This window comes from Lissotriton helveticus, chromosome 1_1, assembly GCF_964261635.1.
Source record: "Lissotriton helveticus chromosome 1_1, aLisHel1.1, whole genome shotgun sequence".
NCBI classification, from domain to species: domain Eukaryota; kingdom Metazoa; phylum Chordata; class Amphibia; order Caudata; family Salamandridae; genus Lissotriton; species Lissotriton helveticus.
Window position 1 is genome coordinate 195,914,366 of NC_136057.1, and position 72,089 is coordinate 195,986,454.

Below are 72,089 nucleotides of genomic sequence, written 5' to 3' on the forward strand. Positions count from 1 at the left end.
CATGCTGGGCATGCTTCTTACCTTGTTTTCTAGCTGCTCTGGCGGAGCTGTCGGCGTCTCCCACGCCAATTACACTCTCCTGCTGGATGGTGGATTCAACCATCTGTTCAAGTGGTGTTGGTACTGGGGCTCTGTTTTTACCTCCTCCTGTTTTTCCAGCCTGCCTCAGTCTCTCTGCCATCCTCAGTTTGGCTGTCTTCCTGAGGTCGTACCACCTCTTCCTGATGTCCTCTATGGTGCGCTGGGTCACACCTATGGCATTGATCTTGTCCCTGATGCCACTCCAGATTTGCCTCTTCAGTGACTATGGCACTTGGTGGGACTGGGCTCCAAAGAGCTTGTGGTGCTCTTGACTGACATCCTGGATCAGGACCTCCAGCTCCTTGTCACTAAACTTGAGTTTTCTCTTTCTGTCACCTCCCTCCTTCTACCTGTCTTGGCTTGCCATTTCAATGCTTGTTGTTGTTTTGCAGTCCTGCTTGTGCCTGTGTGGCTGTGTTGCTGCTGGATCCTCAGCTCACCAGGCTGTCTGCCTGCCTGCCTGCCTGCCTCACTGTGAGCTCCAGGTCCTGTGCACCTGGCTGGGTGTGGCCACTTCCTGTTTGGGAGGTAATTGGGTGATTTAGGATTGGCTGATTCAACAAATTACGAATTTTTGAATTACCGAATCGGTATTTCCGAATCGGTAATGGATTCTGTAAAACCGATTCAGTATTTCATTCTTATTTTTTACCGATTTGTCCGAAATCGGTATTTAATACCAATTCATAACGAATCGGTAAACTTTAACGAAATTTTATCTACATCGCGTATACCGAATCCTTAATACCGATTCGGTAAAATTCGGTATTAAGGATTCGGTATTCTCAATTTACCTACATATGGCCCAGAATCTTTAGATTTCCAGCTCATTACACAGATAGGGTGTTGGATTCCGCAGTGGGAGCAAGAGAAACTAGTACCACATCTAAGGAAGAAAGCTAGTGCATAAAGTACACACAGTTCGGCAGATTTACAAGCTTGTGGAAAAAATGATACAAAAGTGGCGCAAGGGGCTTGTAAACTTGCCCCAGTGTGTGGTAGAAAAGACGCAAGAAAGGACGGAAGTGTGCAAATTACTCACTGCTATTCATGGGCAGTAGTTACCAAGAAGGCTGAATAAAGGGCCTGCACTTTGAATTTGAATTAAAGAAGAATAATTGATAAGCTCAGTCAAGAATGGTAGCAAGTAGGTGTGTGTATTTGTGGTTGTTGTGTTGATTGAGCGGAAGATGACAAAGGTAAAAAATTAGAGAGGTTGCAGAGATGCAAACTATCCATTTCTTTGTAAAGGAAGTGGGTGTTTAGTTTTTCAGTGCATATATATATTTTCTGAAAAAAACCATAGGTTTCAGCCACGTTATAGTTAGGAATTAGCATTTAAAAAACCTTGCAAATTCGCTGAAAAAACCATAGGTATCACACACGTTATAGTTAGGAATTAGCATGTAAAAAAACCTTCGAAATTCACTGAAAAACCATAGGTTTCATACATGTTATAGTTAGCTGGACATTTCACTCATACAAAACCTTTGAAATCCCCCCCTTATAGTTAGTTCAGCTAACTATAACGTGCGTGCCTACAATGCACTGCTGATGTCGTCACATATAACATCACTCATGACATGGTCAGTGACATCACTCATGACATCTCAACCTATGGTTTTTTCAGTGAATATATATATATATATATATATATATATATATATTACCTACTGGCGGTCGCCAGTAGGTATATATAGTTAGGATTTTTTCTCTATGGGATTTTTGAAAATTCTATGTCTAATAACTTTGGCGTTTGTGGACGGAATTGGCTGAAATTTTCAGGAAAATGGCACATTTTGTTTCTGAGCAGCCCTTGAAAATTTGGGGGGGGTTCGTCAAGGGGGGGGGCCGAGAAAAAAGGGGGGTCCCAAAACGTGTTTTTAACATTGAGTTTTCCATAGGGCGGTTGGCCTCACTTTTAGCCCGAACGGCTGAATGGATTTGCACGAAACTTGGCAAAATTGTAGGGACTGGTAGCCCGATGTGCCTTTGCTAGGTCTCAATATATGTGCTTCAGTGGATTTTGAGAAATTAACGTTCAAAAAAAGATATATATCTGTAACAGCGGACCGGGCAGCGCTCCGGTTCGCGGACTTTACGCGTTACGGAGCTTTGTGAAGCGAAGCTGATTGGTTCTTTGGCGTCTGTGAACATTCCAAACAGTCCGTAGCGGCCGCCATCTTGTCTCTCGGTAGGATCGAGAGACAAGCGGAGGCCAAAGCGAAGGGGCAAATGACCATAAGGGGGCATAGTAGATCCTCCCTGACCATCTAGGTTTGATGTGGAGGTTTTAAAAGGGCCCCGCGGGGCAAAAAAAAAAAAATAATAATAATCGAACGGCTGAATGGATTTGCACGAAATTGGCAAAATTGTAGGGACTGGTAGCCCGATGTGCCTTTGCTAGGTCTCAATATATGTGCTCCAGTGGATTTTGAGAAATTAATGTTCAAAAAAAGATATATATCTGTAACAGCGCTCCGCTTCGCGTACTTTTCGTGTTACGGAGCTTTGCGAAGCTGATTGGTTCTTCGGCGTCTGTAAACATTCCAAACAGTCCGTAGCGGCCGCCATCTTGTCTCTCGGTAGGATCGAGAGACAAGAGGAGGCCAAAGCGAAGGGGAAAATGACCATAAGGGGGCATAGTAGATCCTCCCTGACCCCCTAGGTTTGATGTGGAGGCTTTAAAAGGGTCTCGCAGGGCAAAAAAAAAAATATCGTTTTTTAAGTTTTTTTGCGTGGAGTGCGCCCGGTTCGCGAACTGGGAAGCGTTGTGGGGAGCGTACTTTCTTGAAAATTAGTGAAAAAAGTTAGACTAAAATAATAATTGTGAGTGATCAGATGTAGGGTAGCTCTGAGAAGAGCTTTTGGGTTTATGGTACATTTAGGTACTTATAAGTAGGTACCAATGCACAGTCTTAAATCCAGAGTGAAAATTCTGTTGCCCTCATCTGAGAAGTGAACTCCATCTCCTCTGTAGATATCTTGCATGTAGTAACGCAAGTTATTGTTGTACAGGGAGCCCATTCCATGGTCTCTCATGTAAGCTGAAACAGATTTGTTTACATGCTTCCTCGATTTCTCAATTTGTGGACAAAATTGGTTCGACCACCTCCATTTTTGTCTTTGGCATATATTTGAATATACCAAGGCAGTCTGAGGAAAAAGTGCCATCAATTGCTCAAAGGTGTCCTTTAAAAGCATTTCCAGACCTACCCCAGTCAAAGTGCCCAAATCATTACCTCCACAGTGCACAATTAACAGGTCAGGTTTTGGCAAATGCATAAAGGTTTTCACCAATGGTATCAATAGGTGACATTTTAATCCTCTGTGGCCAAACCACTTAATTTCCACATCTTGTAAATTGAGGTTAGGTAAATTCCTGTTTTCAGCGTACCTCTGAGCCCAATAGATGTAACTATGTCCAACAATCCAGACAGAAAACATGGCGAGAGAAGGTTCTCCTGCAGTCAGATGAAGTGTGGCAATGAAATGGCAGTTGAAAAAATGAGAGTGTAAAATGAAAAAAACTGAGGAGTTTCTGTGTTAATGAAGCAGTAAGAATGATTGGTGGATTTTGATTGCTGAAAACAGAAAGTTAGGGTGCATGGATGAGTTCGTTGAAAGATGTATTTTGAGTGGCGAAGAAAAAATCATTAAATGAAAGTATGCACTGGATATGCAGGTGCACTGAGAGTTCAGAGTTCAATTGCAACATTGTTGTGTGAACTTGGAAACACCAGAGGTCTTGCAAGAGGTGGTTGCTATGCAGAAAAAGCAGAGAGGGGGCAGAGGGGGGAAGGGTTTTGATTTGAAAAAAAGTGAGGGAAGAGTTTTGATTGGGTGACATGAGAGATATGTGTGAAGAATTACAGCATTTCTGTGGTTTTGATAGCTGCAGACTTTGGAGTGCATACCTTTTGCTCTGCTGAAGACAAATTGGTGTGTTTCTGAGACTGTTTTGAAACTCAAAGTATTTGCTAAGGTGAGAAAAGATTTTTATTTTATTTATTTATAGTGTTTTGTATAGCGCGAACAAGACCCGTGGGTATCAGAGCGCTTAACATAAAAGATTACAGACTTGACACTTATCACATCAATTATAACAACAAACAGTTATGAGGTAGAAGCGGTGAGGTAAAAGGGTGACTAGATAAAAGGCATTGAGAGGTGCATTGGTCTCAAATTGTGTCATAGTCATATCTTCAAGCTCGTTGAGGTAGGGTTATATAACATTATCAATATCATTGGCTATCTAGTTAGCTACTAGGAATTGCATAGGTGTAGCTTGTCATAGTAGTCATAAACATAATAAAGTGAGGTAGAGGTTATATAGTTTGAGCTGTGAGATACAGTATATAGCTTGTCATAGTAGTCATAAACATAATAAAGTGAGGTAGAGGTTATATAGTTTGAGCTGTGAGATATAGTATATAGGCTCCCAAATATCTGAGGTAGCAGTTCAGTGTGTAGCCGAGGCTCGGACGGGAGTCTTTCATTTGTTTGATATTGAACTTCCAATTATTCATGATGAGTACCTCCTCTTTGGCGTAGATGTTCATATCAATAGTCTGTAGTTTCTCTACGTAGGGTATTTACTCATCAAGTGGCTTTTTAGTTCCCGTTTGAATGTTTTCGTATTTTGAATTTTCCTGATGTTTGGAGGGAGTGAATTCCAAATTCTGGGTGCAGCTCCGGAGAAGGCCCGATCGTAGGTCCTTTTCTTGCGGAAGAAGGCCGGTCGCAATAGCAGCTCTTTGGCACTTCTGCTTGGTCTATTGCCTCCCGAAAGTTTAATTTTCTTGGCTAGGTATCTAGGCATGTTGTAGTGAACCGCCTTGTGGGTTATACAGGCCATTCTCATTTGAATTCTGGCCTCGTACGGTAGCCGGTTTAGGGCTTTCAGGTGGGGCGATATATGATCGAATTTCTTCGTTCCCGTGATGAGTCTTGCCGCTGCGTTGAGGCAGGCTTTTAGTGGTGCTATGGATGTCTTGGGTAGGCCAGCTAATGTGGTACAACCATATTCAATCCTCGAGATAACTAGCGATTGGGTGGCCAGTTTTAGATCCGCCTCAGAGATAAAGGGTTTTAGTTTTCGTAAATAGTTCAAATGGAAGCGGGCGCTCTTAGCCATTGAGTTAATGTGGTCTTTCATGTCAAGGTTCTCATCTAACGTGATTCCCAGTGATTTAGCTGAATTAACTAGGGTCGGAGTGCAATTTAACGCAGTCACCAATTTCACCCATTCCTTTACTTCAGGTTGGCTCCTTGTTGGTGAGATTAGCAGGAATTCAGTTTTGTGGGCATTTAGTTTCAGATGATTAGTTGTTAACCATTGCAGCGCTTTCTTTAGTGTGTCATTCATTCGTTCGACGTCATCACGGGAAGCGATCTTTATATATATTTGCGTGTCGTCAGCATACATGTGATAGGATATCCGTGATTTTTGAAGAATCTCCGTAAGGGGTTCTACATATAAGTTGAATAGATCTGGGGATAGAGTTGAGCCTTGTGGGACCCCGATTGTGTTAGGGCATGGGGAGGAGGTTGCTTGGTTGATCAGGAATAGTTGAGTCCTGTTCTGTAGGAATGATTTGAACCATTTCAGTACGTTTCCGGACAAACCCATCCTATCTTGAAGCCTAGTTATTAGTATTTCGTGATTTACAGTGTCAAAAGCTGATGACAGGTCTAGTAGGATCAGTAGGCATGTCTGATTTTGGTCAAGGGCTTGTAAGGCGTCATCAACAATATGCAGGATCGCAGTTTCAGTACTATGTCCTGTTCTAAATCCTGATTGGCAGTCGTCTAGTAATGCGAACTTAGCGATGTGTTGACTCAGTTGGCCTTGTACGCATTTCTCAATAAGTTTGGCCAGTAAAGGTATGTTGGTCACTGGTCGATAGTTATTCGGGTCTGTTGCATCCGCTGTTGGTTTTTTAATGATGGGCACTACCTGCCCCGTTTTTAGGCAGTCAGGGAGGGTCCCTTGTGTAAGTGAGGCATTTATTATCTGGGTCCAGATCGGGACTAGAGTGTGGCTGATTTCTCTTACACACTTTGACGGTAGAGGGTCTTGATAGTGGTTGTTCGGTCTAAGTTCGGCTAGCTTTTTGGAAATCTTACCCTGGTCATATAGTTCAAATGTGTCCCAATTTGCTTTATTTTTTGTTTGAGGACCTTCTGTTGTCTCATTAGCCTCATTTTTAGGTGAAGGGAGGGTCACAAGGTTGGCTGCTGCACTTGTGAGCTCAACTTCTAGTAGTTTGGTTTTTTCCGAGAAAAATGAGGCGAATTCCTCGCAGCTTATGGGAGTTTTTGCGTTCTCTTGGGTCGTTTTGGTTAGTTTGTTTGACTGTTGTTTTAGGATCTCGAAAAGTTTTCGTGGTCTGTTTCTGGCATTATCCAGTTCAGCCCTTATAAATTCTTTTTTGGAGTTGATTATCTTTTTGTTATATTGTTTTCTGGTTTTTCTGAGGGCTTTCAACTCGGGGGAGGAGGGATGTTGTCTCCATTTCCTTTCGGCCATTCTTAGTTTTCGCCTGTCCTCGTTCAGTGCCTCATTAAACCAAGGATTTTTTGGCTTCTCTGAGACGTTTTTCAGTTTTTGAGGCATGGTGTCATTGACGATGTTACCGATCGAGGTTATGTAATGGTCAGTCAGCTCATTGACATTCTGCCTGTTATTAGGTGGCTTCAGGTCTTTCTCACATCTTTCAACCAATTGTTGGATATTGGCTTCCTTTGTCTCACGAATCAGTTTTTTGATCTTGCGAGGTTGCACTGTCTTACCCTTTTTTATTGTAGGTATCGTGTAGGTATTTCTTTAATTTAGATAGAAAATAGAGTGCTTTAAGGAGAAAATTATGAAGAAAGTTGTGTTTTTCAAATGTTGGTTTGTCTGAAGTGTTTTACAAATAGATTTTGTTTCTTTGAGAAATTGTAATTGGAGAAAATGTGAAGTATTAGTACTGACAGGGTTTTTATGTGCATAGGAGCTGTGGAGTGTTTTCAAATTATGACTTGTAAATCGTTTATGAGGAAAAGCAATGGTTTTAATATTTATGACAAGGACATAATGGTGTATGCTTCTTTATAAGGTAATTGAGAGTCTCTGATGTTATTTTTCCCATTTCAATGTAAGAAGTTTCTCTGTGGAGCAAATTGCTTGTAAATATGCTCCCACCTGTGCATGGCAAATTTAGATTTTGAATGTTTGCGTTACATAGGCATGTTAAAGGTGACCGAAACATGCTGCAAAGGCAATCAAAAAACGCATTCATGTGTCTTAAGGACATTTTAAGTCATTTCCCCATGTGGAGTGTTTTTAAATTATGACTTGAAAATCGTTTTTGGGGAAAATGAAGGCTTTTAAAATTTATGACAAGGACATAATGGTGTATGCTTCTTTATTTATTTATTTATTTATTATTTTATTTTATATTCTTATAAAGCGCCAGACTAGACTCCCGAAGGGGTATCTCTGCGCTATTGCTGTACCACGAGATTGTGCTAGTTACGAGAGCATGATTATTAAGGAGTGCCGAAACTGAAGGGTAATTTATTTATCGGGATATAGGTAAGTCTTTAAATTCTTCCGAAAACACAGATGACTGGAGATTGATCTGAGTTCTGGGGGCAAGGAATTCCAGAGTATTGGGCCGGCATAAGCTAATGCACGGCCACCTTGTCTGGTTTTTTTTACTCTTGGTGTCTGTAGGAGCTGCTGATGACTGGAGCGCAGAGAACGCCCCGGGATGTAGGGCTGAAAGATCTTAGTCATGTACTTCGGGCCCTCCCCTATCCTGCTCTTATGAATTGTGCATAGAGTCTTAAATTGGACTCGCTTCTTCACTGGAAGCCAGTGGAGTCTCTTCAGCAGGGGGTTTGAAGGAGTCCTAGCTGGAACATTCAGGACAATCCTTGCCGCTGTGTTTTGGATTACTTGCAATTTACTGAGCTGCTCCTCGTTTGCTCCGAGGAGCAGCCCATTGCAGTAATCCACCCTGCTGATGACCAGAGCCTGCACGAGCGTTTTTCTATGATGGTCTGGTATATAGGGGAAGACTCGTCTCAGCATCCCGATAGCCCGGAAACAGGTACCAGCCACCTGATTGACATGTCCCTTGAAGGTGAGTTGCTGGTCAAAAAGCACTCCCAGGTTCCTAACGGAACTCTTGGGGGTGGGGACAGGGCCAAGCTCCGCGGGCCACCAGTCAGATGACCAATATGTTGCTGCTTGCCCGAAACACATTACCTCCGTTTTCCCCACATTGCACTGCAGACAGTTAGTTGACATCCAGTCTGCAATGGCTCTCATACCATCTGCAAAAGATCTTTTTATTGCAGATGTGAGAGTTTTAAACGGGAAAAGGAGTTGGGTGTCGTCAGCATACGACACCGGGGTGAACCCGAAAGATCTAGCCAGGTTGGCTAGGGGTGCCACATACACATTAAAGAGTGTAGGACTAAGGCATGAGCCTTGTGGCACTCCCTTATTGAGCTCCCTTAGTGTGGATTTGTGGGAGCCCAGCCTAACTTCTTGGACACGACCAGTCAGAAAGCTCTTCATCCAGGTCAGAGCCTCTCCCTCCACACCCACCTCACCTAGGCGGTCAAGGAGCACCGTGTGAGACACCGTATCGAAAGCGGCGGAAAGGTCCAACAGCACCAGAATCAGGGAGCTGCCCTCATCCAGTGCCATTCTGATGTTGTTGGTCACTGTTTGAAGGGCTGATTCTGTGCTGTGGTTAGGCCTGAAACCAGATTGTGAGTGGTCCAGGCCTTCCGTCGCTTCCAGATGTTGAGAGAGATAGGTGTTCACATGTCTCTCTGTAACCTTACCCAGGTGAGGCAGGAGGGAGATCGGTCGTAGATTGGAGAGGTCAGTCCAAGGAGAAGATGCCTTTTTCCTGATCGGGTTCACCACTGCCCTTTTCCAATCTGCAGGGACCTGGCCTTTAGTTAGGGAGATGTTAATCACATCCAACATGTGCGGGCCCAGAATAGGGATCATGGGGCTGACCATTTTGGTTGGAATAAGGTCATTAGGCAACCCAGATTTAATGTGGCTGCAGAGTGAAAGGAGCTCTGTGTTGGTGATCGGAGGAAAGGATGAAAGGGTGGATTTGTTACCAGATACCGGTGTTTGAGGATAAAGATGGCCTGTGTTGGAGGTTTTTATAGCATCATTGGCAGCCACTATTTTTTCGTAGATGTTCTTTATTTTATCCTCAAAGTATCTCGAGACTTCATCACATAGGTCTTGTGAAAAATCCTCGGAGCTGTCACAGGCAATCGGCTTAATAAAATTCTGCAGAATGTTAAAGAGCTCCTTAGAGCAGTTGCCGGCCTGTGCAATCTGCTGTGTTAAGTGTTGCTTCCTGGCTTGCTTTATGTTTTTGTAGTACTTGGATTGAGTATCTAGGAAAGCTACTCTACTGCTCTCGGTCTTCCCTTTCCTCCAAGCTTTCTCAGCCCGTCTACAGTTCTGCTTAGCTACCCTCAACTCATGGGTATACCAGCTGTCTTGCTTGGACACTGGGTATTGTTTGTGCTTTTTTAGTGGGGCTATAGAGTCAATAGCTTGCTTGATTGAGACATTAAGCTTAGTTAAGGCCATATCAGCAGTGTCGGTTGCTGAGATTTCTGGATTTATCCAGAATTCCTGGATTTTATTGGCCGTGACTTTGTGCCACTCTCGTCGCCAAGTAGGGGGAAGAGGAACACTCTTAACCTTTTTTATGGGGGTAGCCAAAAGGAATTCAAGCATGGAATGATCTGTCCATGCTATTTCTTTTGCCGGGGAACAACTAACTTTAGCACAGTTACAGAAAAGCAGATCTAACGTGTGTCCACCTTTATGGGTGGGTCCGTGATTCTGTAACTCCAGACCTAAGTTGGCAAGGTCTGTAATCAAGGCGGTGGCATCAGAGTGTGTGGGTAGATCGACATGTGTGTTGAAGTCTCCCAAAAGAAGAAAGTCTTCTTTAGATTTGATATGAGGGGCCAGGATTTCTTGAAGAAGAAGAGCAAAATTCGAGTCAGTGCCTGGGGGTCGGTATACCAAAGCACCTTTCCAGGTAACATGATTGGTAAGGGTGAATTTAAAAATCATTATTTCTAATTGAGGGTGCATGTGCTGCTCACTTATAGTTACTTTTATACAATCCTTATGTATAATAGCAAGGCCGCCTCCGGTTTTTATTTCTCGGTCGAGGTGTTTGATTTTATACCCAGCAGGGATCCCCATGGCAATGGCAGTGACTGTGTGTGGCTTTAGCCATGTTTCGGCCAGGAAGCAGATATCTGGTTGCATAGAGTAGATTAGATCCCACACTTGATGTTGATGCTTAGGTAATGACCGTACATTGAGAAAAAAACTCCTGAGACCCAAAGGAGGGGGTTTATGTACTGAGGGGGGAATACTGTTTCGAGATAGACGCCGGCATTGCAAACAGGAGAAACCTCCCTCTACCCGGTGCCAAGGAATGTTCGTGCTACATGACCATGATGGTCTGAGGGTCAGAAGCGTTTGGGCCGAGTAGCAGATTATTCGTGTGCCCTTACCGGTCAGAGCTCGTTGGGTAGAGTCAGAATCCATCGCCCCTCGCCCCGTCCTGTCGCGGACGGGCGCAGACGGGCTTTTCTTCGGCGCTTCTTAGGCGCGCTCGAAGGCGCCCCCTGCGCGCAACCGCTGCGCGCTTATGGGAAGGGCGTGGCTAAATAGCCCGGAGTGAGGTAGCCACTAGAGCGCTAACCTCAACTCCGGGGAAAACCGGAAGTGCAGTCTGCCTGGCTCTTGCCTGTCCGCCCTCCGCACAACGGCACTATTGCCGGGTCGGAACGAGGCGGGCAGGCGGGAAATTGAGCCCAGGAGATTTAGAGGGAGAGGAGCTGTTTTAAAAGAACACGTGAGTCTGTCCAAATTAAAAACACAGTTAAGCACAGTTAAACAAATAAAAAGTCACAGACTCTAAAATCAGTCTGTTTGTTTGGCGCTTCTCGCAGCCCCCTGTAATTACCACTTCTCTACAAGTAATGACGCTCTCTTCGCACAGCAGCGGGTCTGGGAGACACTGCCACCGTCTCCCTACCGCGCTGGCTCGATGGTCAGGACGGCCTAAATAGCCCGGAGTGAGGTAGCCACTAGAGCGCTAACCTCAACTCCGGGGAAAACCGGAAGTGCAGTCTGCCTGGCTCTTGCCTGTCCGCCCTCCGCACAACGGCACTATTGCCGGGTCGGAACGAGGCGGGCAGGCGGGAAATTGAGCCCAGGAGATTTAGAGGGAGAGGAGCTGTTTTAAAAGAACACGTGAGTCTGTCCAAATTAAAAACACAGTTAAGCACAGTTAAACAAATAAAAAGTCACAGACTCTAAAATCAGTCTGTTTGTTTGGCGCTTCTCGCAGCCCCCTGTAATTACCACTTCTCTACAAATAATGACGCTCTCTTCGCACAGCAGCGGGTCTGGGAGACACTGCCACCGTCTCCCTACCGCCTTTATAAGGCATTTCAGTGTCTCTGATGTTATTTTTCCAATATTAAATTAAAAGACCTTTCCCCGTGGAGCAAATTCCTTGTAAATATGCTCCCACCTGTGCATGGTAAATTTAGATTCTGACTGTTTGAGTTACATAGTCATGTTAAAAGTGACCCAAAAAAGTTGCAAAGGCTTTAAAAAAAGACTTTCATGTGTCTTGAGGACATTTTAAGTCATTTCCCCGTGGGCAGTGTTTTCAAATTATGAGTTGAAAATCGTTTTTGAGGTAAAGGAATGTTTTCAAAATTTATGTGCGCCATATGCCCCCAAATTTCTTTTTCAGGGGTGCAGCAGGGTGTTCTTGAGACACCCCTGCACCCTCGGAAAAATTCGTAATTTGCGATGAGGTAATTGCTAATCGCAAATTGCACCTTCGTTCGTATGGGCCTCCTGCTCCATGGAAATGAATGGGTAATTTGTAATTAGCAAATAGCTCATCGCAAACTAGGAATGGTAAAGAATCGCTATTTATTCCTTAAAGTTCGCTATTTAGGAAATGCAAAAAACTTTGATGATACATATGGCGGTTCATCTCTAACAAGATAAGAAGCATAGGGATAGATTTATGATGACTGGCGCATCACCAGGGATGTGTTAGTCATCCTGTGCCGCTGTTCCGCCACCTATGGTGTGCTGCATTTACAATGCGGCACATCATGGGGCAAAAACAGCACAGATGCGTGACGTATATGTGCCGTAAAGGTGGCGCATTGCTGGAGTTGTATCGCAAGTGTGATGAAGCTCCAGCAAGGCTCAGGGGTGCCCCTGTCGCAGGGTTTCTGTTCTCACACAGAACTGTGCACAGAGGATTGGAACCTCGGCGAATTAGGGTGCCCCAAAACTCACCTTATTAATCAAAAACCCCTTAGCAAGCTAGGTACAGTGTCACATTGGATATAACAAACTCTCAATGTTTAGACAATCCAGAATATGAACTTATAGTACCTCAGGATACGTGGAACTCATGAACACTCGGTCGTTATATATTTCTTAGAAACCAGAACATGGAGTTAAGAAGAACACATGTGTATTTGAAATGTTTATTTACTAATGCCGTCTTCTCAGGCGTAGTATCTTAGATAATACAAGTACACATATTATCAGTAGCAAAATTACCAGCATAGTTACTAGTACATAAAAAGCGAATGGTGACAGTATGTTAACATGCTGTAAATGAATAAGAGTTAGCAACACTTATAAGCAGCCGCGGGCCGTGGAGGGAGTTATGGTGGGGCAGGGAGGCGGGGAGGGGGAGGGGCAGGGTGGAGAGGGCTCCACCCTGCCCCTCCCCCTCCCCGCCTCCCTGCCCCACCGTAACTCCCTCCGCGGCCCGCGGCTGCTTATATCTCACCCTCCCTAATACACATATTATATTATTTGCTAAGAAGGTCTCTTTGTGTTGGTTTAGGGCGTGCCCATACTTTAGTGTCTTAGATTTGAAGGAATAACATCAGCATACACCAGCTCTCTCTTCATGTGAACCGCATCAAGTGTTGTGTATGTGTGTTCGGCAAAGCAATATAAAACCCGCCTCATGCCCAGAATTGGCAGAAGCTGCACTTATGTTATGAGTATGAAGTCGTGGAGATCAGACCTCATAACAATTCTGTATCGTGTTGTTCTTGAAACTTCAGCACTCGCTGTACAGATATAGTTTAACAAGCAAAGCAGATAGTAGAGCAATAACATATTATTCTCATGTAAACCACGATGAACTACTAGGTTGAAAGCTAAAGCAACAAGTAAGTGTCGTGTGCAGAAGTTGCAAAAAAGGAAAAATGGCGTTTAAACCGGTAATGAGCCCATGCTAACTTAACACGGTGTAAAGATATCCAGGATCTAGATGACACCTCCCCATGATCCGGAAACGAACTGAATAAGATAATAGAAGTGCCATCTCATGAGAGCAGATTGCAACTTTATATGTGGACGGTCCGCAAGGTAAAACATTAAAAACTAGGAAAATTTAATGCTAAAGAAAAATAAAACAGCCAACTACTTTATCGAGGCTTAAGCCAATAGGCAAGCTAAATAATAAAAACTTGACAAATAAGTCAATGAATTGTCAATGAAATGCTAGTACTCAGCATATCAAACATGAAAAAGGTCTATGACATAACTGTGTATGCAAAATAAGCTGCAACAGCCTCCAATAGGAAGTCACCGTCTTCATCCGAAAAGAGTTCAGCCATCCAATTTAAAAGCGGAAAAGAACATACGTGCTCTCCCAGCACCAGATCCTCTATCACCATCAGAGGACAGCTCGGTGGGTTTTCCAGAAAGCTCTGTTCCAAGAAAGACTGTGTTGCCGCCAGTAAATTCCAGGGACCAATTAGTCCATGCATCAATGCCACAGCCATATTCCTTTCGCCAGGACAAACCAACTCGTGAGTAATGATAGGACTCATCAGCTGATTAAAGTCGACGTCAGGAGAAACCGGTCCGCAGAGACACAAATCATTTATTTTTATAAATTTATAATAAATAAAAAGTAAATATGTAAACCGTTTAATTTAAAAATAAAGACACCTTCAAAAACAGGTTATGTGTAGTGTCTTCAATAAAATATTAAAATATGGTCATAAAATTAGATCAGATTCATATATAAAACAGCACAGGTAAAATGAATATAAATTCCATTTCTTTTCTGCTATTTCTGTATTCTAAATTTGCCATGTACAAAAAAATGTTCTATGTAAAAATGTTAAGTAATGTGTTAAGTTTTTGATGACTGTTATTAATTTACTGTTGGGTAATAGTGGTTAATAACATTTTTTATTATATTTTACCACAGATTCAACTGCAGATCATTTCAAGATTTCAGCATGCCAACCAAAGAAAGAGTGAGAAAGGCTGCAAAACGTCAAAGACAGCAGGTGAATGAAAAAAAAGCAGAAGTCCTCTAACAAAAAGATTTGTCAAGTCACCAAGAAAGCACCGGGTAAGAGTACAAAAACATTCATAAGAAATATCTGTAGTAAAAAAAATATTACTACAGAAAATGTTTCAGTCCAGAAAAGGAGAAGCAATTCAAACGGTAAGGAAAGGCCAATGAAAAATGTTACTGCTAGAGTAAGAGATAACTCTATGCATGAAAGTAGAAGGAAACAACAGTTTAGGGACATTCGTAAACGAATGTTCCGCAACAGGATAATTGGCAATTTGTTAAAAAATATTAAGAAAGGTCAACAGAAAGTGTTTTTTTATAAGAGAAAAAAAATAGTTGAGAAAGTTATTGATCAGGCATTTGAAATTAAACGTAAGTTATTTATTTTGACAATCAATAGAATTAGGAAGCTAAACAAGGCAATTTATGATTTCAAAAGAAATAGTAGATGGAAGAGAACAGTTAATCGTAGTAATTTTTGTGAAGTTTTTTCTGGAGAATGGATGCATAGTTCAAGCTCTGAGGCATTTTTTAAAGAGGAGAGTTATTGCCAGGATAATGATTTGGTGCATGCAGTTGACACCAGTGGTCGAGCTTATGAAGTGAAAGATGGTTGTCCAGTTGAAAAAGAAAAACTTGTGACAACAGAGATAGAAGAGGTGTTAGGTAATGAGGTTTTAGGGAGACGTCCTAAGGGTCCTGTGTACACCTGGAAGTGTAGTAGTATTTGCAGTGTACGACAGGATTCCATCAATTTGCTTTGTGATTTTATACGGTCATTTAATAAGAAAAGTTTGAAGCAGAAAATGAAGTTGTTGCAAGAATTAGATCCTTGCAGAGTGAGAGAAGTGATAGGTTTGCATGGTCATTCACTGGCTTGTCTTTCCAGGAGAGTATGCCAGAGTGTTTTTCATCATTTCAGGATGCTAGCAGTGCATCATAATAAAGTGAGGAAATTAGTTAGAATGTTGAATTATGCTAAGAGTCCAGCAATTATGCTTAAACAATTATGCGCTGCTCTTTTGCATGGTTCTGAAATAGATGTGAAGAATATATGTGAAGAAATTGAGTTTTGTTACTTTGGAAGTAAAGAGGAGAATGTTGAAATTGACCAAGAAGAAGAGAGTAATGTGGAAGATAGTGTACAGGTTTCCAGTACAGATAATTTCCAGAGGGAAATTGCGACGTTTGAGGTGAAATCAAGTGAGAGGCCAAATTTCACTTGTGTGTGTTGTCGACGCACTTATTATAAGAATCAGACTAAGTTAGTGGATTTATATGGAAAAAGTGAAAGGGAAAATAATAGTGAATGGAAGGATTTTACAACATACTTGATGGTAGAAAATTGTTTTGATTTGGGATTGGATCAACGTGTGTGTACTTATTGTTGTAACAAATTAAATCAAAACCAGATGCCTGCCACAGTTTTGAAAAAAAAAACCAGATGCCTGCTAGAGCAGTTCATAATAATCTGGAATTGGTTGAGATTCCTTCTGAATTGAAGGATTTAAATACTTATGAATCTATTTTGATTCAAAGTATCCATCCCTTTCAGGCTATTGAGGATTAAAGGGAAGAGTTGTTTATTTGCCTCTAGATTTGAAGAAAAACATTAACACAATTGGAGTAGAAAAAGTGGAAGAGGAACCTCTTGTTATCTTAGTTAATGGGGTTCCGACAAAGAATAAGAAAATATGGCAAGATTTAGTAGATGTTAGGAAAGTCAAAAGGGCAACATTGTATTTGAAAAAATATAATAAATACTATAAAAATGTATATGTTGCAGAAGAGGAAGTAAGTGAGGAAGAGGATAGCGATTTGTGTGCTGGTCAAATAGAGAAAGTAGAACCCTGTACTAGTGAAGAAATATATGAACATTATAGTGTTCATCCTTTGCATTCCAAGGAAGTCATGGGGAATGCTATTGAGTTGTTTCAAATGAAACAAGCGAAAGGGAGTCCCATTAGTGTTTGGGAGGAAAGTTTGGAAGCTCGGTGTTTCCCACAGCTTTTTCCAACAGGTCAGGGAGGAAGATATGATGAGCGACCTCATCAAATTCCTGCTTCTGAATACCGGACTTTGCGATTGTATGCAGGAGATCCTAGGTTTCGACAATGCATTCCTTATTTGTTTCATCTCCTGTTTGAAAGCGATCTGTCTGGACTGTCATATGCAGTGAACCACATCTTGAAAAGTGGTATACACATGCAAAACATCTCGGCAAGTGACTTTATGGATAAAGTCAATGTCCAAGACAGTATTTTGGATTCTCACCTGATTAATCTCATGGCGTGTCAGCGTGGTACTAATGAGTACTGGTACCGTCGTCATGGTGATTTAAAATGTATTCTGAGGAACTTAGGAACTCCCACATGGTTCCTCACTTTGAGCTGTGCTGAGTATGGCTGGGAAGACTTACTTGAATTTCTACGAGAGGCAAATGCTAATGTAGAAAACATCAAATTCAAGACACCCGGAGAACTGTGCTCTTTGGATCCAGTCAATGTATGTAGGTACTTCAATCATAGATTTGAAGGTATGATGTCTTTCATCATGAATAAGAAGAATCCACCTCTTGGAGAGGTGTTGGATTTCTTCTGGAGGAAGGAGTACCAAGCAAGAGGTGCTCCTCATATACATATGTTGCTGTGGATCAAGGATGCACCTACATTTGAAACGGATGCAGAAGACTCAGTGATGAGTTTCATAGAACAGTATTCTACGTGTGCTGTTCCAAACGCAAAGGAGAAAAAAAGCCTAAGAGAAAAAGTTCTACGTTTCCAAAGCCATCGATGTGGAAAGTACTGTCGTCGTAAATTCCGGAACAAAGACAAGTTCTACACCAAATGTCGTTTCGGCTTTCCACGACCGGTGATTTCTAAAGGAAGAGTGAACAGTTTGATGTCTTCGCTGCGACACAATGTGATGAAGAAATCACCTAAAAACACATACAATTTGAAGAGGAACGAAGAGTCTAAGTACATCAACGATTACAACCCGGTGATTTTGTCCATGTGGAATGCTAACATGGATATACAGTTTGTGGCTGATAACTGTATGGCTGTGGCTCGGTATGTGACATCTTACATCACCAAAAAAGAGAAGACAGAATTGAAGGATATGTGGGAGGACATTTCCCATGAAAAGAGCCTCAGCAAGAAGTTGTACAGTTTCAGTCTGAAGATGTTGTCGCATCGAGAAATCGGAGCTTACGAATGTTCTGACCGGTTGTCTTCAGCAAGTCTCTATGCCAAGTCCAGGAGTATCGTTTGGGCGAGTGTTGGTCTTGCTGCAACGCGTAATCGAGTTCTCAAACCTGTGCGGGAAATTGAGTATTTGGCGGAAAAGGAGCCAAACAGTACCGACATTTTGAAGACCAACATGTTGGATACATATTATCCAAATCGAAGCAGTCACCTCGAGAATGTTTGTCTGTATGAGGTTCTGCAAAATTACATATTCAAGAGGAACATCAAAGAAGATACTGAGAAAGGAGTGTATGCTGTAATAGGAAGTGAGGGATGTCTGGTCAAGCAAAGAAAATGCCACTTGATAAACCATCGAAAATTGAGTGGCGAATCTCCTGTTCTATTTAGCACTTTTGCAACTTTTTAAGCCTTGGCGTGCAGAAGAGGAACTGCTTGGAGATTTCCTTTGTTACGAAGACTCTTTCAATGCTGCCAAGGAGACCATAGAATGTCCTGCTTTTCCCAAATATGTAGAAATGTTGAATGTGGAAATTGAGCAGGAAGCAACGATTGCAGCCGAGATTGCCAGAGACAGTTCTCAGGACAGTCAGAGTTCTGCTTCATTGAGTCAGGATCCACTAGGAGGACCTGTTATCGAAAATGAAGCTGCCACTGCTATGAATGAAGTGGAAAGAGCCATGGCACATGCTCAGGAGGATGCGGTTAACTTAGAAGAGTTGGAAAGACAACTCAACGTTGAGCAGAGGAAAATATATGACAAACTTACCATGCAAATTGATCATGGATTAAGTCATGACAAGAAAGAGTGCTCATGTACGTCGTTGAAGCCTGTCCGACTGTACGTGAGTGGAGAAGCGGGAACTGGAAAAAGTTTCCTTATTAAAGCAATTTCATGTTATTTGCAGGAAAGGACAGAGTCATCGCTGTCTTGTGTTGTCACCGCTCCAACTGGACTGGCAGCACATAACATTAAAGGGATTACTTTACATCGTTTACTGATGCTGCCAGTGGAGCATGACAACAAATTAGAATATCACAAGCTATCTGGAGATGCTTGTTTTGAAGTTTCAAGAGTCTTGAGGAAAATGAAACTTCTTATCATTGACGAAGTAAGCATGGTTTCCAATGTCATGCTTGCCTTTGTGCATTTGAGAATGCAAGAAGTTCTCAAAACAGAGTATGATGTGTTATTTGGTGGCAAACACATCATTGTTTTCGGAGATCTTCTGCAGCTGACACCAGTGAAAGGGCAACCTGTGTTCAAAATGCTCACGCATGAAGATACCAGGAAGTGCTTAGGGAGCATTGGCAACGTCAATATATGGTTAAACTTCAATTATGCTGAACTGCATGAAAATATGCGTCAGGCAAAGGATGAAGTTTACAAGACTATTCTACAAGATGTTAGAATTGGAAAAGTGACCGAGCATGGGAAAGAAGCTTTACATGCACGATTACTGACAAATTTATATCCAGACGAAGATGTTGTGCCTGACAATATTTTTCAGAAAATTACTGAGAAAAAATCTGGAATATGTTTGATGCCAACTCTTGCAGAATGTGCCAAATTCAACAACAAAATGTTGCATTTAGAAAAGCAAGAGATTGTGAAACTGGAAGCTATTGACAGAGTAGAGCATATGGGATCAACAATTATTTTGTCTGAGAATCTGAAAACAAAATTGGATTCATTAGAGAAGAGTATATCTAAAACTGCAGGTTTTGAAAAGACTCTGAATGTGTGCTTGAACTGCCGTATAATTTTAAGAAGGAATTTACATGTTGAAAGAGGTCTGGTAAATGGATCAATGGGTAATGTTGTTGATTTTGTGAAATACAGAAATAGAGATGGAATTGAATTTTTAAAAAATTAAATTTGATGGCATTGAGGAAGTACAGCTAATTGGTCGTTGTTCTGCTAGATTTTTGCTTGTAAAAGACTTATATGTTCGTCGTAAGCAGTTTCCTGTTTGCTTGGCATATGCGGTGACAATCCATAAATCGCAAGGTTTAAGTGTAGACTGTGCATTGGTGAATATTGGCAGTTCTGTGTTCAAGGAGGGTATGGCATATGTGGCATTGTCACGAGTTAGAACTTTATCGGGATTGTACTTGATTGAGTGTGATGTCACAAACATTTGTGCGGATCTAGATTGTGTTAAGGAATACAATAGGTTAAGAAGAGAGTATGCGCCACATTTGCCTCAGTATCCTTTGTTTGAGAAACGTGTGGTAGGCCGGAAACGAAGAAATGTGACCAATACTGGGGAGGTTGTAGCAAAAAGATGAAAAGTCGATGAACCTGAAATTATAAGCAGAAACAAAAAGGATTCTGTTGAAGATGTTGTTGGTTTTCAATTTGAAAACAGTTCTTGTGTCAACTGCTATGCTAATGTAGTGGTTAATGTTTTGTTTTCTCTAGAAAATGTAAAAGAAGAGATTGTGGTCAATTCTGATCAAAGATTTTGCAGTTTGTTAAATTCTGTGTTAGAGAAATGTAGCACTGATAGAACAAACATAGAAAGTGTGTCTGAAATTCGAAATCTGTTAGACAGATGTTCAGGCCAAACACAATTCTCTCAAAATAGTCAGCAAGATTGTCAGGAGTTTTTAATGTATATGCTTGATGTATTGCATGATGAAGGTGTAGATGTAGATCACCTGTTTGGGCTTTCTTATCAATGGCAGCATGACTGCGAGAACTGTAGGGTATCAAGTACTACTAGTGTAGACTCAGAAAGATTTATATATTTAACTTTGCCAGACAGTAAATCAGTTTCTTTTAATAAGCTAGTAAAAGCAGCTGATCACAACATGGAGTGTAGCCAATGTAAATCTGAAATGATGTCCACATTATTTATACGAACATATGGCCAGTATGTCATTTTAATGTTCCAACGATGTAGGCCTGATGGAACAAAATTGACAACTTTAATTAAAAATGTTGTGGCTTCACAGTTGTCAATATCAGGAAGGACTTTTGTAACTGTAGCAATTATATATCATGATGGTCCTTCAATAACATCAGGACATTACACAGCTTATTTAAAGTGTAGAAATGGCTGGTCATTCTGTGGTAAATAAATATTAAATACCGGTTCTATTTTTCGGGATACAATAATAACAGATAGCTCAATAAATAAGAGTCAAGATTCGAGGTAGCTGGAGTTTTGCAGGTTTTAATAAAGCATAAAGGACAGGAACAGGACAACCTGCACGGGAATAGGATGGCAGCTGCCGGGGGCAGGGACAAAGGAAGGCTAACTTTTAATAACAGTGCACAAGTATATATATCTAAAACAATTACATCGTATTCAATACAGTAGGCGTAGCAGTAGGCGTGGTTTGTAGCAGTTGCGAAAGATAAGGCATAAAATGGGTGTAACAAGAGGTGTGTACAGGGCGTATACATAGACATGTGATGCAGACGTAACAGAAGTGTCATGAAGTGGGCGGAAACATTGAGGGGGCTACCTGAGGAGCCGGGACCTCTGACCTAGTGGTGCGTGCAAGCTGGCAATGACGTGTTACCAGGGAGAACTGGGGGCTATGACTTCTGCGCTAGAAGAGGAGACTAAAGTCTGGAGTGTCAGAGCGACATGTACCTAGGCATATCTGATATCTGGTGTTTAGAGAACATGTTGATAGAATCCAAAAGTTATCAGGGCAAAGGCTAACAGACACTATGACTGGTGCATGCATAATTCTACATGTAGTGCGGGTCGAGGAATATTCTATGAACATTAATACAGTATTTCTCTTACATGGAGACAGTAAGGCTAGACCATGACGGAAACTATTGATGCGATTCAGTAGCTTAGGAATACAGAGAAGGAGAGCTGGACTGATAACTAGAATCATAACATACTCTTGGCAGACTGGGAGGCAGAGCCAGGCCGAGCCGGGCACTGCGAGGCATGAAGTAAGTGAAGGGTCAGGGATACAGGTGGGGGCTGTATCGCTCCTCGGAGCGAGGTTCAGGAGACAGGAGCTGAATCTGAGTCCGGGCCCTTTTGAGGCTTAGAAACGGGGACATTTCAATGAATTAACATGTATACTGTAAAACGTGGCAACATAGGCCAATACTCGTTGCATTCACGAGAACTGGAAGCTGGCATACTAGAGATGGACACAACTGTAATTGCGTCTTTAATCGATCACGGGGGATACATATGCATATTAATCATGCACATATAACATAAGATGGGGAACACGTAGGGACACAGAACATGGCAAAATTTACTTTTCCACATTCCCTCCTTGACCCTACGTTTCCATCAGGAAACATCAATATTCATGATACCATCTATCATTTCAGACAGCATCATTTGCTCGTCTCGAATTGTCTTGGAACGGGACTTAGGACTAAGAATACAAGATGTAGCACAAATGCCACAAATCGCAGGGTCACATTGTATACAGAGGCAGCAACTGAATATGATCATTACTGCTGTACCTAGGAATGACAATACTTTCCATCCCCAGGCAGATATAATACTCCAGAGCCAACCGGACCATGTCCAGGTGCCTGGATCTTGATGTAACTGATGGGCAATTTTATGAAGTCTGGTTATAGCTGAATAAACAGACGGCGCGTTATTAGGAATGAAAATGCAGCAACTAGATCCGATGACTCTACAAGCCCCGCCCCTATCGGCCAGTATGACGTCAAGGACGAGACGATTTTGCAAAACTACAAATCTCATGGCAGATTGTTCTTCAGTTAAGTTACCTAGGGCGGAAGTAGTCTCATTCACTACTGCTTCAAGGATTCTTGTTAACCTACGGATTAGCTTACTATTCTGGACAGGTCCTATAAAGAAGAAGAAACCTTTATTGAAATCTTGATATTGTTCTAGAGCAGTTTCAGTTTGATCGACAATTGGGGACTCGATCTCCCTTCTATGTCTAATGTGTACTAGATGTGTGTTTCTATGATAATCAGATGGGGCTAGAAAAACTGGTGGCAGTAGGAAGGAAATATAACATGTACCATCCCAATCGGGGGGCAGACGAACATATGCGGTCTGACCACAAACAAAATAAGAATGACGTGAGGCTTTGAAAATATATTTCCCACTGTCACTATACTCGACAATAGTAGTACAGTCACTATGTCCTACATGTGCGGAACCATTCTTTCTGACACATAATTCGCCTTTGACTGGTAGCACTGAAATAGCAGGCAAATCTGGAGCGGTATCGGACTGAACATTCAGAACCATAAAATTCGTGGAATAATTACCTTAATCATACACTTCATTTTCTAGATCTAACCCTGTTCTATGGGTGAGACCTTGCTTGTCTGGGAAACATGTTCGATTCAGAAGGGACATATCAGTTGAGGATGACGTTAACGTGGACCATGCTCCACACGAACCATTATGTGAAAACGGATAAGGAAAGAGTGGTAGAACTCCCTTCGGTGTCTGGAAAGGGGGGAGTCGACCACACACCCAACAATTAGTAGCGTTGCTGGTCTGGTGTGAATAGTGTAACATACGGATGAATGTATTATTGCGCATAGCAAGACGATAGGATAGCTCGTGAGGAGGCAGATCACTAAATGTGTGCTCTACTGTAGAATTAGAAAACATATGTACATGTGAAACTGGAAAACATAAATAAAAAGCATAACTTGTGCAGGTAACCATAAGACTTAGAAACAATATAAAACTTAGAAAAACGATACATCTGATAGAGTTTTGACTAACTCTCTCACTATGGGGGTCTACCTCATACATGTCAGAAACCTGTCTAACCGTTTCACCCGAGGGGGACTTAGACAATTAAACTGGCTGACTTATTTTACTAGACCTGAGTTTCTTTTTATACTCCTGCTGCGGAGTTTCCTCTAACAGGGGAGGCTTGAATTCAAAGTTTGTAGCGGGACAGTCCTTGGATAAAATGCAGTCCTTAGAAATGTCCTTTGCAAATGTTTTTATACGACATCCATGGAATTTCTTGACGTGGGACAGATGGACCCACCCTTTGCGGCCTTCCAACTTCACGGCCGTGCGGGTGGTCAGGAGGACAAGTCGCGGTTGCTTCCATCGGGGCTCCAGCGGACTTGAACGATCAAAGTTCCTTACTAATACGAGATCCCCGGGGATGACCTCATGCGGTTTCACTTCAGTGTTGTCTGGAAATGCGGCGGCAACCTGTGAACGACAAGAGTGTAGGGCAGACATCAAGGAAGCTAGGTAATCTGTCAGCATATTACTGGAAACATCTGTAATACTGCGGGGTCTAGGTGTACCCCACATGTTTGGGGGGCGGCCGAATACGACCTCGTACGGGGACAGACCTGATCTGGAATGTGCAACCATGCGCATATAAAATAAAGCGACTGGCAGAGCTACTAGCCAGTCTACACCTTTTTCTTTACAAACTTTGGAAATGCAGATTTTTAATGTCTGGTTATGTCTCTCTACGAGACCGGCTGCTTCAGGATGGCGCACACAATGGAACTTCCACTGGTATCCTAACAGAAGGGAAACATGCTTCATTAACTCAGATGAGAATGGCTGGCCGTTATCAGAATACAGGACCCTAGGGAGTCCATAGCGGGGAAAGAATTCACGAACCAACTGCTTGGCAGTGGTCGCGGCTGTGTAATCTGGAACTGGATATGCCTCTGTCCACCTGGACAAAGCGCATACAACTACGAGGACATACTTGAAACCTCGACATCGCTCCATCTGAATATAATCCATTTGGAGGACCTCAAAAGGGTGGTCAGGAGGTTGGAATCCCCCTTGTTCCACCGGGACACTTTTACCTGGATTGAACTGGCAACATATCATACAGGTACGGACTTTCTGCTTGGCTGCAGCTCGTAAGTGCTTGTTGAACCAAAGGTTCTGGATACTGTCTAACATAGCTTTTTCTCCTAAATGGGCTGGACTATGTGCGGTGTTAATAATGACTTGAACCATTGAGTCGGGGAGAAACCATGTGGCTTTTCCCTTCGTCACCCATCCCTGATCTGTCTGGACCCCTCCTTGTTCGGACCATTTCTTGATTTCATCGGAAGTAGCATGTGACTGGATATCTATGATATCTTGTGTAGGGTCCTTAACTGTCATACAAGTAGTCTGATCTGGAGTGCATGTCAGTGTCTTGTTAACTGGAATGTCTGGGGTCTGAGCTGTGAGCTTGGCTGTTCGATCTGCTAGATCGTTACCTTGGAAAAAATATCAGTGACTTTCGTATGTGCCTTGCACTTCATGATAGCGATAGCTGTCGGTAAATGTATTGCATCTAACAGAGCTTGAATGAGGAGACCATGCTGAATCTTTGCTCCATGAGAAGTCATGAAACCTCTCTCCTGCCAGAGTACTCCGAAGTCGTGTACGACTCCGAATGCATAACGTGAATCTGTATAAATGTTTACTTTCAGGTTCTTGGCACGTATGCAGGCTTGGGTCAGAGCGACTAGCTCTGCTGCTTGAGCAGACAGGGTATCAATACGATGTGTCTCTATAACTTCGGTTTCAGTAGTCACTGCATACGCGGCTACTAGTTCTCCTGTACTTGTTCTCATACATGAACCGTCCACATAAAGTGTCAGGTCGGGGTTAGGTAATGCAATATCTGTCAGGTCTTGTCTTGGCTTAGTCATGGTGTTAACTATTTCCACACAGTCATGCGTGGCAGAATTTGAGGTAACTGACGGTAACAGTGTTGCAGGATTCAGAACGTTGCAGCGTCTGATTTCTATGTGTGGCTGGAATAGTGTCAATTCATAACCTGTTAAACGTGCAATTGTCAAGTGCTGAGTCTGTGTTCGGTTTAAAAGAACTTCCACGGAGTGTGGAACTTGTACTGTCAGAGAGTGTCCTAATACTATGGAATCACTTTGTCTGATAGCTAGTGCTGTGGCTGCAACTGACTTGAGGCACGCAGGCAGAGCCTGGGCTACTGGATCTAATGTGCTTGAAAAATAAGCACAAGGCTTGTATTGTCCTGCTTGATCTTGTGTGAGAACAGATAATGCTGTACCATCACGTTCAGTGACAAAAAGTGTAAAAGGCTTACTGTAGTTCGGTGTAGCTAGAACAGGTGCTTGGCATAAGGCTTTCTTTAATTCATTAAAAGCGAGTGTATGTTCAGATGTCCAAGGGAGGACAGTCGATACGGCTGCCTCCTGTGTCGTTAACTGTATCAGTGGCTTGGCTAGAAATGCATATTGAGGAATCCATTGTCTGCAGTAAGAAGTGAGGCCAATAAAAGCTCGTACCTCCTTCTGAGTCTTGGGCTGGGGAAGATGTGCTATTAACTGGATACGGTCAGGTGTCAACTGCCTACCCCTCTTGGACAGTAAGTGTCCTAAGTAGACCACTTGCTGGACACAGAATTGAAGCTTTGAAGGGGACACCTTGTGCTCCATCTCGGCTAGGAAATACAGGACTGTAAGTGACGCTCGCTCGCAGTCACGTTCAGAACGGGCTGTGATTAATAGATCATCGACATACTGGAGCAGGGCAGTGTCAGTTGGCATGTGAATATTGTCTAGTTGTCTCTTAAGTGATTGACTGTAAATACTAGGACTTTCTGTGAAACCTTGAGGAGCTCGTGTGAATTTATAGCTCCTTCCATTTAAACAGAATCCGAAAAGGTACTGGCTGTCTGGATGAATGGGGACACTGAAAAATGCATTCTTGAGGTCTATGACAGTAAAGAACGTAGCTTCGGAATCAATGGCTGTCAATAGTGACGAAATATCTGGGACTACTGGATACTGGGGTATAATACATTTATTAAGTTCTCAAAGGTCAATCACTAATCGATATACTGGAGGTGCATTTGGATCAGTGCGTTTCATGACTGGAATGATAGGAGAATTACATACATTGGAGTCAGTTTCTACAACCACTCCTTGAGCTATGAGCTCGTCAATAATTTTGGATAAGGCTGCTACAGCCTCAGGCGGCAATCTGTACTGTCTGATTCGTGGTAATACCACACCTTGTTTCAGAGTCACACGATGGGGTGTGATGTGCATACAACCAACATCAGTTGGACCTTGTGCCCATAGATGCTGCGGAACATTCAGTAATCTTGGATCAAAATCACGTAATACATAGTGACCTTTAAAGTCACGTAAAAACAAACGAACTCCCTCTGGGGAGCAACATATTACTGCACCTAATTCTTTTAATGTCTTGATACCTAGTAAATTTTCTGGACATGACTTTGTGAGTAACAGATCAGTAGTTCGGGACAATGGACCTACTTCTAGAGTAACTGGTTTTGAAATCTCGTTAACAATTGGCTTTCCTGAAAATCCAAGGGAAACATTTTTAGAGCCTGAGAGCGGAGCCCCTGGAACCTCGTCATGACTGATTGTAGTCCTACTTGCCCCTGTATCAATAAGAAACTTTCTATCTTTCCCTAATACTTGACTGTGTACATAGGGACCCTCTTGATCTACAGGTATCTCGATGAGAGGCAAGCCTACCTCCCTCTCTAGGCTGTTTCATGAATATGGCTGATAATCTGGATACTCGGACTGGGCATACTGGTACATTTGCTGTGTAACATGCTGTGTGGCAGCTATAGGCTGCTGTGCTGGAACTGTCTGTTGTGCATTCTGTGGTGACTGAGAAGTCTGTGAAACTTGTTCTTGTCTAGGCGGACGGGGTCTTTCTTTAGTTTTACCAGTGGCTATGTTGTGTTTCAGAACTGCACACTCGTTTATAAAATGACCTGGCTGTTTACAATAATTACAGGTCCCTTTAACGGGAGCTGCAGGATGACTGGCTTGATTCGGACCTCTTTTCTGACTGTCTTGTGGAACAGATTGTGCAACTAATACTTTCATTTCGTGTCTTTCATACGTCTCCTTTCGTGTTCTTGCTCTTCCCTGATTCTGTTCTGGTGGTACTGGAGCATTTGTAACATTTGTGACGGAGTATTAGCTTGCCAAGTACTTTCGACTTTTAAAACTCTATTCTTAACTTGTGGACTTGAATTCTCGACTAGTTTAGTAACAAAAAGATGAGGGTATGACTCGCTACTTGTCTTCAAACCACTGTTAATAATAAAACATTTCTCGAATCTAGAATAAAAATCACTAGTATCTTCGTCTTGTTTCTGTTTGCAGGCTGAGATGGCATCCCAGTCTTCCTTTTTCGTGGCTAGTAACCTTGGCAAGACTTGTATTAACAGTTCGGGCAAAGCTTTAGCTTTATCCCCTAGACCGGTACCTGGTACTCGTGGATTATCTTCTGTTTCTAATGCGGACCAATCTATCTTATTTTCTCCCACCTCCCATTCTTTTTCCTTGAGTTTTTCATATACCCCTGCGGGCAACAGGACCTTTAACATTTTAATTATATCTGGATACGTGTATTCTCCCATACGGAGCATGTCCTTTAATTCTCGATGGAACCCTGCTGGATCTTTGTCGTGACAGGGAATTAACTTCTTCATCTCTAAGAGTTCCATCTTTGTAATCGGGGTGTAAACAAATACTCGTTCTAGTTCACCACCCGCTGTCCTAACTGGGTGTACTTCTCGTAACGGATTCTGTCTGTCCATGTAGAATGGTTTACTTTCTGGAGGTGAGACATGAACAAAATGTGGATTCAGAAACGTTCGGTATTTGTGGCGCTGTTCTAGAATTACATTAATTAAATCGGTACCTAGACCTTTCCATCTATACTGGAGTAACTCGTTCAGAACATCATGTAACGGACCTGGGTCAGAATGCTGACCCTCATACAATGTTATGAGGTGCTGGATCATATACATACCCACCAGTCGCTGCTCGGCTGGGGGTAGTTTCAGAAACATTTGTGCCACTATTTCGTCTGGAAAAGTGGTAGAATCAGTAGTCCATCGGACCGCTGATCGGACTAGTTCCTGTTCATGCATGGTACTAAGTTCACTATAACCGATTCGTGATTTCAGAATGTGATCGGTAGCTTGAAATACTTGTTCAAGATTTTCTTGTTCTGGTGCTGGAGGAGAGAAAACTTTCTTGTGTTCTAGGCGTGAGTGTCGGTCGGGAAGTCTAGTTCTACCTACATACGCTATTCTGTCGGGATTCTCGTTGTCTACCTCTTCAGTAGAAGAGTCACTTTCTTTCTCGGACACTTGTCTTGCTTCTCGTTTCTCCTGTAACCTTATTATTTCCTTACGAATTTTCTTGCACATACTCTCTATACAGTTCTGTGTCTTGTGTCTTCCCTCGGCTATATTGTCACTCCACCTAGTCAGGACTTTCATTTCTTCTCGATCTTTTTCTGGATAATCTTGTTCTCTTATTAAACAATTAATTATGAATTTTAACAGCATGAGCTGAATCTCGACTTTTCTTTTGTTCACAGCATCGCCAATACTTTCTGGATCTTCTCCTGTACGGATAAAACGATATATTCTGTCTAGATATTCCTTCATATTTGGCAGGGTGTCCAAATATTCGGTCACCTTTCTTATACGCAATGAATACAGGACCATACCATCATCGCCTGGGACTGGATCATAACGGCATTCTGTAAGTGCTTTCCTGATATCTGCAACTGACTGTAATTTTGGCGAACGCTGTACCGCTCGTTTATGTAACTCGAGTGACGTTAAACGTCTGTGTTGAGGTGGGGTTCCAGGAGGACTTCCCCCTGAGGCCCCTAAACTAGAATCGTCAACGGGTATGGTACGGGCTGGCATAGTGACTGATGTAGCGGGTACATGTTTTGTGTGCTGGACCAGGGGTGCCGTAACAGGTGCGGCTATAGGTGCCCCGGTGGCTGGAGGAACAGGAATTACATTATTTACAGGAGCTGGCGGAACAGGATTTGCATATTCTGGAACAGTGTCGTCCAAGTAGGACGAAAGAAAAATATCAGCTGCGGTCGGTTTGTGACGTAGCTTAGTCGGAACTAATGGTGGCGGAAAATTACTGGATGCTTCCGGGGTTGCTTTTGGCAAGCCCTCAGCAAGAAGAGGATACATACCCTTAATGAGGGCATTTCTCTGTCTGTCTGACTGTTCGGCTTTAACTCGTTCACCTATTTCGATTAATTCCTTTTCTTGGGCTCTTTCTGAGGATTCTCTACTTAATTCTGCTTTTCTGATTTCTTTTTCAGTTCTTTTATGAGATTCTTTGCGCCATAACTCGATGGCATCTTTCTGGGACTGTCTGGCTTTCTTTTTCCATAATGCTTCTTCTACTCGCATGATGCACTCGGCATCCCATGTGCCTGATACAGGCCATCTATATTTCTCGTCTAATTCCTTGGTGTACTACACCCATAAATCTAGATATAATATGGCACTTAAGCCATGCTTGTGATACATAAAATGACCTGGACTGTCCCTAGGCGGGACAGGGACTGCTTCCTCGAGCAGACCTTTTCTAGTCTTTAACTGACGTAATTTTGAGAACAGAGGCATGCTAGACTTGATTCTGAACACAATACAATACACGAAGAACACAATAATTGCTTGAAAAAAACAGATCATTCATACCACGACATTGAAAACACATGAAAGAACATTTATAATAACAGTTCGGACAGAATATTACCTGGAATACTGAGAACAGAACACATGAATTTCTCGAGAACAGAACTTACTAGAATTACTAGATGTACTGCTAAAACAGTACAGAACTTACCGGTCTCTTAAAGAGACACGTCAGGACCCGCATCCACCTAGGTGGACACTTCGTGTTGGATTTGCGTACCCAAACCCACGGACCAGAGACAATTAGATTGACCCTGTCTAGATACTACCCCAGCAACGGTACTCACCGGGCAGCAAGAACGGAAGGCCTCGGACTGGACTGGACTGCTACGACGACGGACTACGAACTTCGGACTTCAGTTACAGGTGGGCCTCCGGATACCTCGGACCTTGTACTCTCGGCTTGGGCTCTGGTCGGGACTCGCCGCGTTCCTCCACCGCCTCGTCTGGACGCTGGACCGCAACCTCCGTCTCCTCCGTGGGCCTGAGGGATACTTGAAGCAGAAATATCTGCACGTGCACGGTATGGTTCCGTCACGGCTGCAGAGGGTCAGGGGGCTTGCGTGGCTTCTCCGGCGCGTGGGGAAAGGGCAAGTCCCTGTTCGGGCGCCATTATGTGGTAAATAAATAATTAAATACCGGTTCTATTTTTCGGGATACAATAATAACAGATAGCTCAATAAATAAGAGTCAAGATTCGAGGTAGCTGGAGTTTTGCAGGTTTTAATAAAGCATAAAGGACAGGAACAGGACAACCTGCACGGGAATAGGATGGCAGCTGCCGGGGGCAGGGACAAAGGAAGGCTAACTTTTAATAACAGTGCACAAGTATATATATCTAAAACAATTACATCGTATTCAATACAGTAGGCGTAGCAGTAGGCGTGGTTTGTAGCAGTCGCGAAAGATAAGGCATAAAATGGGTGTAACAAGAGGTGTGTACAGGGCGTATACATAGACATGTGATGCAGACGTAACAGAAGTGTCATGAAGTGGGCGGAAACATGGAGGGGGCTACCTGAGGAGCCGGGACCTCTGACCTAGTGGTGCGCGCAAGCTGGCAATGACGTGTTACCAGGGAGAACTGGGGGCTATGACTTCTGCGCTAGAAGAGGAGACTAAAGTCTGGAGTGTCAGAGCGACATGTACCTAGGCATATCTGATATCTGGTGTTTAGAGAACATGTTGATAGAATCCAAAAGTTATCAGGGCAAAGGCTAACAGACACTAAGACTGGTGCATGCATAATTCTACATGTAGTGCGGGTCGAGGAATATTCTATGAACATTAATACAGTATTTCTCTTACATGGAGACAGTAAGGCTAGACCATGACGGAAACTATTGATGCGATTCAGTAGCTTAGGAATGCAGAGAAGGAGAGCTGGACTGATAACTAGAATCATAACATACTCTTGGCAGACTGGGAGGCAGAGCCAGGCCGAGCCGGGCACTGCGAGGCATGAAGTAAGTGAAGGGTCAGGGATACAGGTGGGGGCTGTATCGCTCCTCGGAGCGAGGTTCAGGAGACAGGAGCTGAATCTGAGTCCGGGCCCTTTTGAGGCCTAGAAACGGGGACATTTCAATGAATTAACGTGTATACTGTAAAACGTGGCAACATAGGCCAATACTCGTTGCATTCACGAGAACTGGAAGCTGGCATACTAGAGATGGACACAACTGTAATTGCGTCTTTAATCGATCACGGGGGATACATATGCATATTAATCATGCACATATAACATAAGATGGGGAACACGTAGGGACACAGAACATGGCAAAATTTACTTTTCCACAATTCTGCAATGATTCTGTTTTAATTTTCACAAAAAAATTGCCGTATGACCTTAAAAACTCTTACCTGGTGTTTTTAAAACCAAAATTTTAGGGAAAGAATCTCGGGATGTGCTCTGAGGAATTTCAAGAAGTTCTAATGGCTCCTACACGATTTGGCCTTGAGGATAAGTGTAGTACAGAGACATAACTTCTTACCATAACACTGGACGTCATGGAGAAATACGTGCACTTTGAATGAGTTCAGAAAAACTGTTTCTTTTTATAAGCTAATTGAAGCAGCCAATCAAAACATGGAGTAGAGGGAATGTAAGTCTGCAATGCTGTCTACTGTTTTACATTGCTTTGTGATTAAAAGTGATGTAGAGAATTAAATAATTGTACTAGTCATAAAGGTAGTGTAAGTCTGCTTCATAGTAAGCAGTATCAGTGTGATAGGAAATGTAGAACATGATTGAGCAAGAAGGGGAAGATATTACTAGTCCAGGATTGTGAAAATGATCTTCAACATTTTAATTGTGAAAGTTGCGGAAATACAACATGACGGGATTGGCTTAAAAGAATTCTAAGAGTTATAAATGGCTCAGACACGATTTGGCCTTGTGGTAACGTGTGGTAGAGAGCGAGAAGTCATTTATTGTATGTAACATGTTTTTGAAAACGATGGAGGTTTTCTTTCAGAAAGTGGTGGGTTGAAAGTAATAACAGCACAACAGAGTGTAAGCTGTTCATAGGACATCCTTGGCCGTCATGGAAAGTAAGTTAACTTTAAGGAGTTCTGAATTCTGATTTGTTATGTTGTATGGGTTTTTTAAACACAATCATTTTGATTGTGTTTTTGTTTCCCCGCTGTTATATGATGAATACCTTCAAGTCACTGTTTTAGTGAAATTTGATACATTCTGAGAACAGCAAAAATAAACCATTTAACATGTATAATTAATTCTGTTCTGTTTGCATTTATGATGTACATGTAGAACTGTGTAGGAGGCATGGAGAAGGTGAGGCTTCTGTAAGTGTCAAAGTTGTTGCATACAGTGCTCATATTCTACGTAGTCTTTTATATTTCATTACTTTCACTGTTTCTGACTGATCTAAAAATTTTTTTTAAAAAAGAACAGTAAGTATAAGGGAAGGAAACAGACAGTTATGTTAAAAGAAAGACAGCTATAGGGAATAAACTAGGGATACTGTTACCCGCAATCCTCTGCTGATGATGTCACTGAGCATGTCATGAATGATGTAATATGTGACATCATCAGCAGTGGATTACGGGTAATAGTATCTCTAGTTTACTCCCCTATAGCTGTCTTTCTTTTAACATAACTGTCTGTTTCCTTCCCTTATACTTACTGTTCTTTTTTTTTAAAAAAAAAATTTGGTTCGCTTCCGGTTCGCGTACCGGCGAGCGAACTGGGAAGCGAACTAAGAGAAATAGAGGTTGGCACAGTTCCAAATATTGTACCAATTTTCAATAACGGGGAGGTAGTTCTGAAAAGAACTTTTTTTTTATTGTTTTTGTTGTTTTATATTTTTTTTATTATTTTTCTGAACATTTTTTAACTTTTTTTGAATTTTTCTGAACAGTTTTATATTTTTTTGGGGGTTTTTTCGGAGGGGGCAACGAAAACGATTCATTGTAAAGGGCTCAACAGGAGCAACAAAACAAAAAAAGAATTTATTATTTGGGGCGTTTCGTACAAACTTGCATATGATTGTCAATAGCTCTGTTGATCAGAGTGATGCTACTTTCTCTGTAGCAAATGAATCCATTGCAATGTACGCAGACTTGTTTTACTTCACCAAATCTCATTTGTATATTTGGCACCATCTCCCTGCCCTCTGGTCCCGTTATTTCCGGTACAACAGATCTTCTGGCCATAATAGGGAGATTATCTAGGTCGTTACGAAACTGTGCAGCACTGTAGTTGTTAGGATGCCACCTAGTCATATGGCGATGCATTGTGTAGTTTCCGAAACTGTATTTTTTGTCGGTCCCTCTGGACAGTCTATCTTGACATATAAGGCAAGTTACGTATCTTGCATTTACTTTTTTCTGACCTTTGGGAATTTTAAAAAATTGCCAAATGAAGTTTTCTTTCCGGTGAGACGTCCTGGGCTCCTCAGGCAAAAACTGCCTCTCTTCGTGCTCTTCCTCCTGTTCCTCTTCTTCCTCTTCTTGCTGAATTATAACTTCAGCAGGTGGTCCACTCTTCCTTGGATGTGGTGGAGGTGGTGGGGAAGCACCAGCTGAAGCTACTAAAGAAGCCATTGCTCACTGGTAACAAAGGGTCTTTCTCTCACAATGATGAAAGTCAGAGTGAGGAAAGAAGGAGGGATTTTCATCATTTGGGAAAAACAATAGTTGTCAACCAATGAAAAGTGTTCATTTTAGATTATATGACCTAGTCTTACATCATTAGGAAACCAAAAGTGAAATGAACCAATGAAAAGTGTTATTACCAAGTCACATGACCTGCTGTGTTTACGTTACGCGCTTTGCACCGCCTCCCGGTTTGCTTCCAGAAACCTGCGCTTTGCGCCTCGGTAAGCGTACCAGTTCGCTAACGTAGCACGTCATATGACGTATCACGCGACAACGCGAAACGTCATGCGGACGGGAGGCGTCACGATGTTGTTTTCTAACGCGGCAGTTGCGGTAAAGGAACGTTTACCGGCTCGCGGTCTATTTCGCGGCATCAATGTCAGCTAACGGGAAGCTTCCCGATTCGCGAAGCGGGAACGAAGAAAAAAAAATATTTAAAAAAAAAATTATTAATAAACATATAAAATATATTTTGGGATTTAAAGAAGAATACATTTTACAGCTACAGATATTAGCTGTTAAAAAACCAATGAAATTCACTGAAAAAACCATAGGTTATAGACCATATATAGTTAGGAATTAGCATTTACAAAACCTTGAAAATTCACTGAAAAAACCATAGGTTATAGACCATATATAGTTAGGAATTAGCATTTAGAAAACCTTATTTTACTCACACAAAACCATTGAAATTCCATATATAGTTAGTTGCACTAACTATATATCGCGCACCCGCAATCCACTGCTGATGATGTCACATATTACATCATTCATGACATGGTCAGTGATATCACTGATGACATCACTGAATAGTTTGAATAGTTTTGCTGATAAGTGTTCCGGCAGACACCTGTTAAAATTAAGCCTGTGTATGGGTATAGTGCCGCTACTAGGAATGATGGGGGGTTCTGTTTGATTTCATACTGTTAACCAAGGTGGGTGTAGGGGAGGTAGTTATGTTGCTGACTGAAACACAAAATATAGTAACGTGGAGATGTGGAGCTACTAAAGGTGATGTAGTACCACTGGTAGCACTTATAAAGTGCCCTATGGCATGGTATATGTTTTACCCGCAAATGTTCATGTTTTAATACGTTTTGCTGATGAGCTTGTTGGGAGACATCTGTTGAAATTAAGCCTCTGTATGGATATAGTGGCGCTTCTATGTTTGCTGGGGCTCTTTCTTTTATTATTGTGTAAAGTTAAGCAAGGGCAGTTGTTGAGGTGGTGTAGTGGTACTGTGACTATTTATAATCCGTTTTATGGTATGGTGTATGTTTGAGTTGCAAAATTGCAGCTTTTAATAGCTTTTGTTGATGAGCGTACCGGCAGACACCTGTTGACATTAAGTCTATGTATGGCTATAGCAGCTGTAACGGGAGTGCTGGGGCTCGTTGTTTGATTTCATAAGGTTAAGCAAGGGCATGGGTGGGGATGGGGAAGTGCGTATGTTGCTGATTATAAGACGGATATTTGTAACGTGGGCATGTGTATTTGCTAAAGGTAATGTAGTTTCACTGGGCCCATTTATAAACAGTGCTATGGGATGTTTTATGTTTTACCTGCCAATTTGCATGTTTGAATAGTTTTTGGTAGTAAGTGTTCCGGTAAACACCTGTTAAAATTAAGCCTGTGTATGGGTATAGTGGCGCTACTAGGAATGGGGGGTTTCTGCTTCATTTTGTACAGTTAACCAAGGGCAGGGGTGGGTGTGGGGGAGGTAGTTATGTTGCTATTTGAAATACAGAATATAGTAACATGGAGATGTGGAGCTACTAAAGGTGATGTAGTACCACTGGTAACTCAGATACTCTGTCCATCACCACCCCCCTTTTTGAATCGTTTTGGCCACTACAGGTGTGGCACGGTATGCTCAGATATGAGTCCCTTGCTCACTGCACCATCAGGATTCAAGCAAGCCGGGCCGAAGACGGCTGTAATGCCAGAAACCGGTCCCCGGAAGCTTGTTTCCTTACCAGTAAAGAATTGGCTTGGTAGTTTGGTCTGCCCTGTTCCCATGATGCACTGGCCAGGTTCAGACTAATTTGCATGTAGCCAGGTTCTGAACTGGGATGGTGCACTGAGCTAAAAAACGGTGATGGATCAAGCCCTGATCTTTTGACTGGGTAGGAGTGTTCTGATTAACTCAGCTACTCTGTCCATCACCATCCCCCTTTTTGAATCGTTTTGGCCACTACAGGTGTGGCAGGGTATGCTCAGACATGAGTCCCTTGCTCACTGCACCATCAGGATTCAAGCAAGCCGGGCCGAAGACGGCTGTAATGCCAGAAACCGGTCCCCGGAAGCTTGTTTCCTTACCAGTAAAGAATTGGCTTGGTAGTTTGGTCTGCCCTGTTCCCATGATGCACTGGGCCAGGGTCAGACTAATTTGCATGTAGCCAGGTTCTGAACTGGGATGGTGCAGTGAGCTAAAAAACAGTGATGGATCAAGCCCTGATCTTTTGACTGGGTAGGAGTGTTCTGATTAACTCAGATACTCTGTCCATCCCCACCCCCCTTTTTGAATCGTTTTTGCCACTACAGGTGTGGCAGGGTATGCTCAGACATGAGTCCCTTGCTCATTGCACCATCAGGATTCAAGCAAGCCGGGCCGAAGACGGCTGTAATGCCAGAAACTGGTCCCTGGAAGCTTGTTTCCTTACCAGTAAAGAATTGGCTTGGTAGTTTGGTCTGCCCTGTTCCCATGATGCACTGGGCCAGGGTCAGACTAATTTGCATGTAGCCAGGTTCTGAACTGGGATGGTGCAGTGAGCTAAAAAACGGTGATGGATCAAGCCCTGATCTTTTGACTGGGTAGGAGTGTTCTGATTAACTCAGATACTCTGTCCATCACCACCCCCCTTTTTGAATCGTTTTGGCCACTACAGGTGTGGCAGGGTATGCTCAGACATGAGTCCCTTGCTCACTGCACCATCAGGATTCAAGCAAGCCGGGCTGAAGACGGCTGTAATGCCAGAAACCGGTCCCCGGAAGCTTGTTTCCTTACCAGTAAAGAATTGGCTTGGTAGTTTGGTCTGCCCTGTTCCCATGATGCACTGGGCCAGGATCAGACTAATTTGCATGTAGCCAGATTCTGAACTGGGATGGTGCAGTGAGCTAAAAAACGGTGATGGATCACGCCCTGATCTTTTGACTGGGTAGGAGTGTTCTGATTAACTCAGATACTCTGTCCATCACCACCCCCCTTTTTGAATCGTTTTGGCCACTACAGGTGTGGCAGGGTATGCTCAGACATGAGTCCCTTGCTCACTGCACCATCAGGATTCAAGCAAGCCGGGCCGAAGACGGCTGTAATGCCAGAAACCGGTCCCCGGAAGCTTGTTTCCTTACCAGTAAAGAATTGGCTTGGTAGTTTGGTCTTCCCTGTTCCCATGATGCACTGGGCCAGGGTCAGACTAATTTGCATGTAGCCAGGTTCTGAACTGGGATGGTGCAGTGAGCTAAAAAACGGTGATCGATCAAGCCCTGATCTTTTGACTGGTTAGGAGTGTTCTGATTAACTCAGATACTCTGTCCATCACCACCCCCTTTTTTTAATCGTTTTGGTCACTACAGCTGTGGCAGGGTATGCTCAGACATGAGTCCCTTGCTCACTGCACCATCAGGATTCAAGCAAGCCGGGCCGAAGACAGCTGTAATGCCAGAAACCGGTCCCCGGAAGCTTGTTTCCTTACCAGTAAAGAATTGGCTTGGTAGTTTGGTCTGCCCTGTTCCCATGATGCACTGGGCCAGGGTCAGACTAATTTGCAAGTAGCCAGGTTCTGAACTGGGATGGTGCAGTGAGCTAAAAAACGGTGATGGATCAAGCCCTGATCTTTTGACTGGGTAGGAGTGTTCTGATTAACTCAGATACTCAGTCCATCACCACCCCCCTTTTTGAATCGTTTTGGCCACTACAGGTGTGGCAGGGTATGCTCAGACATGAGTCCCTTGCTCACTGCACCATCAGGATTCAAGCAAGCCGGGCCGAAGACGGCTGTAATGCCAGAAACCGGTCCCCGGAAGCTTGTTTCCTTACCAGTAAAGAATTGGCCTGGTAGTTTGGTCTGCCCTGTTCCCATGATGCACTGGGCCAGGGTCAGACTAATTTGCATGTACCCAGGTTCTGAACTGGGATGGTGCAGTGAGCTAAAAAACGGTGATGGATCAAGCCCTGATCTTTTGACTGGGTAGGAGTGTTCTGATTAACTCAGATACTCTGTCCATCACCACCCCCCTTTTTGAATCGTAGTACCGCTGGGAGCGCTTATAAAGCGCCCTATGGCATGGTATATGTTTTACCCGCAAATTTGCATGTTTTAATACGTTTTGCTGATGAGCTTTTCAGGAGACATCTGTTGAAATTAAGGCTCTGTATGGCTATAGTGGTGCTTCTATGTTTGCCTGTGCTCTTTCTTTTATTGCATAAAGATAAGGAAGGGTGGGTGTTGAGGTGGTGTGGTGGTACTGTGACTATTTATAAACCGTCTTATGGTATTGTATATGTTTGAGTTGCAAAATTGTAAGTTTTAATAGCTTTTGCTGGTGAGCGTTCCCGCAGACACCTGTTGACATTAAGTCTATGTATGGCTAAAGTGGCGGTAACGGGAGTGCAGGGGCTTGTTGTTTGATTTTGTAAGGTTAAGCATGGGTATGGGTGGGGGTCGGGAAAGTGCGTATGCTGCTGATATAAGACGGACATTTGTAATGTGGGCATGTGTAGTTAGTAAAGGTAATGTAGTTTCACTGGGCCCATTTATTATTCATGCTATGGGATTCTTTATGTTTTTCCCATGAATTTGCATGTTTGAATACTTTTTGTTGATAAATGTTCCGGCACACACCTGTTAAAATTAAGCCTGTGTATAGGTATAGTGGCGCTACTGGGAATGGTGAGGGTTTCTTGTTGATTTCGTACGGTTAAGGAAGGGCGGGGATGGGTGTGGGGGAGTGGGTATATTTCTGATTAAAACACAGAATATAGTAACGTGCAGATGTCGAGCTAATAAAGGTGATGTAGTACCACTGGAAGCACTTATAAAATGCCCTATGGCATGGTATATGTTTACCCGCATATTTGCATGTTTTAATACGCTTTGCTTATGAGCGTTCCAGTAGACAGTTGTTGAAATTAAGTTCCTGTCTTGACATAGTGTGTCTACTAGGTTTGATGTGGCTCTTTCTTTAATTTAGTAAAGTTAAGGAAGGATGGGGAAGAGGGCGGTGCAGTGGTAGTGTGCCCATTTATGAATCGCTTTATGGTATGGTATGTGTTTTTCTGGCACATTCCCATGTTTTAATACCTTTTGGTGACGAGTGTTCCAGCAGACAGGTACACAAATTACACAATATTTTTGTGGATAAGAAATCTTCGTGCTGATAGATACTCTTGTACTGTGGTAGAAGGCTGATAGTGTTAATGGAAAATTATAAAACGTGGTGCCATTGTAGATTTCAATGGAAACTTACACTGTTTCTTTGTTACTATATTGTAGTTAGGGTTGTAAGTGGGAAAAAAGTGGAGGTGCTCTAAAAGGCAGGGGAGGCAAAGCTCTTAAAGGGGTGTTGGCTCAGCAAGTTGGGCCATGGTCTAAATCAAGATAAGTATCATTGTGTGCTTTAGAAAATCCTCTCCAATTATCCTACGTTCGGAAAAAGACATTCTTTAAGGATTTCCCTTCCTTCTACAACGTGGGTAACCTAGCGTGATGTCTCCAGTTCTCAGTAGTGAACAAAATAAGCATGCGTACATCGATGCTCTCACTGCAGTGCAATAATAAAAAAATAAAAATAAAATTGACTATGTTTGCGAGGGCTGAAAATAGAGCCTGATAGAGACCTGTTTGGAGGCTCCCTGAAAATAAGGGCCAATCCTCAGACCCGGCCCAATTAAAGCCCAGCATCCACCTATCCTAAGCACTGCGCCATCCAACCATCTTTTAATTGATGCATACATTCCTACTTATATACAAACATACATACATCTGTTCCTGCACTTATCTTAAGCATCTATGAGCCCACTCATTTATTGTAAGCACTGTGTCATTCATGCAGCCATACGCCTACATATCCATACTAATATAATAAAGAGAGAGCCCAAACCTTTGAGGCGGGTAATCTCAGGAACCAAAGCACCAATCACAACACCCAATACAGCGTTGGAAAGGGCAGTTGCAGCAGAAGGAAATAGGCTATGCAGACGCCCACCATATACATTTAAAATGTAAAAGAACCGTGCCAGCAAAGTAGTCCCTTGTGGGCGTGTCTGCGTTGTGCTGTGGGCGTGTGCTGGGGGTGTGACAAATGCTGGGGGCGTGTGGTACGTTCCGCCCTTCATGCCATGTCTCATATCGTGTGCTAATCCCACCCTGTTCCCTTCAAATACCCCTGCACCCCATAATCATAACCCACCCTTACTCCTTAAAATACCCCAACACCCTTAAACACTAACCCATCTTAACCCTATAAATATACCCTGTACCACAAAACCCAAACCTATCCCTAAACCCTAAGATTACCCCTGTACCCCAAAACCCACACCTAGCCCTAAACCCTATAAATACCCCTGTACCTCAAAACCCAAACTTACCCCTGAACACTAAAAATACCCCTGTACCCCAAAACCCAAACCTAGCCCTGAACCCTAAAAATACCACTGTACCCCAAAACCCAAACCTACCCCTGAACCCTAAAATACCTCTGTACCCCAAAACCCAAGCCTAGCCCTGAACCCTTAAAATACCCCTGTACCCCAAAACCCAAACCTACCCCTGAACCCTAAAAATACCCCTGTACCCCAAAACCCAAACCTAGCCCTGAACCCTAAAAATAACCCTGTACCCCAAAACCCAAACCCTAAAATACCCCTGTACCCCAAAACCCAAACCTAGCCCTGAACCCTAAAAATACCCCTGTACCCCAAAACCCAAACCTACCTCTGAACCCTAAAAATACCCCAGTACCCCAAAACCCAAACCTAGCCCTGAACCCTAAAAATACCCCTGTACCCCAAAACCCAAACCTAGCCCTGAACCCTTAAAATACCCCTGTACCCCAAAACCCAAACCTACCCCTGAACCCTTAAAATACCCCTATATCCCAAAACCCAAACCTAGCCCTGAACCCTAAAAATACCCCTGTACCCCATAACCCAAAACTATATCTGAACCCTTAAAATACCAAAACACCCCAAAACATATACCTCAGTACCCCAAAACATATACCCCTATACCCATACTTGCCTTATCCAAACATTTTTAAAAAACATGCTTTTACCATTCATGCATTTACAACGAATTTCGTTGTAAATGTATGAGTGGTAAAAGCATATAAAATGTAATGCCATGTGTTATAATGGCATTGCGGAGTCATGGTACTTTCGTAATGAAAGTATGCGGAGTGATGGTATGCGGAAAGAAAGTTGCGGAATAATGGGTGTTTACCCTCCCCCGTAAGTACATTGGTGGCACGGCTGCCCACATCTCCAGCAACATACTCATATTTTTTCACCACCGATTGGAAAAATGCACAGGTCTCTCTCATTGATGCCCAGCACCGACATACACTTTTAGACACACCTCCCACCACAAGTTCTAGAATTGCGAACTTTAGAGATGGAGAGCTACGTTCGAATCTCGGCATCAGCTCAACATCCTGTGATCCCAGGCAAATCGCTTTGTCTCCTCGTGCCTACCACAAATGAATGTGTTCTTCTGTAATGTAAATTGTGCTCATGCCATGTTGTCGAGTTCGCGCTATATAATATTGCAAGGAAAATAAAGTAGGGAAACTCGAGTTCACACACTACTGAACGCGCACTCTTAAGTGCATCAGCAGTGCACTGTGAATCGGAGCCTTTCACAGGCCTGTCACAGATAAGAAATGCTATCAAAACGAAATCCTACGAAACAATATACTACTGGCCGGCAGCAATTCATACCCGGACAACGTCGGGAAGGGCTGCTAGTTATTTTATAAAGAATAACAAAGGTTTGAGTTGCTTTCTGTGGAGCATACTTCACCATCCTTCTCTGGTGGTGTTTTAAAAGAAATGTACATATACCGAAAGAAATGTAAAGGAGCTTTTAAGTGTAAGACGTTAATTTAGAAACTTAACATAACGTTTTGTGTAGTTGTATATAGGTACACTGTTTAAAAGTGGCCATATCTGGCAGATACTGAATACCTGTACTTCTTACATTTGAGAAAGTATACCAGAGAGGTAATTTGGGGTGGTGAGAATCTCTTGATTTCTATATTTCCAAGTGAAGCACAGTATAGGAATATAAAAGTAATTGGAAAGCTTTTATGTTCACATTAAAGAGGGGGTGTGAGAACTAAGAGAGGCAGGCAAAGCGTGTGTTTTCGTAGCACTAAAACAAGAGAATGTGTAAGGTCAGAGCAGGTTTGTGCTCTAGTTCCCTGCTTGTGGTCGTTTCCAGAGGCCCAACCAGAGAGAAGTTTCGGGCGAGCCTAATTCTTTCAGCAATAGGCAGAGTGGGGATGTAGGGGCTGTAAAAAGGGGTGAAAAAGAACAGTCTTCTTTACCAAAAAAATTTCTTTTGAAGACCTGTGAAGTACTCGGGTGCGGCTGTGTGTGTGCACTCTGGAAGCTGTTTGAAAGAGTCCGGGGCAATGGGCTATGCGCGCCTGGTGATCTGTTTGTGAGAAAATGTGTCTTTTTAAAGAATTTCCCTTCTCCTACAATGCGAGTCACCTGGCATGATGTCTGCACTTCTAAGTAGTGAATGATGTGCATGCTCTCACAGTCTCTCACAGTCTCACTAGAGTGCAATAAAGAAAAAAAAACGGATGAGGTGTGCGAGGCCCGAAAATAGACCCCCATAGAGGCCATCTAAAATAAAGTTCTGGTTCTCAGACACCCGCAGCCACCACCCTCCCACTTAAAAGCCGGGGGGCAGTGTAATGTTTGGAAAGTTGTAGATAAAATTGGAGGCTAATAATGGTAATTTTTGTGAGTGCTGTTTGGTTAATAATATCATCTTAAGTACATAGATTAAAAATTTAAAAAATACTATCTATAAAGTTGTCTGCGGTGGGTTGCAGAGAGAGTGGTGTTGGGTGGTGGGGTGCGGCAGAGAGGTGAAAAGTATGAGGTAGTACAGTTACATATAAATTGTAAAGGTGTTTGTAAATAATTAAATAAATACTTGCTGTATGTTCTATGGCACTACTTGTCATCTTAGTGCTGCTCTGTCGTGTTCAATCACGTTGCAGCACTGGGTGTGGAAGTCGTTAGTTGAAGTTTTGTAATTGTATGTTATTATTTTAACATAGTGAACAAATGTGAAAGATAACTGAATCTATTTTCTGTTTTCCAGAAAATTATTTAGTTTGGCATAAAATTTGGAAATTGCAAGAAGTTAAACAAAAAAAAAAAAAGAGAAGAAAAATATATATTTCTGCAAAAGATAAAAGTTTGAATTAGAAAAAAATGGGAGTAGTACAGAAACACCTTGGGCCCGATTCACAGAATGAATTTAAGACTAAATCCTAAACTTACTACTATTTGGTATTCACAGAATGCACTTACTACTTTCGGGATTCACAGAGTGAATTTACTACTTTCGGAATTCACAGAATGAACTTACTACTATCGGTGTCCACAGAATAGATTTAAGATTACTAACTTTACGTCTGCACTCGGGCTGGAAATTCCGACCCGGAGGCGGAGCTTCTGGCTTGGGGGCGGAGCTTGTGGCCCAGAGGCAGAGCTTCCGGCCCGGAGGCAGATGCGAATCGTTGTGGTATGAGATCAATTTATGGTGCACATCAATTACTGTGAGTGATTTTGCACATACGCGTTTTAGTAATGTTCGGAACGAATGCCACCGCTCTGCTGCCAAATGTTGGTAGTGGAGGTACTTTCCGCACGGCTGTCACCACGTGCGAAACCCGGACCCCTTGTTTCAACGTTAGGACATGTAAGGACACCGTCTGAGATAGCCCTGCTAACCCCCTTAGTAGCTTGGCACGAGTAGCCAGGCTTATCTCCAAGGCACAAGTGTACAGTATGTGCAACACACTCACAGCAACCCAATGATGTTACCACAAATGGACTCCACACGAGTTTTATAAAACGAGTATAAACTTTATATGAAAATATATACGATATGGCCACACGATACAAAAACTAACATATAATAATGTGTACTATTCCTTCCGGTTGGTTGGTAAGTTGCAATCCCCAATCACCGCTTCTAACCAACAGTTAAGCTGACTTCTAACCGTTTCCAAAAGGTTAGGCACATCGTATTGCTAGACTCACACATGTTGCAAACATAAAAGAAATACTGCAATGCGTAACAATAGGTTCCTGTACTGTGCAACAGAGGAATAATGTAATGCGTGGAGTCAAATATAAAAGCTTCAATGCTTTTGCATTTGACTCGTGAGGGACATCTAGTAACATCTAGTTGAACTGCAGCTCTTTGTAGAATTATTTTGATATTGGATACTATAATATTCACTTCCCACTGCTAATCTCGTCCCATAATGCTTTGCAGGGCCTTTGGTTGAGACTGTTTTTTTTGCCAATAACTTTGCTTGGGGTGGTCCTAAGAGGATGGGACCACCACCGAAGTTCAACAAGATGTGCTTTTTGTTTTCAAGGCATCTGTTTGGTTTTCCCCCTAGTTTATGGAGGATCCCAAAATCATCACCTCTCTCACTGCCAACTAATTTTTCAGTTTCACTTTTTGTGAAAGTACTGTATTTCTTTAGCATATAAAGACCTGATACTTTAAGGGTTGGGCCTGGTTATGTCTGACTTGACCTGCTTCTCTGGGGAGGATGGACAGATGAAGGATTGGTTCCTTTGCCATTCAGCATTGTGGACAACGAAGAGTGCGGGCCCTGTGCCAGACAGTCTGGCCACCTGCACATTCCACCTACCATGTGGACAGGCTAGTGCTTCTGCAGTGTCCCTGTGAAGTAGCCCACACCTCTCCCCCCTGGCCACGCAGAACGCGCTGATCCCCTCTTCACAGAGGGAAAGGAAGGGAGACCGGGGGTGCACATCTTGTCTCCCTGACAGAATTCCTGCTTGATACAGTGGCAGGTTTAAACTGACACCTGCTATTGTTACCACGTGATTTTTACCAGAGGTAAGCCTACAAGACATAAAGGGACAGATTTACAAGCTCCCTGCGACTCTTTTATGCCGCCGTTGCGTCACTTTTGTGACGCAGCGGCGGCGCAAAAGATGCGCCATGGTGCGGGGTATTTACAATGTGACGCATCTCCCAGATGCGTCAAGTTGTAAAGCCAAGCGCCAGAAGGAGGCGTTCCATCGCAGGGGGTGGCGTTCCGGCGCAGGAACACCTCCCAAGAGTGGCTGGGGGAAATTTACAAGATTTCACTCAGTCACTTTTGGGCCCATGCTGCGTCAAAACCCTGCGCCTGCTTGAAGCAGGCGTAAGGATTGACACAGCATTGTGGAGATGGGGCCCCCCAGAGCATTGCTGGAGCTGCGTCGCGCTTGAGACGCAACTCCAGCAATGCGCAGCTTTTACGGCACAGATGCATGACGCATCTGTGCCGTTTTTGCCCCATGGTGCGCCGCATTGTAAATGCAGCACATCCAAGGTGGCAGAGCTGCGGCCCACATTAACTGGTGCATCCCTGCTGATATGCAGGGATGCGCCAGTTATTGTAAATCTGCCCCTCAGGCTTTTAAACCTCAGTTTTTTCATTTCTGCAGGGAGCGCTTCTGAAGCCCGGGGCACCTTCATTTTCCATCTCCCATCGCGCCCCTTGGCCTCTGTTTTTTGATTTGCATACTGTTTGACTGCATATTCAATTACGAGCTGTGGCGGCTGCCAGCTCTTACATTGCTTTTAAACTGTGACATTGCATTATGTTCAAACTCGTTTTTCTGATGCCGCTTTTGTTCCATTAATCATCCAGGAGCTTCGCAGCTATAATTACTCTCCTTGCTGGGGGCTCCTCTCCATGGCCCTGCACGAGTGAGCATGGCATCATATTGACGCATGCCAGGGAATACTAGAAGTTTTGATTTTGTGCCAAACACTGTGCGTGTAGAAATGAGTGAAGCACACAGGAAGGAAAAAATGTGCTCTTTTTGGTTGCTGATAGTATAAAAAATTAATGCAAGATTGTTGAGCATGCTATTGAATGTATCCAGTATTTTTCTAGTCGAGGCATTTTTGATGTAACTTTCTCCAGTGATTCTATTTGTAGGGATTTTTTGGCATGTGTGGCACACTGTTACTTCAATGTCTGCCCCAAAGGAGGTAATTCTGGTAGTACATATGTACGACCCCTATACTGATCACAGATTGATTGAGGTGTTTTTAAATCGTTATTGAAGTAACATCAGGGGTGGGCAAAAAATAAACATCTGTGGGATCTGGAATGGAAAACGAAAGTATTTAGTCATGCTTAAGGAGGCTCCGCCTGGCGTACCCCCCACAAACTTTCTCTCTGGGGGCAAGTAAGGGGTTCCTAGTGTATTCTGGACAGCCGCTTTTCTGCAGACTCTGCCAGCAATTTGGACACGCTAAGGAACAGTGCTCTGGCATGATTTGCAGGAATTTTGGGGGCGCGGATCATAAAACCCAAGACTGTATAGTTCCTAAAAAATGTAACCTATGTGACGGTACTGATCATCTGTTTAAAACCTGCCCTAAAGGGAAGTTTTCCTACGCTTCTGCTGCTAGTGTGCAGGGTCCTCCGCCTCTTTCATCTGCCACGCATGTTGCAGCAACTACTTCTGATGCGGTTCAGGATGTTACTGACTCTGAGATCTTAGGACTTATTGATGGCAAAGAAATTAGGGGATGCAGGGTGGCTCAGGAGACTGCTGAGGGGGATGTGGAGGAGAATGATGAGGCATATAGGGTGGACCCTTCATACCCAGACATAGACTTGTAGGGGCATATTACCAAGCAATAGCGATAATTATCGCTATTGCTTGGTTAGAGAGAAAAATTTACCGCTGAGCTGCGGCGATTTTTATCGCAGATAAACCTTGGTATTACCAAGGTTTATCGCAAATGCAATACAAAACGGCCGCAATGCATGAATATCGCCGAAAAGTCAGCAATATTCATGCATTACCGAGCTAATGCTCTTAGCCATGTTATCCACCTCCCATTGGATAACATGGCTAAGAACTGCTCAGGGCAGGTGTTAGCTTTTGGAGATATTCGCGCTTAGCGCGAATATCTCCAAAAGTTGGTAATAGGAGATAGCGATGTTAGCGACTGTTTCCAGTCGCTAACATCTTGGCACGCCCACTTTCCATGTCATTAGTGATAAATATCACTGACATGCAAAGCGGGGCCCAAGATGGTCGCTATCTCCTACTAGCTGTCGCTAACTGGTGTTAGCGACAGCTAGGTAATAGGGAGATAATTTTATCTCCGCTTTCTTGGCTTTTAAAGCCAAAAAAGCGGAGATAAACCCCCTTGATAATATGCCCCGTAGTCCCTACAGACAGAAGATGAGGAGAAGGAGCGTGCTGAAACCCTGCGTTTTAAACAAGAGGCTTTGGATAGGAAGGCACGGCATGCAGGTTTGTCCCAGACAAAATCAGTTGTGGTTCCTACTCCAGGTGTTGATCAGGTACCCTCAACGTCTGAAATTTCACTTACAGAGGTGCCTGAAACTGTTTTTTCTGTCATTTCTCCCACAGTGCCACCACCTCCTAAACCGCAGCGTAAAGTCAAAATGGTGAAAAAAGTAGCAGAATCCCCTGTTTTGCAAGTGGCCCCACCTGGCGTGTTAAAAAATCAGCCAAAGGAGATGGATCACAGTAGGTGGACCACTTATACCATGAATAAGCGAAAATCTCGCACCTCCCAACAAGTAGTTGACTCCTCTCCTTCTATTCACTCTGAGCGTCGCATTTCCTCCCTGATTCGTTTATCTGGAGGGGAAAGGTTTGACCCCTTGCTCAGCCTTTCTGATTCAGAGAAGGCATTTCAGGAAGTTGCCCAGGTGCTAGAAATTACTGACAGTCCAGTTCTTGACTTGGAGAGTACGCCAGATTTGGAGGCCCTGTTTTCGGCATCCACTCTCCAGAGTAATGATGAAGGATCTAAGTCTGCATGTGATGTTGTGGGGGAAAAAGCTCTCACTTAAAAAATGTATTTATGGTGGTTTGTTTTCCTTTATTCATCATGGCCATATCCCTCGCCTCTTGTAATGTGAGAGGTTTGGGGACAGAATTGCGTAGGAGGACAGTCCTTGAATATTTTAGCAATACCACTTATGATGGTATTTGTTTACAGGATGGCTCTCTTATCCACCAAAGTATTTCTGCTTTCAGCAATACTGGCCAAATGGGCCCTCAGCATGGTCTGGGGGCGCCAACAAGAATGATGGTATTGTGATTCTTTTTAAAAACAAACATTGGCGTATCATAGAGTCGAAAATCCTGTGGTCAGGGAGAGCTCTTTTGCTGTCAATATTATTGGATGGCCTCCCTTTAAAATTATGTGCTGCATATGCTCTGGCCCCTAAACCGGAGAGGGAACAGTTGTTTCACAACATAAAATCTTTTCTTGCAGGTGCCACGCCAACACCCCTAGTGGGAGATTTTAACTGCATCTTGCATGTCAAAGATAGGCAGGGTGCACAGGTTGCTTACACACTAGATGTCACTTCTAAACTGTTGTTGTCTCTTATTCATGATCTGGTTTTCTATGACACTTATAGGAAACACCATGCTCCTGGTAGCGGCTTCACGTGGGAGGCGGATCATGTTAATGCCCGCTCCTGCCTAGATTTTGCTTTTGCATCAAAAACCCTGAGTGCGGATAAATGCTGCCTTACACATGTACCTTTCTCAGATCCCAATATTTTGGCAGTTTGGTTCACAACACCAGGCCGGCCTCAAAGGGGTCCTGGATTTTGGAGATTAAATAATGAACTCCTTAGGGATGAGATCATTTGTGAGAAATATGTTCTACGATATCATGCATGGGCAAAGCAACAAAATAGATTATCAAACAAGTACAAATGGTGGTGTTGGGTGAAACATCGAACCAAACTTTTCTTTCGGGAACAAGGCTGGCTCAAACGCAGAGCTGAATGGGACGATTTTCAGAAACTACATCGACGCCTTATTCTTCTCAAAAAATTGGGAGAGGCAGGCAAAGACGTTAAGGAAGACATCCGATTAGTCACGATAGATATGAATGATTGGATGAAACATAAAAATAGAGCCACGATATTTCACTCTTGAATTCAATACTATCAGGAGAATGAAAATTGCACATCCTTTTCTTTAAAAAAGCTAAATCCTCACACAAATTACTGACAAGGTTGTGAAATGACAAGTGGGATTGTTATGTGGGAATCTAGGACCCTAGTGTAAGTTTTCCCGATTCTTGCCCATATATAGGTATAATTCACCCAGTCCTTATGTAGACATAAAGAATCATTGCCTTATTTAGTTATAGCCTGTGCAGCCCTAATTCGGCATGGCTACTTCCACTAAACTCAGAGAATCCACATTGATTTCGTGGTAAAACCAGCCTTCAGCAGTCAGGAACCTCCCCCTGCTTAAATACTGATTTATCCAAGAAATCTGGGAGTTTTCAAGGAACTGAGGCACTAGTGACGATATTATGTCCAATCTTAGACTCGGCACCTTCAGGGGTATAAATATGCCTACATTTGCTCAATCAAACACACGGTTGTTCAGGGACAGATCGACTAACTACTTGCCCGATACCCTGCTGTTGCAAGTGCTGAAGGAAGCCGACCCTCCAACTAACGCACTGAGAAGACGCTATCTTTTCTCTTGCCAAGAAATCCAGCTCCGGTGTTTCCAAGCTGCCTTTCCGGTTTGCTGGGAGATCGAGTCCCGAGAGAGAGATACCAGCCCTCTATCATCCTAAAACCAAGGTACGGAGCTGATTAGATCCCTAGAGAATTCTTAAACAGACTCTTGGCAGAGAAATACTAAAACTTAAACTACTCCTCACTTACTTCTTCCCTCGTACTAGGCTTAGGTTAGGTACACCGGGGTAGGCGTATGTTAGAAGTACCAGTTGAGTACTTTTAGCCACTATTTTATCATTGTATGTATTTTATGCATTTTCTGTATTCTATGTTTATGGCTTAGAAACCATGGGCCAGATGTAGGTGGCCATTTACTGACCGGTAAAGGCCGATTTCGGCCATTACCGACCGGTAAATGGGTTTTTGGTATGTAGGGGCCAATTTTACCAATTCGGTAAATTTACCCAATCGGTAAATTTACTGAATCGGTAAAATAAGGAATCGGTATTTTTACCGATTCGGTAACTTCCAGGTGTAGGTGGGACTCTTCTGAGTCCCAAAGACCTTTCAGATTCGGTATTTTACCACCCAATCCAATTGGGTGGTAAAATACAGAATCCAGGTGTGCATGCACATGTGTGCATGCACACCTATGCACACCTATGCACACCTGGGCACACAGACATGCCCTTAGGGCATGTCTGTGTGCCACATGGCACACATGCCTGTATTTGGGGTGCTAGAGGGTGTCAAAGTGACACCCCCTGCACCCTTGCTGGAATCGGTATTTACCGAATCGGTAAATACCGATTCGGTAATGCCCATTAATTCCTATGGGCTTCAATGCCCATAGGAATCAATGGGCATTACCGAATCGGTATTTACCGATTTGGTAAATACCGATTTTTACAGATTCGGTAATTCAATTACCGAATTTACCTACATCTCCCTCCTTCTATTTTACCAATTCATAAATACCGAATCGGTAAAATTCGCTATTTATGAGCCGGTAAAATAGAATTACCTACATCTGGCCCCATATCATGCTTTTAAAGTACTACTTTATAATACTATTCGTATTATATGCATTGTACTTCTTAACTAGCATTTCAATTGTAGCAGTACATTTCTGATGCTTAAGAAATAAGACTGTTCAATAAATACTTTTATTGAAAAACGCCCGTCTCTCTATTTCTAAGCGACTCTGGTGAAACGAAGCATGCACATCAGACTGAGTGAAATAGCCGTCTATTGTCTCCGCGACTCTAGAGATCCGTTTCATTCTGGGGAAACAAAGTTGTCATGTTATATGGTTGTCAGAGACTAATCCCTTCTTGTTTATTCGAGAAAGTTTCTAGTGACCTCTGAGCTAGCTGGCACTCACAATTAACTCTAATATATTCGGCAGAGACCTAGTAGACCTCAGTCCTACGTCTAAGCTGCAGGGTATATTATTCCAATGCGCAGAGCCTATTGGGAATATAGGAACTACACAACATGGCGCCCAACGTTTGGTAAGGCCATAATTTAATGCTAGAAACTAGAGTAACTCAGTCGTGCTTTTCACACAGACCCCTTTCCCTCGTAAAAACTCCAATTGACGTCTGGAGTGGGTGAAAGGCTAAATATCCGCGAAAACTGAGAAGGATGAAAAACCCTATGTGTTAGTTTTCGCTTTATTAAACGTTGAAGGACACAGTGTTCCAAAATATTGTGCACCTAATCTTTGTTTCCTTGAAACTTGTTCTGCAAACTCTTCAATAAGTACAAATAATGGCTACTGACGAAGAATTAGCTGCAGCAGCAGCTCAAGCGATCTTAGATGACGCTGAAATACTAGAAAATGACAGGGATGCTATACTGCTCCCGGTAAATTTCAGAAAAAGTATAACTTACAAACTGATAAATAATGGAGTATCAGCAAGAGGTGGCAGAGTAATCTTTGTCATAGAGGCACATGAATATCAGCAGACAGAGGTATTCTATTCATGGATTCAGTTTCCAGCAGCAAATGCAGGAACAAGAGAGTTCCCCTACTACAAAGCAGAGGAATCTCCAGCGGAATACGTCCCTTTCGAGGACATTGAAATTCCATTAACTTACCAAGAGTATCAGCTCTAGTTTAAAGGCGCCCTACAACATCAAAATCACATTACCAGGCTCGATCCACTAGGTAGACCAGGAGCTACATGGCCGGTACTAGCCAGCTATACACCACATCCAGACATTGAAAGGATGTCAGATGTAGAATTGTTAGCTCAGCTAAAACAATTAATTAAAATACATAGACAATTGGTTCAATATGTCATGCGGACATTAACAGTCCAACCAGCTGTAAGAATTCCACAGCACACCCCTCACCAGGGGAACACAAACAAAATCACACCACAGACTATACAGTCAGTCATTGGTAAACTACCAGCAAAATGAGAACAAATCCCGTTCTGGTTAGCACACAAAATTACTCAAATAGAGGCAGTATTTCCGGATAGTACACCTCATGAGAAACACAGGATTCTGAAAATCTGTTTACCTATGGGGATTGCACCCCACATGGAGGACTGTAACACTTGGGGTACAGTCTTTGCTTCAATGTACACTAAAACACATGGTGTTCCGTCCATGGCGGTAATACCAGACGTTCTAAGACATATTCAAAATGAATACGGTCCAGAACCTGCTTTAAATCTAGGTATGAAATTACTGAAAGATTTTAAATAGGTCTCGGTTATACTATTAGCCAACATTAAAGGTGAAGCAGCATCAGTGGCAATCTGCCAGAAATTAAAAGAAACAGACATTACTGAGCAACCTTATGAGAATTATTGAAAAATCCTATGAAGAACTAGGTAGAGATAGTTTGGGTGGGAAACCACTAAAACCACAACTAACAGAGAATCCTGAAAAAACTTTTATTAAAAATAATCTCACTACTCCTAAAAAGAAGTGGGAAAATACTAAACAGAGACCTGTTAAAGAGAAACACTCTCAGTCCAGAGGAACATCCCCCAACGAGGAGGAAGGCCTCCCCAACGGGAGCCCTCTGAAAAGAGGTACAACCTCAGAAATAGGGATATTTAAGAAAACCTGATAGATATCAAGATAATGATACACGTTCCTCTCATACCTTTCAGAATTCACCGCAGAAATCAGAAAGAAGAGGACGATCAGAACACAAAGAAGAATGCGTCAAGTCCAAAGACAAAGAACTCGTTCACCAAAGTAAAAAAGCAAAATTTTCCAAAAAGAAGGTAGCAAGCATAAAGATCAGACATGCCGAGGATTCTGAGGACACAACTCAAGAACGGGGAATGAGCCCAGACAATGCTAGACAGCGCAGCAGAAGTAACCATAGTTCGCAAGATCCTGAAGGATCATCTGGAGACAGTAGACTTGAATGAAAACATTCAGGTTGAAACTGCCGACACCAGGGTTAGTATACCACACAAGTTATATGAAGTAACACTCCGGATGGAAGGGGACATAACTAGAAAAATAAAAGCTCTCTTCTGGGACAAACTTTCCAAGGGTCATGACCAATGTTCCCTCTAATTTTTTTCCTCTGTGTGCGGCAGTGGAGGGTCTCTGTGCGCTGCAACCATGGCTATGTGCGCCAGGAACCGAACCTCGCATGTCTGCGGCGCCAAATGCCACTCGTTTTTGGTGCCCTACTGCCCTCTGTCCCACTCGTTTTTTGTGCCTTTCTGCCCTCTCTCCCACTCATTTTTGGTTCCCTTCTGCCCTCTGTCCCACTCGCTTTTGGTGCCCTTCTGCCCTCTGTCCCACTCATTTTTGGTGCCCTCCTGCCCTCTGTCCCACTCGTTTTTGGTGCCCTTCTGCCCTCCGTCCCACTTGTTTTTGGTGCCCTTCTGCCCTCTGCCCCACTCATTTTTGGTGCCCTCCTGCCCTCTTTCCCACTCATTTTTGGTGCCCTCCTGCCCTCTGTCCCACTTGTTTTTTGTGCCTTTCTGCCCTCTTTCCCACTCGTTTTTGGTGCCCTCCTGCCCTCTGCCCCACTCGTTTTTGGTGCCCTTCTGCCCTCTGCCCCACTCGTTTTTGGTGCCCTTTTGCCCTCTATCCCACTCGTTTTTGGTGCCCTCCTGCCATCTGCCCCACTCGTTTTTGGTGCCCTTCTGCCCTCTGCCCCCCCTCATTTTTGGTGCCCTTCTGCCCTCTGCCCCACTCGTTTTTGGTGCCCTTTTGCCCTCTGTCCCACTCATTTTTGGTGCCCTCCTGACCTCTGCCCCACTCGCTTTTGGTGCCCTTCTGTCCTCTGCCCCACTCGTTTTTGGTGCCCTTCTGTCCTCTGCCCCACTCGTTTTTGGTGCCCTTCTGCCCTCTGCCCCACTCGTTTTTGGTGCCCTTTTGCCCTCTGTCCCACTCGTTTTTGGTGCCCTTCTGCCCTCTGCGTCTATGTTCCTAACGACAAACAGGAACTATTCCTGGGACATCTGATCTCTACCCCGGATAGGGAGATGGTGGCGGGGGGCGAATTTAATGTTGCAATGGACGGACAGTGAGATATATCACAACCCCGAGCAGGCCAGGACAGAGGTCTCACTCCAGGCACCAAAGGGTGGCTGACTGAAGCGGGCCTAATTGACATTTAGCGGCACACCATTCCACAAAAGTAGACTATACATTCTTTTCAGCAGTGCACCAAACATATACACGAATCAACTACTTCCTTACTACACCAAGGATAACGAGGGCCAATACAACCGCATATATTGGGGCAGCCAGTGGCATGAAATTGTGAAAATGTCACACATAGCAATTTGAAACCTTGGCAGCTATGCTGTGGCCTTTAGTTTAAGTATTGCTGTTAATCAGAGCCCCTTCACGGGCTCCGATTAACAGCAATACTTAAACACAAGGCCAGAGTCTGCCCCGCGCTTTCCTAACAAAAGCGTAGGCAGTTTCCAAACACACACTGTGTTTGGAAACTGTCTACTCTTTTGTTAGGAAAGCGCGGGAAGACTCTGGCCTTTTGTTTAAGTATTACTGTTAATCGGAGCCCGTGAAGGGGCACTGATTAACAGCAATACTTAAACAAAAGGCCAGAGTCTGCCGCGCCCTCCCTCGTAGCCTCAAGCGCCACAAGCCTTTCCCCCACCTCCTTACCTGCACGCCTCACAACCGCTCCGCTCGCTTCTTTCAAAGCGGCTGGCGGTGCGACGTCCTGACTGTGTGCGCGCTCCACGCGAGGTGGTGCGTGGTGAGGTCAGGAGCGGTGCGCGCGTGCGCGCCTTAGAGGGAACGGTGGTTATGACATACTTCTAGCTGAAAAAGACTGGCCACCTGTAGTTGTTAGGGAGTGCGCACACGGCGAAGAGATAATTATGCCTGCCTTCTCAAATCACATTCCAGTACATAAAAAAATATACAAATGCCAGGAAATTGGCAGTGGCCCAAGCCCCAGCATTATATAAATACCATGTAGGATGGGATGAGGAATCACCTCATCAGAAGATCCAGTTAAAAAATCCACCTACTGCACAAAGGCAGTATCCAGTTAACCCCATCCATGCTCATGTCATGCAGCACGGTGCTCGTGTGCTCATGACGAGCTGAGCTCGTCATGACCACACCCATTTTCATTGTTGTCCAGCACAGCAGGGAGAAGGACTCAAGCAGCCGAGAGGTTAAACAAGAAGCTAAAAAACAAGTCAGGGAGATCTTACATCAGCTTGAATATCAAGGGGTAATTGAAACATGCACCTCATCCATGAACAATCCTTTGTTTCCTGTCTCCAAGCCAGACAATACATATCGTCTAGTATTAGATTACAGACACTTGAACTCTTGTTGCAAAACTTTTGCAGTACAAAATTCACATAGTGCAGCACTGATGAATGACATCGTGCACAGAAAATATAAAACCACATTAGACATTTCAAATGGTTTTTTCTGTCAAAGCATTGCACCAGAAAGCAGGCATTTGACCGCTTTCTCAATCTTGGGGTCACGGCGGCAATTTTGCCATCTCCCCCAGGGATTTAAGAATAGTCCGGGGTTATTTTCAGCCAGAGTAGCAGAAATACTACAAATGTACGATGATGAGGCATTATCTTATGTCGATGACATTTATCTTACAGATGATGATTTGGAAGTACACTTGAAAAGAGTGAACACCATTATTCTTGGGTTCGCTTCTAAGGGGTACAAATTCAATTAAAAAAAATCGAGAATTGCCCACCTCAGTGTCCTATTTTTTTTTTAGGATACGAGTTATCAAGTGAAGGCAAAAGCCTGGCAGCAAACTTTCTTGAAAAATGTGCACTGCTCCAACCTCCAAAAACGCTGAAAAACTTACAGTCAATTCTAGGTTTCCTGAATTTTGGGAGAACATATGTTCTAAACTACGCAGAAAGGGTTAAACCTCTCTACGAACTAATCAAACCTGATTTCAAATCTACAAATTGGACTCAGAAACACACAGAAATTTTGCTTTCAGTACAAACAGACATGTTGGCTAAACCAAAATTAGATACACACAATAATGCGCGCAATCTCGTGATCCGTGTCATCCCAGGGAAATGCGAATTCACATACCTGACCTTTAATGAAGGAGAAAAGGTACCTCTGCATTCAAATCACACTTGTACACACAAGCAGAAATGAAATTTACTTCAACAGAAAAAATTCTGACAGCGGTTCAAACTGCAGTAGCAAAAGAAAGGACTTTGGCACAGGGTAAACGCATATTGATCGTTACGCCTGTACCTGCCTTAGAGGCAGTAACAAAGGCAAGCATTCCTAATGCTAAGGCTTTACATCAAAGATGGATACAATGGGTTAATTCTCTTGCTGCAACAGACGTTGTATACGTGTTTGACCCTTATTTAAAAACACAAGAATTCCTGCAAGACGAGTACGAATGTCCAATGACGACCGAAATTCTGCCTCTAGAACATTACGGATGTATAATCTATACAGACGGATCAGCACAGCCCGCAATTGGGGGTAAACAAGCATACAGTGCTGCGTGCGCGATCGTTAAAGGTCGTTGGCGCGAAGGTAAATTCAGACCTATGGTCACTAAAACTCAATCACTCGGAGTCTGTACAGCTCAGCGAGCTGAACTACAGGCTTTCAAGATGGCGCTTGAAAATACCGATCGCGAATTCTCCACACTCTTAGTGTGCGATCCGTATTACTGCGTACAATCTTACAACGAGTATCTGCAGAACTGGGTTCAAAACGGTTTAAAAGATGTAAAAGGAGGCACAATTAAGCATAAAACGCTTTGGGAACAAGTAGTTCTTTTGCAAAAAGAACTACAAAAGACTCACGTGATTCATACACTGAGTCATCAGCGTGATGGCATTCACGTTGCAGGGAATTCTTTGGCTGATGAATCCGCAAAGGCAGCTGTGCAAACGGCTTCCGTAGCTGTAATCACCAGGTCAAAAACAAAAATAGACAGTGAAATAATGCAAGCTGTCACTGCTTCAGTTAAAGACAGTGGTAAGACACTCCCGAAAGGCTTTCCAATAAAGTACTCATATATAACTGATGCGAATAATGTTCCTTTTGCTCGAATCCCTGGAGTGGGGGATAGGGCAATTCCTAACATGGGGCCTCATTTATGAGGCTATGCGTCACTTTTACATCGCTGGAGCGTCACTTTTTGTGATGCACCAATGGCGTAATAAATGTGCCTTGTTGCGCCATATTTACAAAGTGACGCATCTAGGTAGATGCGTCACTTTGTAAACCCCTGCGCCACATTATACCTGCGCCAGGTATAATGTATGCAAGGGAGTCGTATTGACGCAAGAAAGGGTCGTATAAGTGACGCAGTGAAATCTTTGTGATATCACAGGGTCACTTCTAGGACACAAATGCGTCAATTTCTCACGCCTGCCTCACAGCAGGCGTAAGACTGACGCAGGCCCTTTCACATGGGGCATGCCCCATGTGAAAGGATACATTGCTGGAGTTGCGTCACTTTTGTGACACACTCCAGCAATGCGTTACTTTTGCGCCATACAGATAGGTCAGAAATACTGACGTATCTGTAACTCCTTGCACAATGATGCGTCATACTGTAAATATGACGCATCATTGGTGTTGCATGGAGGGCGCAGTGAAAAGTAGGGAAGGTGTTGGATAGTAAATTAAATCTATTCCCTATCCTAGAGCGCCCCCCAGCGCAATGCGTTGTAATGGTTTGCGTTGTAAAAGTTGCGTCGTAAAGGCACTGCGTGATAAATGTTGCGTTGTAAAGGATGTTTCCCTCAGATTCAGGGTCTAGTTGGTAAATGTTTCGGAATTCTCAAGATACTTAGAAAATGTTTGCCGCTGCTGTCCCCAGGTCATAGAAAAATCACGGTGCAGGCGTTAATTGGTTCACGCTTGGACTATGCTAACGCGTTATATCTTGGACTCCCGGAGTATCTTTTATCGCTCCTCCAAATTGTCCAAAATTCTGCTGCACGTGCTATTTTTGGCCTTCATCGGAGATCCAGTGCTAACGAACTTTTGAAAAAACTCGACTGGCTCCCGATCCGGAAGCGTATCATGTTTAAAACGTTGACACTGGCCTTTAAAGCCCTTCATGTTATGGGCGCACATTACATAAGCAAGCGGCTGTGTTTCTATCATCCATCAAGAACACTGAGGTCAGCTTCGCTGGCCTTAGCTGCCGTTCCTGTGATCCAGCGAGAACGCATCGGAGGCCGGTCTTTCAAACACCAGGCACCACAATTGTGGAATTCCTTACCGGTTACTCTCAGAAAGACTGACACCTTGCTTGCTTTCAGGAAAGAACTGAAGTCCTGGCTTTTCATCCAATAGATTTGATCATGTCTTGTTTGCCCTGTTTTCTGCACCAAGTTAGAAGCGCCGGGACACTCCTCGGAGTAGCTGAGCGCTATATAAAACACGCATTAACATAACATTAACAGATGCAGATTTCTGGAGTGCATCTCTGGTACCAATATTCAACAACGCAAGTTTAACTCTGAAGCTTCCTGATTCATGGCATGGGTCCGTCATAAGTCCAATTTACAAACATGGGAACAAGAGTCATCCAAATAGTTACCATCTTATTGCTTTGCTTGACGTAGAAGCAAAATACTTTGCAGGTCTTATCCTGGAGGAATTATCATCATGGGCCTCCGAAAATACCATCATCCCTCTTAACCAAACGGGCTTCTGTAAAAGGCCAAGGGACCACAACTAACATCATGGCTCTGTCCCTCCTGATGGTTGCAGCAAAAGCAACTAAGTCACCCTTGTTCCTTACGTTCATCGACTATACTGCCGCCTTCGATCATGTGGACTGCAATAATCTTTGACAGAAATTATACAACTGGGGTATTCCGAAGCGCCTCATAGACGTCCTAATACTGCTCCATTCCAACACCTGGATCAAAATCAAGCTTGGGGCAGGCACACACCTCTCGAGACAAATTAGGACGACAAAGGGACTAAAACAGGGCTGCCTACTAGCACCCATTTTATTTAATCTCTTCCTAGCGGATCTGCCTGCAGAACTCGATAAATGCCGCAATCACGCACCCAAGTTAGGGAAAATTACCCTTTCAAATTTGCTATACGCGGACGACCTGGTGCTGATAAGCCGCACTCAAATAGGCCTTCGGCCCCTCCTGAATGCAACTTACGCCTTTTCAACAGAGAACGCCCTCCAAATAAATCTTCACAAGTCAAAGTCCATGATGGTTAATTACAGTTAAAAAAAGGAATCTTTGTTGGTACCTGAATGGAGAAAAACTTGACAGGGTAGCCTCATACAAATATCTGGGTGTCCTCTTGGACTCAAACAACAACTCTAGGCCTCAACTCCACTCCATCCGAGGGAAAGCTACAATGACTCATCTAGAACTAAAATCATTAAAGGCAAAACTCCCCGATCTAACACTTAAACCATTCCTTGAAATCCTGCGTGCGAAACTACAGCCAACGCTTACGTATGGGAGTGAATCACTTAGGTGTGGCGCCGCGGCCAGGGCGACTGACGTTGGAATCTGGGGACCACGGTTTGATCCCCGGCTCCGGCGGCAGGTTAGCCCAGCACCATGTGACTCTGGGCAATAGCTCGCTTAATCTTCCCGACGGCCCCGCAGCGCCTAGAGACCCTTACGGGTGATTGTGCGCTTTACAAATGTGGACTTTACTTTACTTTACTTTACTTCACGGGAAGGACGCCGTACTGCTGGACACAGTCATAGCTAACTCTTATAGGGCTATATTTAACCTTCCCTCATACGTTTCCCCTGCCCAGATTCGTTTGGAATTCGGCATTACCAAACAAACCTTAGAAAGGCGGAGCGCGTACGTAGCAAGCTGGCGCAAGATCTGCAATGCAGAGGCTGACTCCCTAAATGCCAACATATGGGATGAGTTACTACGGCACCGCACCTCGTTGCCTAGAGCTTACCTTTTTGAATCAATTGAAGTCCTAGGTTTGTCCGCCGCCTGGGAAACGTCCATAGATCTCCAATCCTTTAAAAAATTGGCTAAAAAATCGGCACGCATTATTTCAGTGATTGAAGATAAGAAAGACCTAGCAAACAGAGCTCATGGATGGACAACCCTAGGGGATTATGGTAAAATACAGCCACAAGCATATCTTAACATCGGGATGAAAATTCAAGCCAAAGAAAAGTTTCTAAAATTACGCCTCAGCGTAATCCCGATACTGCCGCACCTGCCCCCTTGGGAGAGAGCACCTGCCTCGCAACAGTGTCGCCTATGCATGTCCGGTAAAGAGGACATTGTTCATGTGATTTGTATATGCCCTAGACTGAGGGACTTGAGGCACAACTTTCTGCTTCCATCCTTCAAGTCATATGCTGTTCGAACCTGTAGGCAGGCAGTCAAACTATGCTTTACCTCTAGCGACACAAAATTCAGCTGCCAGGTCGTGAAGTTCTTTGACTCTCAAAGAAAAAAGACTTGATATCATTTTAAATTCTTCATCAGCACCTGAGGGCAACCTTGATCTGACTATTGCGAACTTTGACCTTTCTAATCTTAAATACAAAGTGGTTTTAAATGTCTTGATCTATATTTTATATTTTTGTAAAGATTTTAATTAATCGTGTACAAATAAATATTACCTTACCATTACCTTCCATCCTGAGGGAAATGCGGTAGTGGAAAGAAAAAAACGTGACATAAAGCAATCCATAACAGCTAAGGTATTAGGTTTGGGTGATGGGTGGGTCAAACATCTAACAAGTGTCCAATGTAGTCTTAACAATCTGCCAAGAAATTCTCTGGGTGGAGTCACTCCGTATGAATTAATGTTTGGTACTAGAATGATGATCGAAGACCTTGATAGTCAGACTTCAGTGGTGGAACAAAAACCCATTGATGTCAAAGGGTGTACAGTCTTAATATCGAGTCATTTATTTCGACTGGACATAATATCGACTAGAGAATATCGAGATGGCATTAATATCGAGGTAAGTAATATCGATTAATTTTTTATCGATTGTTATGTATGTTAAAAATATCGACATACAAAATATCGAGTAAGTAATATCGTTAGTAAAAAATATCGATATGTTTATTAGTTTAAAAATATCGAAAGTTGTGTTATAGACTGTCACAATATCGACTCTCATGATATCGAATTTTAATATGTATATATATAATATGTAATAGTTCAATGTACACTGTTTTAATGTTTAATAATAGCATTTTGTGTTAAAATGTATTAATTTTATTTATTTATTTATATAGAATTAATGTTAAAAATAAGTAATAAATAAAAAAAAAATTATATTACTATAATAATTTCTAGGAGCGGGTAGTGGGTTTTTAGGGGAATAGGGTGGGAAGTATTTTAAATATAATTAATTCATTATGTAAATATATTAATTGGTATTAATTAATTAAATATGTAAATATATTAATTGGTATTAATTAATTAAATATGTAAATATATTTATTGGTATTAATATGTAATTAATTGGTAAATTACTATTTAATTAAATATATAATATGTAATTGGTAAATATTTAAATGTAATAGTTTATTTGCTAATTATGCTTATTTAAATAATTTTTTTCATGTAGCGGGTTGTGGGATTATAGGGGAATAGGGTGGGAAGTAATTTAATTGTAAGTAATTAAATATGTTAATTAATTAATTGGTATGAATAATTAAATAATTGTTAATTAAATTAAATATGTTTATTATATATAATGTAATTGTTAATTTATTTAAATAAATGGAATTATTGTTAATTATGTAAAATCTAACTTTTTTATGTTATGTAGTGGGTTGTGTGTTAATAGGGGTATAGGGTGGGAAGTAATTTAATTATAAGTAATGACATATGTTAATTAATTAATTGGTATTAATAATTAAATAATTGTTAATTAAATAAAATATGTTAATTATATAGATATAATTAGATATAACTAATATTATTATAATTAAATATAAAAAATATATATATGAAATATACTTAGATAATTATATATCATTACATATATATAATAGATATAATTAGATATATAAAGATATATATAACATATATATATATAATTATATATATTCTCTTATATATATATTTTATTATTTGGGGAAAGAGGTCGGTTTAGTGTTCTGGGTTAGTTTTCTGTTTGGGTATTAAGGGGTATATGTTGTGTGCAGAGTCAGTGTTCAGTTTTTTGGTAAAGGGGTAATTTTAGTGTTCAGTCTTAGTTTTAAGTTTGTGGGTAAAGCAGTATTTTTATGTTTCCTGGTCAGTTTTCTGTTTGTGGTAAAGGGGTATTTGTAGGTTTCAGGGTCAGTTTTGTGTTTCTGGGTAAAGGAGTATTTTTAGGGGTTAGGGTCAGTTTTCAGTTAGTGGGTAAAGGGGTATTTGTAGGGTTCAGGGTCAGTTTTCAGTATTTGGGTAAAGGGTAATTTTTTTCTTTCAGGGTCAGTTTTCAGTTTGTGGATAAAGGTGTTTTTTAGGGGTCAGGGTCAGTTTTCAGTTTTTGGGTAAAGGGGTATTTTTAGGGGTCAGGGTCAGTTTTCAGTTAGTGGGTAAAGGGGTATTTTTAGGGGTCAGGGTCAGTTTTCAGTTAGTGGGTAAAGGGATATTTTTAGGGGTCAGGGTCAGTTTTCAGTTAGTGGGTAAAGGGGTATTTTTAGGGTTCAGGGTCAGTTTTCAGTATTTGGCTAAAGGGCTTTTTTTGGTTGCAGGGTCAGTTTTCAGTTTGTGGGTAAAGGGGTATTTTTAGAGGTCAGGGCCAGTTTTCAGTTTTTGGGTAAAGGGGTATTTTTAGGAGTCAGGGTCAGTTTTCAGTTAGTGGGTAAAAGGGTATTTTTAGGGGTCAGGGTCAGTTTTCAGTTTGAGGGTAAAGGGGTATTTTTAGAGGTCAGGGTCAGTTTTCAGTTTTTGGGTAAAGGGGTATTTTTAGGGGTCAGGGTCAGTTTTCAGTTAGTGGGTAAAGGGGTATTTTTAGGGGTCAGGGTCAGTTTTCAGTTAGTGGGTAAAGGGGTATTTTTAGGGGTCAGGGTCAGTTTTCAGTATTTGGGTAAAGGGCTTTTTTTTGGTTGGAGGGTCAGTTTTCAGTTTGTGGATAAAGGGGTATTTTTAGGGGTTAGGGTCAGTTTTCAGTTTTTTGGTAAAGGGGTATTGTTAGGGGTCAGGGTCAGTTTTCAGTTTGTGGGTAAAGGGGTATTTTTAGGGGTCAGGGTCAGTTTTCAGTTTGTGGGTAAAGGGCTATTTTTAGGGGTCTGAGTCAGTTTTCAGTTTGTTGTTAAAGGGGTAATGTTAGTGTTCAGGGTCAGTTTTTAGTTTGTGGCTATAGGGGTATTTTGTGGGTTCTAGGTCAGTTTTCAGTTTGTGGGTAAAGGGGTGTTTTTAGGGCTCTGGGTCAGTTTGGGGTTTTAGGTTAGAGGGATACAGGGTAAAAATACGGTATATTTAAATGTCTATTAAATTAGTTAGTTTTAATACATTTTATATAAAAAAATTATTTTAATATACATTAAACACAATTATTGTTATTGTAGTACTTTAAATATTAATACATTTTTATAAATATTTAAATTTATAAGGCATTTTTAAATAGATTAATTAATATGCAATTAATATTTATATACAATAATAAAGAAGGAAACATACACAGGGTTAAATGCAATAAATGAAAAATTGTTTATTCACATATAAAAATTTATTTGTAAGTAGACATTAATGTTTTTATTTATATTCAAATTTTTTCATACACTGTTTTTATTAACATAACAAATATATGAAGTACATATATATGTTTTTAACACATAAATTATATTAACATAATTTTATTATATTTTACATATATTCACATTTAAATAGTTTCAGAAACAAATTGGTAATATGTACTTTTTATTTAATAACAAAATATTTATTCAGATACACATTGAATATATTGTCATTGAAAAATATGTACATTTTTTTTGTAACAGTAACATTTTTGTTTTTTACCAAGTCATGTTATATTTTTGGAAATAATTATTATGAATATTGAACATATTTATAATATTCATTTTTAAATACATAAACACCAACAATTTTTATTATATACATACATACTGTTTTACATAATATTTGCAAATTTTAATAACACATTTCTTGTAACAAACTTATATATGCTATTTATTTTTACATATACATTATTTACTAAATGTATTTATAAATCATAAAATAATTTTTTAACTATAACATAACAGTTGAATAATTATTTCAAACTTATGAATATTTATGAAATAATTTTATACAATTTAAATAAATATTTACACTTAATATAACACTCTGTGTATTTTTTTAAGTGTTGGAATATAGAAATTAAATAGCATTTAGCTGTATACAGGGACTACTTTTTGACCGCGTAATGTTACTTAGGCTTATTTGGTGCTTCAACAGATCGCGGTTGGGTGCAGCTTCGCGTTAGAGAGGGTAAGTTTGTTTTAATTGTGTTTTATAAGTTTCTGAACTTATTGTTAGTGTATGTGTGCTGTGTTTATGTTTATGTAGGTAGAGTTAATTAGAGAAGATTGTGTGTTCGGTGTTAGGTAGAGTGTACGATATTAGATTTTTACCGCGTTTTTGTTGTAGGTGTGTGAGGTGAGGTAATATGTTTAAATGTTACTAAGATAATATGTTTGATGTATAAATATGTGTTTTTATATATGTATGGGTGTTTTTATGTGGGTGGGTATGTATTTTATTTTTTCTAGGTTATCGTCGCGTTTCGCTGTTTTGGAGGACTCCCTTTTTTTTTATCAGAGCTGTGTAACGAGTATTATATACTCTTATTTTTCCACACTATTTTTTGGGATTTTACGTTTTCTTGGAGCGTTTTTTTTTCGGCATTACGGATTTTCGGGTTTTCTATGGTATCTGGTGTCTACTGAAGTGGAAAGGAGTCGCTATGGATTTGCTTGTATTTTTGCATTTTTTTGGGGGCTTCCATGGATTGTATGGGTTTTTGGAATGGTGTCCTATGGATTGCTTGGAATTGGATTACGTTTGAAGCTGCATCAGAAATGTAAGTATTTTCTGGACTTTTAATGGGTGGGAAAACTGTTTTAAATTTTGCTTTACTTACGTTGTATGTAACATTTTGTAAATACATTATCTAAATACATTTTATGTATGTTAATATTATGTATTTGATAATTTAATTGCAAATTGTTACATCTTATAATGAAGGATTTTAGGAAAAAACATGTTTACTTTTACGTGTATAGTTATGTAATGTTTTAAAGAATAGTTTTGGCAATCATTGATAGATATTCTAGTCCTTTGCTAGTTGGATAGAGGGTAACTTGACTTTGGAGTGTGTTATACATTTTTTTTGTTTCTTTGGTGAGTTTAGGTCCGATCAAAGTTACTGATTGCTCCATTCGGAGCTCCTGGTAACTTTGTTCTTTTTGTAAGGATTGTATTAATTTGTGAAGGGTAGGCGTTCCTCGGCCTGTAGTTGCTTGGAAGGCATTGTGCCATCCTTCAACTGCATTGTTTGTTTTTGCTTCCTTATTTAGTGTGCTAAGGTAGACATTCCACCAAGCTATTTGGTATTTGGGTTGTCTTCTATGGCCTGATCTGTGTAGCCTTCCTACCCATGTGTCTTCGAAGTAGTCAAGCATAGGGCTTAGTTTATCTTCGTTTCTTTTATAGTAGGGGCTGTCTATTAATAAGTTATAGTGCTCAGTTACATCTGTTAGTGGAACATAGGCTAGGGCGATGAGTTTTTTAATTTGATAAGCAAATGTGCTATCAGTGGCGTATTGGATACTCAAGGTTGATTTTTGTAGATGTCGCCAGATACATTGATTAAAGTGGTAATAGCAACCTTGTATTGCTGTGTGTGGGTATGTTTTAAGGATGCTGTTTATCATAGCTTTTTCAAAGTCAATGATAATTTTTTGTGGAAAATAGTTGGTAGTATGTTGCTTGACTTCAGTTAGTATTTCTTGATAGGTAGTTTGCTGTTTGTTTGGTAGAAGGGCATAAAGGAATGGAATATTTGCATTTTGGAAATGACCATGGATGGTGTATAATTGATAAAAAGGTTTGGGGCATACAGAAAAAGTACCGTCCATCATCCAAGTTTGGCATTGGGTAAGTTTAGTCATGTTGTTTGCTGTGGCAAACACTATAATTCTTGTATCTTTAGATTTGTTGTCATAGAGTATAACATTTTCTTTATTGTGAGTTACAGAGAGTTCAGGGGGAATTTGGACTTCTTCTAAAGTTTTTGGTGTGGGAGGAGTAGTGCATGTTGCTCTTTTTTGTCTAGCTACTGTTCTTTTAAGGGATTCAATAGATGGTAATTGGCTAGAAGCATGTTGGGGAAGTACACTTAAATGGTGTTTCAGAATAGCAGTTGTTGGTTGATCAGTTCTAGTACTAGCTTCTTTAAGGGAATCTAGCATTTGTCTAATCTCTATTTCTGTTACATTGGGTGGGTGATTATGTTCTTTAGTATAAGTAACAGTAGTTTCCTGAGTTATAGCTCTACCATAACATTTGTTGGCATAATATTTCGTACACTTCCAAAACACTTTCAAATCTTTTTGTTTCTCTTGAGTGTAGAAATATCCCATGTAACAAAGAAGCATTTTCCCTTTTTGTGAATAAATGAATTTAGCTCCTTCAGTCATGATAGTATTGTAGTGCTAGGAGGTAATTAAAAGAGAATGTAAATATTTTTTAAGAAAAAATAATGTTCTAATAACATTATACAGTTTCATACATTTTTATTTTACCTGTAAATGTTTTGATGCTTTCAAGTCGTTATTTCCAGCTGTTGATGTTCTTCAAACTGTTATTTTCTGTGTATATATTTTTGTACCTATGGAAGTTGAGAAAATGTGTAGAAATATTTTATTACTATTTATGATATTTTGATCGACGTTTTTAGCTACTTTAGATTTAGTTACCTATCTATTAATTGTCGAATTTACATTTCTAATATATACTTACTTTTTAATATGTAACTTTTGATGTCCAGGTGTTGTGTAGGTCTTCTGTTTTTTTTTTCGTCTGTAGGATGAGTGCTAAAAAAACAAACATATATTTGATGTATTTTGCTTTTAAATATAGGTGTGAGCTTTGAGAGTTACATTTTCGCTGACTAATAATGTAGTAGTACTTACTTTAGATATGTGTAGCTCTCTTTCTGTTGAAGTCCATCAGTTTTCTTCCAGAAATCCTGCAGAGTTTTGTCTTCCTTTAGTTAGGAGATGTATACTGCGTTTTTAGTTACTTATTATTTCGTTTATATAGTATTAGGTTAATTGTTTCAGAAATAGGATTGGTTGTTTAAATGGATAGTCTGTTTTTATTTGTGGATTTGAATTTTTTTCTCTGTTATGCTAATTGCTTTCCTTATATGGGTGACGCCAATTAACGTTTATTGAATGTGTAAGGCTTTATTTTGTATAGGTAATGTTCTAGGTAATGTTATTTTGATATTTGTAAAGTGGAGGAATATATATAATTAGTTGTAAGAAATGTGTAGCAGGTCGAAACATTGTTTATGTATTATAAAATGTATGTTAGTATTTATTGTGTGTTGTAAATGTTATGAAAATATATAATATATGTCATCTATTTATATTAACTAAATCTGAATTTTTATGATTAGTATGACTTAATTATTAAATAATAAAGTCATTTATTCTAGGATGTATTAATGGCGATATTTTTTAAAATCGATAAATTTGCTTTCTATGTTTTTGTAATCGATATTTTGACTGTTGTTATATAAATATTTAATAATCGATGTTTTAGAAATCGATAATGTTGTGAGTCGATATTGTTGTAGTCGTTGTTTTTAGTAGTCGATATTGTGTAATCGATATTTTTGATGTTTGTTGTGTAAGTATAGTCAATCGATAATTTTGTTGTCGATAATTAGTCATCGATATTTTGTCCAGTCGATATTCGGTCTGTCGAGGTTATGTCAGTGATCCATGTCAAAGATCATTTGACTGTTTTACAGGACTTAAATGAAAAAAGAAGAAGTCTGAGTAATGCAATACAGAAGCAAACGACCACTAAAGAAAAACCACCTGTCCCAGCAAGGCCTGTCTGAATTCCAAAGATTGGGGATCTGGTCAGGGAAAAAATTGCGGTGAAGAAGGAATTTGGGCCTTCTTACAGAAAAGCAGTACCTGTCTTGGCCATCCAAGGAACAAGATCAGTAGTACTACCGCCCCTTGCTGGTCAAAGGGAGAACAGAGTTGTATCTATAGACCTGGTCAAACCACAATCAAGTGGCCAATAATAAGTAGTAGGCCCAGTGGACTCCCAAGAAGTAGCAGACGACCAAATCTTGCTACAATCCAAGAGGTTCAAACTGAAAGACTTATCACCTTTGATAAACCTCCAGTAAGAAAAGAAGGACTATGAAATCAATCCATGGAACGGATGTATGACATTACAACGCATGCTTTTACCACGCATGCCTTTACAACGCGGTATTTACAACGAATACCTTTACAACGCATAGTGCTTTGGGGCGCTGGATAGTGAATAGTTTAATTTACTATTCCAACTCCAGTCCCCGTTGATAGTAGGGAAGGTGTTGGATAGTAAATTAAATCTATTCCCTATCCTAGAGCGCCCCCCAGCGCAATGCGTTGTAATGGTTTGCGTTGTAAAAGTTGCGTCGTAAAGGCACTGCGTGGTAAAAGTTGTGTTGTAAAGGATGTTTCCCCCATGGAACTTGTGCCTTTTGAGACCCAAATAACATTTCATCAAGAAACACCTGTCTACAATGATGTAGCGTCTGACTATACCAATATGACAAAGGAAGAAGCAGCTCCAGTGATTTCAAGTAATCCTGATGCAATCCCAACAATTGACAGAACTGCTTTTGGCTACTTTATTAACTTCGATAACGTTTCTGAGGATCCATGTGAACCTGAAGATAAGCCAGCAAACAAAACTCTCAAGGAAAAAGTAACAGAACTCCTTCATCTACTAGAATAAACATATCTGGTTTCACCATTGGTGGAATTTTGGATTGGGTTGGGTGTATTTTTCCTCCTGCTCTGGCTTGTGCTAATATTAAGCTTGGGAAGGGGAGGCGTGGCTAAGCAACATGGCAGACAGGACGTGAGCTCCACCAGCTCCGTCCCGAAGACCCGCAAATCCTGCAATTAACTCCTGCCCGGCCTGTCAAATTGCTTGGGAATTGTATCGGAAGTCATTCTGACCCGAATGGGACCTCCCGAGTTGAAGGAGCGGTCCCGGATCCCTCCGTGAGCGGAGACGAAGGCACTGTCGGAGGTTGAGGCGGCACGCTGATTCACGCAACGCCGTGGTCTGGGCCTGGGTCGCAGAGCCGAGCTGCGGGCGGTCCAGCCCAGGACTAGCGTACTGCGAGCTCCAGGCCGGGCGAGTCCTTGGCGGACCCCGGCGTTCTACCCGCGACTGCTACTGAGCGATTAAAAAGGTGGGGAGCAACGGCTGGGAGACCCCGGTGATCTGCGGCGATCGTGGTGGCAGGATCGAGGCGCCGTCCATCTTGAGCTGTGCTCCTGCGGGGGAGCTCCGCCCCGAGCGCTGATACTGCCGGGGATTGCCTGGCTAGTCTCCGGGGCCTCGGGGAACCTACAAGCAACGGTGGAGAGCGTGAGTACTGTTGCCCTGACCCCTGATTGAGGCGTGCAGTCAGTGCAGCGGATCCTGAATTATTGGGCGGTCGGCCTGGCCTGATCCCTTCGCTGTGCCCCGCAGGAGCTGCGGACTTGCTCCCTCCCCCCCGGACCGCACACTACATTACGTTCCCCTATTAGGGGCTGTAGGTACCTCGATACCCTGGGGGGGTCACGGGGAGCGGCGCCTTTGGAGATGCGACCACGCTTGCACCCTCCCCCACTCGCCCGCCATTTTGACTATTTTATTCAGGCATCTCCTTGGTGGGGCTTTGAGTGCGTGTTGCGGAGTGCACCTCTGTCACTACTTGAACTGCGGCTGTGTGCTCTTCCGGGGGGGCGCTCCTAGAGACCCGAGAGCTGGACTGCTGCCGACTGGGGGTGGAGAGAGTCGTGGAGTGATTTGGTGACCGTGCCCACTGTCCCGCTCCTTGTTGCCTCGGCGAGTGCCGAACTCTGACCCCCACTGCACTCCCGGCTTTGAGGGGGAGACGAGTGCATGCTGCCTCCATTCTATCCTGGTTGCTGGATCGCCTGGCCTGTCTCGATCACTGCCTACACTGCGTTAGCCGTGAGCCCTGGTGTGGCCTCATTGTACCTGCTGTCCCTGGCCCAGGCCTGCTTGGATGGTTCTTCTCTGACCGGTGGGGCCTAGAGTGAACACTTTGGCGCGCGCTGGATAGGCGCTGCACCTACACCATGGCGACTCGTAAGGATCGGTCTTCGAAGGCCTCCCAACCGAATCTATGACATAATATCGACAGACAGAATATCTACATACAAAAATATCGACACAAAAATATCGAAATCAAAAATATCGGAGTCATATCTTCATAAAGGTAAGTACAAAAATATCAAAAAATTAATATCGTAGTACAAAAATATCGAAATTAAAAATATTGTTTTTTTAAATGTATTAATAATAATGTAAAAATAATTTTAAAATACATATAATTTTACAAATATTAAATAAAAACATTAAAACATAATTAAAAAATTAAAACTAATACATATACATTTAAAATAAATTAAAAACTCTACATATAAATTAATATATATACGTACTCCACAAATTGCAACAGTAGGAAAATCGTTGGATAGCGTAGGGGTAAAAATTACTATTCCCACTCCAGAGGGTGCAACAGTAGGGAAAGCGTTGGATAGCGTAGGGGTTTAAATTACTATTCCCACTCCAGAGGGTGCAACAGTAGGGAAAGCGTTGGGTGGATTTATGACGTCACAACTCATACTTTTACAACGCATACCATTACAACGAAATTTTTACAACGCAAAAACGATTACAACGCATGTATTTACAATGCATGTTTTTACAACGCAGGTACCTTTACAACGCATACCATTACAACGTAAGTATTGGTAAGTATATATTAATTTTTTTAATTTAAAATAATTGAAACTAATGTAATTTAATTTAATATAATTTAATGTAATTTAATTTTTTTTTATTTCATTTAATTGATTTAATTTAAATTTAATTTAATTTTATTTTTACCCTGTACCACTGTACCCCAAAAACCCAAAACTGACCCTGAACCCTAAAAATACCCCTGTACCCCAAAAACCCCAAACTGACCCTGAACCCTAAAAATACCCCTTTACCCAAAAACCCAAAACTGACCCTGAACCCTAAAAATACCCTTTTACCCAAAAACCCAAAACTGACCCTGAACCCTAAAAATACCCCTTTACCCAAAAACCCAAAACTGACCCTGAACCCTAAAAATACCCCTTAACCCAAAAACCCAAAACTGACCCTGAACCCTAAAAATTTCCCTTTACCCAAAAACTGAAAACTGACCCTGAACCCTAAACATACCCATTTACCCAAAAACCCAAAACTGACCCTAAACCCTAAAAA